At 43.1% G+C, this 72089-nt stretch overlaps 1 protein-coding gene across 1 annotated transcript; it reads left to right on the top strand.

The window, feature by feature from the left end:
* Positions 1-15734: 15734 nt before the first annotated feature.
* On the top strand, positions 15735-34470 carry lurap1 (leucine rich adaptor protein 1). The gene is made up of 2 exons (XM_038998962.1): positions 15735-15953; positions 33344-34470. The coding sequence occupies exons 1-2, from the start codon at positions 15735-15737 to the stop codon at positions 34181-34183; spliced, it is 1059 nt and encodes a 352-aa protein (XP_038854890.1). The 3' UTR covers positions 34184-34470.
* The last annotated feature ends 37619 nt before the right edge of the window (positions 34471-72089 follow it).

Raw genomic sequence — 72089 nt, 5'->3', positions numbered from 1 at the left:
AACATTTTGCACACTAAACTTAGTCAATACTATGGATTTAAGGAGAGGTGGTTATGCTCTCTCCTTTCCCTGCGATATGGCGGAATAGGTCACTGGTAACTTGGCCAAGTACTGCTATAGAGGCCATGCATGAGGTCATTGACATGTTTCAAGAACTGTAAGGAAAGAAACAAATCATGATTAACCATTACCTAAGGTCTTCACTAAGTCAGACGTAGCATAGCAAGGACATTGACTATGTTGCCCCTCAGCAATCTGGCAGTCAGGCTGACATTCAGAGAGATATAGACAGCAAAATATAGGCTATTTACATTTCTTAGTCAGCAGGCTGGATAACTACTGTACTCCTTCCATTTGTTCCCTCCTCCCATTTGTTCCCTCCTCCAATCTTCCATCCAAGCTAGAAGATCCCTGAAAAAAAAAAAGATTTGAAATTGAAAAAAGCAGTTGAGAGTTGTAATGTTAGAATGAATGTTGATGGGGAGCAGGGACAGGCAAAATGTATTAGATGATCAAATACACAAAAATATAAGGATCCAACCATCTCCCTCTCTCTCTCTCTTGCTCATTTACACACAAAACTAATAAATCCAAATCAATGAATCAATGTTTTTCTCTCCATCCAGCCATATTTCTCTCTCTCTCTCACACACACACACAGAGATTTACTGTCATTAACTAAACAGATATCAACATTTCAAAACGTTAGCTAGCTAGCTACAACCAATGACTACAACAGGTAAAATTGAAAACGTACTATGTCCATGGAGGATTAGCCTGTGGGCTAACGTTAGCTAGCTAAAATTAGCCAGCTAAATTAGGTAGCTAGAAACATTTTCCTTGACGTTCTTCTCCCCAACAAACCACCGCTTTACGTACAAAAGTAAAACAAGAATGAATGAGAACAGGGACTACCACTTAGCAGACAAATCTTTTCGAAGTTTAGAGAAATTGTCATTGTTTTCCAGCACTGTTGTTGTGTAGCCTACTGGGCGCTCTGTCCAAACTGTTGTATGGTATTTTGACCGGTGCACTTGAACAAGCAGGCTGCCTGCACACAGAGATCTAATTGCTCCGTGTGAAGAACCGATTCCAATCCAAGTTGTAGCTGGAGCTGATATGCCTACCTCCTTATTTAGCTACCGAAATAAAAATACAATTACTACACACATTATGTTAGTTGCTAAAAGCTTTAAGGGAAAATATAATGGTAATATTTAAGGTAAAATTCAGGTGTAATGATTTTTCAATAATTATTGATGGAAATACATGCGATTAAAAATTGGGTTTTGTAAATCCTGGTGGACTGTAATAGGATATTGAAATAAATTACATACTGAAGGCCTACGTGTTATTTGTCAAATTCTCAAAACAAATTGAGTTAGTCATAATAGAACATCAAACAAGCATTCAGTGGAACGGAAGAAAATGTGCAGCACAATAAACAGTGCAGTTAGCTAACACAGACGCAAGATTACCATGAGAAGCAAACACACACAGCAAGCTACCAAATACCATTAACTAAACAACCATTATTTAATTGTCCTGCAGTTTTATTGTGCATGTTTATCTTACATGCTGGTAGCCTCGAACAAATGTTATGCAAGTGAATGTGCACTTTGCAATTGGGTGGACTGCAACTACGAAAAACACTGCCATAGCCTGTAGTAAAAGCAAAAGCATTTATAGCATCGGAGAGACTCTAAATTAGGGACCATCTCTGATCGCTATAGGACCTCAGAGACTGTCACAGATTTGAGCTTTTATTGACCTAGCAAATTCGATGACTTGGAGGTGAAATATATCAAATTCATTCGTTTTTTGAAATTGGTATTTCATCACCTGCCGAATAAAAACCTCAAATGGCCCTACTCCTGAAAAACTTAAACAGTCAGACAGGGCCGGTTCTAGCCTTTAGGGGACCCTAAGTGAGATTTGGTTGGGGGGCCTGTCATGCCAAATAGTGTCCCCCTCTAAGTCACAATGGGATTCAATGAGTTCTACCTTCTGTTGCTAGGGCTGTTGCTAGAACTTGCAACATTCTGACCGGATTACATAATGAACCACAGTGTCCGTTGCTATGCTGGTTGCTTGGCTCTATTTTACCTCATAGCGGTTGCAAAGGAAGGAGGATGCGGGCAGTTCTAGTTCTATTTCACCACATAAACGCCCGCTCAGTCCACGCAAAATTATTACCTCAGAATTGCTCTCCAAGGACGGTGTTTTTGACAGTGACAACCAGAGGGCTGAAACGACTGGAAAGATAACACTTTCTTTACCATGTATTTGTCTTTATATAAGTCCATATTGTTAAATAGGAATAAATAATTAAACCTCTATGGGATCGGTGACCCTTTTTTTAAAAAGGGTACGGTCCTTAAGAGGTTTTAAAGGCCAGTACCCTGTCTAGCCTGCCAGAAGTTTGAGAGGGTGACGACTGGCTGAAACCCATCAAAGTTGTTTCACCATGGCACATGATCGGTAAGTGTCCCAATTAAAATGTTGTTATGGTTTCTTTATTTGACCACAGCAGAGTTCAATATTATAGAATGTGTGTGTGTGTGTGTCAGTATCCTTACAATTATTAAAATATGCATACTGTATGACACAGATACGGGTAAGAATAAAGTAATCTCTCTAACGCTGGAACAAGGTACGGATGTTATAGGTTATTCTGTCACCAATGGTTTGTTTTATTTATTTGTTACAATTTGTTTTTGTTTTTCCATGGTACATAATCAGACATATTTCAATATCTTAGATTGTTAATAGATATCGCTTTTCTACCCCCTCCTCCAGATGTGGTGAATGGACCAACCAAACCCTCAAGACTGCCAATGGCAAGTCCCTTGATTGGTTCCAGGAAGTGTGGGAGAACAACCTGAAGGTAATTCTCTTTGCACACAACAGCAGCATCCAGGCCGAGTACGGACGGGAGCCGCAGCTGTTGACTGAGGCAAACAATGCGATTGTATATACAATTATTGTATATACTGTAGTCTTTTAAATTTGTGATTGACTTAGTGTTGTTGTTTGTCTATTGCTATTTTTGTATAACGTACTTTCAGATCACTGAAACCCCACCTGATGTGGTGGAAGTTGTCAAACCAGATCAGAACACCTTCGAGTACTACCTTCAGGCACGGACTGAGATGGATGTGGAGGTTTATGACCAGGTTAAAATGATTGCCCGCTGTTCATTTATTTTCTTGCCCTCCAAGAGATATGTAAGAAATGTATTTGTAACATGACATATAATTGCATGTATTCCTGTCATCAATCAAGATGAGACTGAACATGGACAAGGCGCAGGAGAAACAAAAGGAGAGCTACCGGAGCAGAATCAAGAAGGGGACCAAGTGCTACGACATCCGAGCGAATGAATGGTTTGGAAGGAGGACGAAAGGAAGGCGAGACCTGGGAAACACTGCTGCTTTTTCTCTCCTAGCTGAGGTCACCATCTGTTAAAGTGAATATAAAAGATCTTGATAAAAACTATTTGCATTTGCACACAAAATAACCTGGAGCTAGTTTTAGTTTCCCTAACACTGATATTTTTCTCTTTGTCTTCCTACAGTTCTACAGTTGGAGCAGTGGGACGGTCGACCACTGGAAGCACTGACGCCCTACACTTCGGTGAAGCCCAATAGACAAAGTATGTTAAGCTTTGGTTGACATTTGAGAAAGCAAGAAATGGTAGTTATGCTAAGCTTATAAAAATGTACCTCTTCAATGTACCTCTCCAAATGACTTTAGGACCATCGACTGTCCGAGCCCCCCAGGAGGTAACCCATCCACCAGAACCAGTGAGTTTGGATTAGTCTGATTCTCTGTGCTCTGAGTCGGAGGGGGGACCAGCTTGAGGTAGGCTATACCTTCCAAATGTGTTGAAAAGTACATATCTACCATTTATAACACTGCACTAATCCATCAAATTTTCTCACAGTAAAGTGTAACCTGTGTGTCTTCTTGTTTACGTCTCTGTCTCCTACACTGTTCCCTTTCACTCTGCTCCTGTTCTCCAGGATCTAGGGGTTCTGCCCAACACCCAGACGCGGATCCACCTGATGTCCTCCATTACCAACCACCCTCCAACTTTTCATTACATCATCTACAGCTACTGTAGAGCAAGACAACTATCATACTGGGCACATAAAATGTGAGATACACAGATTAACTAAAAACACTAGCACTGCAAACACTCAGAACAAAGAGAGCAGCCGTGCCTGGACTTTGCAGTCTCCCTCTTCAAGTCCCCCTTCTGAGACTGACTGCCTGTTGAGAACAAGTGACAGAAAGAAACTCCCACCCACACAGCAACCACCTCCTCCATATTCCACACAGCAGAATTCAGTATTTTAGTCTACGATTGCCATGTGAGTGCACAACAAATCTGTGAAAAAATATTAATGATACAACTGCACCAAAAACAATCAAAGTTGATGTATTAAATATCTTAAATATTGCCAGGTTGGTTCTCACAGCTGTTTCACAAGGTGTTCATTATTGTAAGTTGTAAAGTATCCTTTGATGGTATTTATTTGTTCCACATTATTCCTTGTTGTAGCCTAGAACCTACAATAGATACATACTGTATATATTCAACCACAAGGGTCTAATAATGAGCTATGCCAGACAGGAAAAAATGATCATAATGGAGGACTACTGAAATGATAGTATTTCAGTGTAGATAAGGGAAGGACAGGTTAAAATAAAAACATGACAGCCAGACAAGCAAATGTATGAATCAAATGGATTTGCATATGAATGGAGTGGAAATTAGCTGACTTCCTGATCTGTAAGGTAAGTAACTTTAATGTATCAAAAAGATTACACATATTCTTTGCGTTTTCCGAAACGTAGCAATGTTTAAGACATGGATTTCATGTTGTAAGGTTAACAAGGAACCCAAAAGTTGTTCGAATTAATGTTTTCATTTTGTTAGCTTAACAAAACTTGTTAAACAGTGAAATTGTTGCGGAAATCAGCCTTGTTTGCATAGCGATGATGAAAAGAACGTAATTTAGGCTGAAATGATCTCCAAAATTCTAATCATTAGGTCATCCCACCGTTGATATAGCAACGGACGCTGAACAGTTTATCCAATCCCATTGTGACGTAGAGGGGGACACTATTTGGCCGGGGGACATTATTTGGCATGACAGGCCCCCCACCTCGCTACAAAACATTTTACTGGCCCCCCTCTTGACAGTGGAGAGAAAATGTCATGTTTTAAAATACATTTCCTGCAATTCTACACATTTTGCCGTGAGGCGTAGAGAATGTTACAGTTTTAAAGGTACAGTGCAGTCAAAAACTATTTATTTCCACACTATGAGGTTAGAATAATACTGTGAAATTGTGAACATGATTTATGCCATCGTAGTGTAAAAGCTGTTTGAAAAGGCCGCCTAAAATGTCATCCTGTTTTGGAGTGATGGAGTTTTGGCCTTCCGTGGTGACATCACCATGCGGTAAAGTAGTTCATAGACCAATAAGAAAGAGAGTTCCAAACCTTTCTGCAATAACAGCTAATTATTTGTTTTCCCCTGCCCACTCAGACCACTCCCAGACAGTCCTAGCAAAATTATTGCTTAAGGAATTGCTCTTTGCTAAGAAGTGTTATTTGTTTATTTTTGAATTATTTTAATTGAAAACAATCACAGTAAGGTACCTAATTGAGTAACAGTGACTAACGAAATCAATGGGGGGCCACTGGAGGTCAGGGCCCCTGGGCACGTGCCCGGTCGGTATTCCACGATGATTACTAGACTACTAATCTAAAAATTGTTAGCTGACATGGCTAATTGAATCATCGTCAGTGACTGACATAACAAGAGAAAAACTGCTAATGCACAACCAAACTTCGAAAATTGCACCTGGTGCATTCTAGTAGTATTATTCTCAATAGTAAATTGAGATCCCGACAGTTCCCAAAAAATAGGCCCGCGTACAGCGTGTTGACTGGGTACAGTATGCCACAAGACCCTAAACCGCTTTGGTGCGCTCTGCCAGGTGTTGTTTGCCAAGTGTGCTAAGCTGAATCATGCAAACCCTGCTGAAAAAAGAACATTACTCCAATTTGTATTATTGTAATGGTTTTATTGTCTTTACATGCAATGGGCGGATTGCCAACAAACACTATGCACATGTTTATATAGATTGGCGTCTATTAATTGATTAGCACTTAGATAACTGGTCAGTAGTTCAATCAGATTTCAACCAAAAAACTGATATCAACCAATGTCAAAAAGACTAACTGAAAAATATATCATAATATGGTTGTAATCTGGTTATAAGACGTCCCGACCAGATTTCATCCAATAAAATACGTCTTTATCACATCGTATGCCTACTGGGATGTAACAAAAACAGGGGTGCAACTTTCACTGGGGATAGGGGGATCATGACAGAAATGATCTGTTAATATGAAACCCATCCAATTGCCTAGCTAGAGCTTCACTGGTGCTGCTGCCACTGAACAGATACATCTCTTCTAGAAAAGTAGGCTATCAACATCAGCCATGTAAGAAGGCTTTTAAGTAGGCTATTACGTCCAACCAGCTCTCACAGTCTCACGTCAGAATTTGACGTTCATCCATGTTTCTCAAACATCAAAAATATACGTTTTTCCAAATGTAAAATTTCTAAATGTTTAATTCTAGGCAATAACTCAAAATGTTCAAGGTTAGGCATAACCTCCGAATTGATAAGGAGTGAGATGGGCTTAAAATATTAAAATAACTTTCTATTGCTGGATTTGAATTTGCAACCTTTGGAATCAAAGGCAGATACTGATGCCCAACCGTATTCCCTATCCTCAACATCCTAGCAAAACCAAAACCAACTTGAAGATAACATTGCTCATTGTTGCCCCTAGTGGCCGGTTTTCACGTCATCTCACGACGTCCTCAGACATGGATGGACGTCGAATACTTGTATCACGGGTGAACTGGCTAATTACGTCGGTGTTAAAGTGTTCTATTACTGTAGGCATATTGTCCGGCACAATGGAAGCTTCATAATACCTATAACACCTAGCAGTAAAACCTGGTAACGGTTCCAATCGTTTTTTCTCCATTAATTTTTGCATCTGGGATTTTAGAACTACTTCATATTACGTCTGTGTTTAGTGTAGGAGAGAAGACCTCCGCAAGACTACAAATTCCTGCAGGAAGCTCCTTCACGTCATCTCTAGCCAACACTGACAGCTGCCGTTCACCAGTGCGGTCGGAGGCCGTGTCCAATCCATGAACTCCAGTTTGGTCAGAGCCAACATGAGGGATAAAGTATCCTGTGTTGGTGAGTTTAGCTATTAAGTTTGAGCATTTTAGCAATACAATGTTCTATACAGCTGTCAACATTCTACAAGGAAAAAGCCACTTAATCAATTATATAATCATTAACCAGATTACCCCGGATACCAGACTTAGATGAGTGATAACTCAGTTGTAGAATGTTGTCATTGAGGAGAATTAATCAAAAAATCTATTGACATTCGGACTCGGCCTGGAATCAAAATGAATGACTGCCCGTTATTGGCCCAAGTACATCGGGTCGTTTCCGTCTACTGGAATTCAGCCGACTTACCAGAATCCCCCCAGAAGCGGCCAGATGCAATTTTAAATACATTTATACAAAATTACCCGATTTAGTAATTTTAAATATTACTATTATACATTTTATACATAGACATTTTTTACCCCCTTTTCATCATATCCAATTGTCTTGTCTCATCGCTGCAACTCACGTACGGCCTCGGGAGAGGCGAAGGTTGAGAACCGTGCGTCCTCTGAAACCCAACCCCACCAAGTCGCACTGCTTCTTGACACAATGCATGCTGAACCCGGAAGCCAACCGCACCAATGTGTTGGAGGAAACGGCGTACACCTGGTGAGCGTGTCAGCATGCATGTGCCTGACCCGCCACAGGAGTCGCTACAGCGCGATGGGACAAGTACATCCTGGCCGGCCAAACCCTCCCCTAACCCGAACGGCGCTGGGCTAATTGTGCATCACCTCATGGGTCTCCTTGTCGCGGCCGGCACGGGTATCGAACCAGCATCTGTAGCAATGCAGTTTGCACTGCGATGCAGTGTCTTAGACCACTGTGCCACTCAGGAGGCCCCATCCACAAAGTTTTTAATGCTTATCAATTTGCCTTGCACAAAGTATCAAAATACTAACCTACTACTTAAACAGGACTCTTAAACAATTTAATTTAAATGTTAATTAAACATTTTTATCACGGAAACAATGAGAAAATATGGATAAATAAATAAATAATGAAACGTTAATTATATAAAGCAGCCTGTGTAATCATCTGCCAGAGAGTAGCCACAATCGGCCGAGGCCCAAGTAATACATTAGGGCCAGATAACTAACACCGGAATCGGCCCGAGCGCCTAGTAATACATATGGGCCAGATAACTTACACCAGAATCGGCCCGAGCTCAATCTCCGCATCCTAGCCATAGGTAATACTGCCGACGGTGGCCAAGACTCGGGCCACATGACGTCGGCCGAGTCTGACTCTCAGCCGAGTGCCCCGACTCTCAGCCGGAATCGGCCCAGATCCACTGTGCTAGCTGGGTTCAGATCTACGGAGAGACTAAGGTTAGCTAGTTCGGCTACAAGGCCAGATGGTAATTCTAGTAATTAGATGTTTTTAAGGTAGCTAGCTAGGTAATTTGAAAAATTCTAAACAAGAATACAAACAAGAAATACACGATATCAAACTAAAAAGGCTATAATATCTACTTGACAGGTTACTGCATGGTGAAGTATGCTTAGAGGGATGACGCCAAAGCTTGCGACAGGATGTGTAGTTCTGTATGATAGCCACATTAGTGGCTGATTTAGTGTTTCATTTTTGTGTGACAATTACAGACAAATATATTGATATAAGTTACCTTGTCCGAGAGAGATTTGCACAGTTATCAATACGTCACTCCAGGGTAAGACTATACGAAACACAGACCTTATATGAAGTAGTTACAAATTCCAGACGCAAAAATGAATGGTGAAAAAACGATTGGAACCACTTCCGGGTTTTACCGCTAGGTTTTATGGGTATTAGGATTCATACTGTGGTACTCAATAAAGATGTTTTACAGTAGGCTACTTATGGCAGTTAACTTGTGCGCTCCCTTCCCTCTGCGGCTGTCTCTGTCATCATGCAGGTGGAATCTGGACTCCTGGATTCAGCTCTCCGTTGCATATTTCATGAATAGCCTAACTAATTACTAGCCTTACCTAGAAAGGACTATTCCATAATGAGAACTGAAGCAAAACCAATCGTCTGGACTCCAGATAAATGTATGCTATTATTTCATAGGTTTATGCGACTGTTTTTTCTGAGGAAGCTTCACATTATTATAGATATACCTCCACCGAGAAGCAATGTACTTTTTGATTAATTCCAGCGGGAATTTAACATAATACAGTCCAGTGAAAGTGTATTTATTTCAGCTGATGGGCACATCAATTCAACCCACTAAGCAATTGACTTCAGGCAACGTCTTTTGGCCATATTTTTGGGTGCGATTAGGACCGGCCTTGATTTTGGCCAAATATAGACGTCTATGTTTCACAAGTTTGGACAGCACAGTACAGTACAGTAGAGAACAGCAGATTACAGTACATTACAGTAAAGAAAAGTATAGAGTATAGTACAGTAGAGCACAGAGTACCGTAAAGAAACGTAAAGTGGAGTGTACTGTACTGTACTCTTCTGAACTAAACTGTACTGTACTAAATTAAACTCTACTATACTGTACCATACTGTGCTCTAATGAATAAAACTACTGTCCTGTACCGTATCATACAGTGGTTCTTCCTGTAAAAGTTGCGTCATACTGCATCACACTTTGCGGGCTGCCGCAGAATTCTATGGCACGTTATTTAATTGTCAGCCATCGTTGCCATTAATGCTAGTTTGTGCTAGTGTGACCATCAGAGGGCATCTTTGAGAATCATTTGATCGTCTTCAATATTGGCTGTACTAGAAAATGTAAAACCTTTTTTTGTAAGAATGGGATTGATTTTAAGGGAATGATTTTAAGAAATGTAGCTTAATTAATTAGATTAATATTATGGTGTTTCTATTCCACGAAAAACGAACCCCTCAGGGTTTCCGTTAGGAAAATATGGCGCTGTATAACGTGGCGGTAGTGGGTAGGCTACAGTACTAAGAGCATAACATTTCCACACCCTAATTGTAGTCTAACCAAAACCCAAACGGAGATTCAGTGAAAATAAAATATCATTGATTTATCAAGACCAGTCCCCATGCTTGTCTCAGAGCAGCACGAAACGGTGCTGAAATAGTTGACCACACGCAGGTAGGCTATTGCTTCAAATCATATTGCTTCTAACTTCAATATGCTTTTTAAATAAATAAGACCTACACCACTTTTAACAGCATATTACTCAACACTAGTGAGACTCATGTCGCCTACGGTAGGCCTACAGTATATGTACAAATATTTTTTTCAATGGCGTGACTCTCCCCCAATAATTACATTTAGAGAATGGAGGATTCTAAATTAATATCTAAGGGGAATTATTCCTAAGGGCAAATCTGATCTGTGACAACATCTAAGGCGCTTTTATATCATTCTAAATGAATTAATAATAATAATCACTTTGTTTAAAAAATGACGATATTTTGGAGATGATTTCATTTTCAAATAACCGAAAGTGAGCGATTGTAATCTGAATAAAGACCAAAATAATATTTATAAAAGCCAAAATATTTATTTCTGTTTTTAGAGGGAGAGAAACCAAAGCCCACCGTGCCTATTTTTTGGAAAAGGACATCCCGGCCGGCCAAACCCTCCCCTAACCTGGACAATTGTGCACTGCTCTATGGGACTCCCAAACATGGTCAGATGTAACACAGCCTGGATTCAAACCAGGAACTGTAGTGACGCCTCTTGCATTGAGATGCAGTGCCTTAGACCACTGCGCCAATCGGGAGCCATGACTAATATGACCAGTATATATTGTCCTGCTAACAGCACCTCCTAGCAACGTTTTTTTCAGAATTCACAGCCTGCGACGCTTGTGAAAAACAGGGTTAATAATAATACTACTTTTCCCCCCTTCCACTTGTTAAAGGTTCCAATTGATAAAGTTTGTTTAATCAACTAGTATATTTGAGTTTAACCACAATATTTGTTTATTATTTGTTCTGTCTTTTCTAGTGGATTAAACTGAAATTGCAACCAACTTTCTATGGCTTGTTTAAAAAATAACGATATTTTGGAGATGATTTCGTTTTCAAATAACCGAAAGTGAGCGAGAAAAAGGCCATTCTTAAACATGAGGTGAGACATTCTTACTAATAGTGTAAATAAAGCCAGTTTGTTATTTAGAATGATTTCTGTTTTTAGAAGGAGAGAAACCAAAAGCCCGTCGCCTCATAAACCTTTTTTGTAAGAACATAGTATATGGGATTGATTTGAAGAAATGTAGCTTAATTAATTTGGTTAATATTATGGTGTTTCTATTCCAAGAAAAACTTAAAACGAAACCCTCAGGTTTCCGATAGGAAAATATAACGCTGTACAACGTGACCTTTAGGCAAGTCAGTTAAGAACAAATTCTTATTTACAATGATGGACTACACTGGCCAAACCTGGACAATGCTGGGCCAATTGTGCCACCCCAAGGGACTCCCAATCATGCCCGGTTGTGATACAGCCAACCTAACTAAGACATACATTTTACGATACAATTCTCCCCATACCCTCCTTCTTGGCAAGAGTCCATTGTCTAGCTAATAGCCCATTATGGCGCTGTACAACGTGACCGGTCGGGAGTAGGCTACAGTACTACAGTAAGACCAAAATAATCCTAACATTTCCACACCCTAATTGTAGTCTAACCTATACCCAAACGGAGATTCAGTGAAAATAAAAATCTTGTTGATTTATCAAGACCAGTCCCCATGCTTGTCTCACAACAGCGCTGTCTTGACCTCTGAATGCTGTCTTTTCCCCCTTCCACTTGCCTCTTCCAATTATTTTGAAAGAGTATTTTCCAGTAAGCAACAATTTGTTTACCTTCATTAGCCTACTTTGTTCCAATATTTCTGTCATTCAGGGATATTTATTCCCATAGTAATTCGTTATGGATCCATATGGAAAATGACATGCGCAAGAGACGGTGGTAATATTTTTCCTTTCAGAGACATGGTGTCCAAGTCAGGATAACCAAAACATTTCTTTATTAAAGACTATCAGAAAGAGTCTTTGTCCTTATTTATTTTGATCCAAAGCAATGAATGAGTGAGCCACTCAGCTTTATGTAAGTGCCAAGGCTATTACTGCACCATCAACGTGATTATTTAGCAGACACCACTTGCTTATATTCAGTCAACACATAAGAATATCGTGGAATATAATTGAACATTTTAGTTTCTCTTAGTATAAAAACCTAAGTGTAACAACAGTTTTAGTAAGTAATAGTGACGAGTAGAAACAAAAAAAAAAAACGTGTATTGTTCCTGGGGTGTGCAGGACAGAGGAATAGCAATTCTTACACTATTGTTCTAAATTCAATCACCTTATTCATCCTCATCATTCAGTTCATTGAAATTACATTTTGAAGTTGTGCACAATTATCAGTTTCCATTTGGTTTATGTCGCCTATTCATTGTCAGTTAGTGACATATTAGCGCCTTGGGACCCAAAAACATAATCAGTGCTCTAACTCCCCCTTGCGCTGGTCTGGAGCAATGAAGCAGTGACGCAGGGTACCGTACTAAACCACAAATTACCTCTGAATCCCGCAGCATAATCTCAAAACTTTTAGTTGAGCAACCACTGTACCGTATTGTACTGTACATTGTCTTCTGTGTTCTACTATGCTCTACTGTACTAAACTGTGCTGTACTGTACAGTGATGTTCCAACTTGTGAAACATAGCCGAGGTCTATGATTAGTTCAGATTTGGATCTGGTCCGCAACAACCAAATTTGTACTTGTTTGGGGGCGGAACTCATTAGAATAATACCCAGCATGCTTTGCAAGTTAAAAAAAACACATTTCGATTTTTGTCATTCAGCAGACACTCTTATCCAGAGTGCCTTACAGTCAGTGCATTCAACTAAGCTAAATAAGTATCAACATTTCAGCCATAGCAAGAAAAAAAATCTGTAACCGTTACTCAGAATATTATAATATTATTGTAGTTGAAATGGTCTGTTGGTTTACTGTGTTGTTTGGACTATTTTGAACGTCATTGCTGCATGTTTCAAAGGTTTTGAAAAAGCTAACATAACTTCTTGCGAATATAGGGGGTGCTGTTTCGACTTAGCATAAATCGGGCTCCAGATTAAACGGCTTCCTACTCAATTCTTGCTCGTACAATATGCATATTATTATTATTATTGGATAGAAAACACTCTCTAGTTTCTATAGCCGTTGGAATTTTGTCTCTAAGTGAAACAGAACTCCTTCTACAGCACTTTTCCTGATAGGGATTGAGATTTTAGAAATGTTGGCCTCTGGTCCCAGGTCAGTTTTAAAGTCGCTGTAAATGCTATGGAGAAACAGACACTGCCTACGTCTTCCTCTGGATGTCAGTACGTGATGACGCTTTGAATGGAGTCGATTGCGCAATCAGAGCCACTATAAAACACCAAAACGTGGAGTTAGCATTCTTTCCCTGGCTGCGCCTGACGCAAGATGGACATCGGACTTGCCTCCTTCCAAATGGTTGTTTAGCCAGTAATATTTCTCCGGTCATGTTTTTACTCGTTATAGTTGTTAAAAACATCTTAAGGTAGTTAATTTGAACCGTTTTATAGCAATTTATATCCGTTTAGTGCGATTTTGAGGAATTTCTTTGTGGTGCACTTTGAAGCGATGGGCACGTTTCGGGGTCCCGGTTGAACGTTAGTGGGCATTTCGACGGACAAGAGGACATCTTTCGACCAAAAGAAGATTAGACCCAAGAAAGGATACATTGCCCAAGATACTGATGGAAGATCGCCTCATAGTAAGAAATATTTAAGATGATAAATCGTTGTTCTGTCGAAAAAATTTAAACGCATATTCCGCCATTTTGTTTTGTATAGCTTCGCTTGGCGAACCCTGTATTGCACAGTAAGGATAATTTTAGAAATGTAATTCAGCGATTGCATTAAGAACTAATTTGTCTTTCGATAGCTGTCCAACTTATATTTTTTTAGTCAAGTTTATGAATAGTTTTTCATGAGACAAGATCACTGTCAAATATGGCGCCCGACATTTTCAGGCTAGTTTTGCTAGTATTGTCATTGTATAACCACGGTTTTTTATGGCTAAATATGCACATTTTCGAACAAACTCTATATGTATGTTGTAATATGATGTTACAGGAGTGTCATCGGAAGAATTCTGAGAAGGTTAGTGAAAAAATTAATATATTTTGGCGATGATTACGTTATCGCTCTCTTTGGCTTGAATCGATGCTCTGGTAACGTTTGCACATGTGGTATGCTAATATAACGATTTATTGTGTTTTCGCTGTAAAACACTTAGAACATCTGAAATATTGTCTGAATTCACAAGATCTGTGTCTTCCATTGCTGTGAGCTGTGTATTTTTAAGAAATGTTTTATGATTAGTAATTGGGTAAGACACGTTGCTCTCTGTATTTTTTCTAGTCGAGTTGTGATGGTGGGTGCAATTGTAAACTATGAGTTATACCTGAAATATGCACATTTTTCTAACAAAACCTATCCTATACAATAAATATGTTATCAGACTGTCATCTGATGAGGTTTTTTCTTGGTTAGTGGCTATCAATATCTTTATTTGGCCGAATTGGTGATAGCTACTGATGCAGTAAGAAAATGGTGGAGTAAAAAAATTGTTGTCTTTTGCTAACAGTGGTTAGCTAATAGATTTACATATTGTGTCTTCCCTGTAAAACATTTTACAAATCAGAGATGACGGCTTGAATCACAAGATCTGTATCTTTCATTTGGTGTCTTGGACTTGTGATTTCATGAACAATTTTTTTTATGATATCCCTGTAACTTTAGGCTAGGCTATGCTAGTCAGCAAATATGCTGGGGGGGATCCCGGATCCGGGTTTGGTGGTCGGTAGAGGATAAGTGCATGTAATAGATGGAAGCAATCTTCAATTGGATTCTCTTTGCTATTAAGTATAGAAAATGATTGTTGTGATAATTGAGAATGTATAGTAGTTCAAATTTGGCCATACGATCAATAACGTAAAAATACTATTTTCAATATCCTGTAGATGACATATTTTCGACGTCTGGAAAATATGTATTTTTGACATCCATATAAGATGTATTTTCGACATCTGGAAAATAGGTCTTCTAGCCTTTAATTCAGCATCTGAAATGCACTTGATGTCAAAGTTCTGGAACGTCATTTTGCATACTGGGAATAGGCTATAACAGCGCACTAACTTCACCATATCGACGTGTTTGCAATGGTAATAGGTTATGTTCTATATCCATGAGCTCAACAGCAGAATAGTCTATTAATGTTTCCCAGTGTTCGGCATATTTGAAAAAAACTATAAAAGGACCTGGTGCATTATTTATCCTATTATGTCTCTGGCGCATTGATTGTGGAGGAGTTGTGTAGGTCATAGGATGCCAGACATTACAATTAGAGATTTCTGTTATTGCAGTTTAACAGACAAGGATATCCAAGAAACACAGCTGAGGACGTAGTGTACTTTTGATTTGACAAAGAACGGAAGATTATGGATGAAGGCACAGTTTCCAACGACTCTATTCCAGATTTAAAAGATTTGGAGGTGAAAATCGGACGGAAGACACCGGAGGGTTTGCTAAAGTGGATGCGAGAAGAGGCGTCAACGCAACGCGGAGATGCCAAGTTGAACTCGCTGGAGACCAAAGACGGAGACATCACAGAGAGGAAGAGCCTAGATGAGAAGATTCGAAAATTAAAAGTCGATATGGTAAGAATTTGTATTGGGGCTATGACTTTTCCATCCTATCTATATAGTTATTTACCTGTTGTTTTATTTTGCTGTTAAATATATTATGAGGAGGCTACAACAGTTGCTCTGCTTTTGGCATGTAAGATTAAATATCCCCTAATAACGCAGAAGTATATTGTTCGTGGTCAGTAGGCCTACGGTGAACAATATATTTATTACTGTTCATCTTAGTCCTAAATCCTCTTCCTGAAAATAAGGCATCCATCCAATCAATAATTCAGCTGGTCTTTAACCTAACGTCGCCTGAGTAGAGACCCCAAATACGTTTTCAGGGTAAACGGAAGTTAGGTTGTAAATACTGTATCCCTGAAAACCGGAAACAATCCGCTTTATTACGACTGAGGAGAGTGGCCCTTCACCATGCAAACAGCGGCAGTTGGCTGAAGTTGCGAGGAAATAAAGCGACAACTTGGCCCTTGGGCTACAGACCTACGTACTGCTATGAAACATGAAGTTGTGCTTCTATTCATTCCTGCTGACAGGTCATGATTGTTTGAGACCTGGCCTGTTAATAGGTCCAAGGATGGAGTTTTATTCCTGGTGAATTACTATTCTATTAGATAATGGCAAACATCTGTCAGTCTATTTAATTTACAATCTAACTATCGTTTATTTAGCCTATTACTCCCAAGCCTATTACAGGCCTGGCCAGCCATCTTTCATTGATAGGATACATTCCTGGTTTACCATAACAGATGCCATCACAGCTCTCCCCTTGGTGCAAAAACAGGACTCCAGCGGAGAATTTTGGGCTTGCTGTTGTTTTCCCCTGTCTCGCATTCCTATGGTAAGGGGCCAGGGTTCCGGTCCTATAGTTTTGCTTCGGTACTGCAGGTTATCTGACGCCCGGTCCAAAAATACCATTTCCACACAAGGCCACATGCAGAAGGCAGATTTGGAAATTCCTAATAAGACGTTTTGGTCATCACTTTTGTGCGTAAAATATAAATTGAACTATTCAAATAATTGTCCCTGAGGCCGATTTGTTTTTCTTCATCACTTACAGCTGAAGATATTTTAAATTCATCGTTTTTGGATGACGTGATGACGTCGTCGTTGCTCGCGCTTCTCCCTGTGCGCACTGAGTGCAAGTGCGCATGTGATGTTGGCCTGTATAAACCGGATGCAACCCGGATATAGACGGTCCATGGATCAGCGTATGCGATCGTGAGTAGATTACCTTGAAAACAACAGTCGGATATCTTGGACCGGTCTCCTCTGCTATGTATTGGCCAATGACAGGCTTTGAAGCAATTGGTCGGCCATATTGGCACCCCTCAGAAAATCAGTCCTCCATAGGAATTAATGGAATTCTACAGTATTTCAATTAAATGTTTCAAAGACAAAATTACATGTAACATTAGTTCTTAGTACTTTCAAAAATATATACCCTTTCAGGATTTTTAAAAATATATATCATTTTTGTTTTATTTGTATGTTTAGCTCCCATAATGTAATGTAAAAATATTCTGTATCCAGAATAAACGTGACAAAAACAAATGTAGAAATTATACTGAACAAAAATATAAACGCAACATGCAACAACTTCAACAATTTTACAGTTCATTTAAGGAAATCAGTCAATTAAAATAAATTCAAAACGCCCTGATCTATGGATTTCACATGACTAGATAGGTGCGCAGCCGTGGGGAGCCAGGCCTAGCCAATCAGAATGAGTTTTTCCCCACAAAGGGCTTTATTACAGACAGAAATGCTCCTCAGTTTCATCAGCTGTCCGGGTGACTGCCAGGTGAAGAAGCCAGATGTGGAGGTCCTGGTCTGGCTTGGTTACACGTGGTCTGTGGTGGTGAGGCCGGTTGGACGTACCTCTAAATGATCTAAAACGATGTTGGAGGCGGCTTATGGTAGAGAAATTAACAGTAAATTCATTGGCAACAGCTCTGGTGGACATTTCTGCAGTCAGCATGCCAATTGAACACCCCCTCATACTTGAGACATCTGTGGCATGGTGTTGTGTAACAAAACTACATATTTTAGAATGGCCTTTTATTGTCCCCAGCACAAGGTGCACCAGCTTCTTGATATGCCACACCTGTCAGGTAGATGGATGATCTTGGTGAATGAGAAATGCTCACTAACAGGGATTATAAGAACATTTGTGCACAACATTTGAGAGAAATAAGTATTTTGTGCATATGGAACATTTCTGGGATATTTTATTTCAGCTCATGAAACATGGGACCAACACTTTACATGTTGCGTTTTGATTTTTGTTCAGTGTGTATATACAGTACCAGTCAAAAGTTTGGACACACCTACTCATTCAAGGGTTTTTCTTTATTTTACATTGTAGAGTAATAGTGAAGACATTAAAACTATGAAATAACACATATGGAATCACATAGTAACCAAAAAAGTGTTAAACAAATCAAAATATATTTTAGAATTCAGACTCTTCAAAGTAGCCACCCTTTGCCTTGATGACAACTTTGCACACTCTTGGCATTCACTCAACCAGCTTCATGAGGAATGCATAGTCACTTTAACTCTACATGTACATATTACCTCAATTACCTCGACTAACCGGTGCCCCTGCACATTGACTGTACCGGTACCCCCTGTATATAGCCTCGCTATTGTTATTTTACTGCTGCTCTTTAATTATTTGTTACTTTTATTTTTTTACTTAACACTTTTTTTCTTAAAACTGCATCGTTGGTTAAAAGGGCTTGTAAGGACAAAAAAATTGATAGCCGTGCCATATAGATTGCAAAATAGTTGGGAAGAGATTTTTGACTTACCGATTCCATGGCACATGGTTTATGAACTGATACGCAAAAGACACCTGATTCAAAACGTAGGATTTTTACATTTAAATTATTATACAATATTTTTGCAACCAACAGAATGTTATTTATATGGGGGATACTATTATGACACAAGGCGAGACCCAGACGCAGATGGTTGGAGTCTTACAATATTTATTCATCCAATAGGGTAAGGCAAGAGAATGGTCATGGACAGGCAAAAGGGTCAAAACCAGTTCAGAGTCCAAAAGGTACCAAAGGGCAGGCAGAATCAAGGTCAGGGCAGTACCCCTACTTCCCCTCAGTACCCCTACTTCCCACGGCTGTGCTCTTTCGTGACCCTGCTGCTCATTCTGAATAGTATAATCTAATCTGTTTTAAACCAGTGGCAGCATGTGCAGCAGGGGTCATTCGGTTTTTGACATGCAAATGTGAAATGGGTGTATTTATGCTGTTGTTCAAATGCACAGATTGCTTTATATATGTTCTCAGAGAAACTACCGGTAGTTCGAAAATGTGGTGTCATATTTCTGTCATGCTGCTTTGTTGACAGCTCCAACCACCCTGCGCCCCAGGTATTCAACCAATTAATGGCCACCACTGGTTCTGACAGCACATCAATGTGGCATTGGAAAGTTTTTACACAAAAGGCCCCAATGGATGTGTCCTTCTAAAAACCAAAACAAGACACGTTTGGTGCCTTGGTTTGAATTGAAAACACACAAAGCAGTTTATATATACAAAGGATCTTAATTTGATCAATCTTTTGTCGCCGAGAGTTTTCCTGCACCACAGGAAAAGCAGAGCAGAGCTTCGTGATTTACATAAATTCACTGAAAATTTGCATTTACACAAGGCTATATTAAGAGTGTTGCACTTTTCATGTGGCCAGATTTTTGGCAGCTAATAGCCAAACCAAAGATCAAGCAACATTATGGACTAAACGTTCAAATGTTGCTCCAACAATACTGGTCAAATTAACATCTGTACCACCCATGAACAGACTGGTCTTCCCTCAGGTGTCATTTTGTCATCTGCTCTGACTGGCCTGACCATGATCACACACTACCGCCAAGATACTTGCAAAAAAAACTTAATAAAATGCCATATGTTGTAGGAAATGTACCCATAACAATCCAGTCTATAATGTTAATCCAAACTTTCTTGCTTTGCCAGCAATTTAGTCAATAGGCCTACCTAAAGGGATTAGACAGCCATTGTATGATTTGAGTGCTGATGGTACTTTACACAGTGCTGACATGGTGGACCAATAGTGAGTGATTTGATCAAACTAAATAGGGAGGGTTTGGAGGTTAGAGGGCATGAAGAGGGTTATAAATCTATGGACGGCCAGCATCACATAACAACCCCTTGATTTCATCAGCCCTGCTGAGCCAGAGTATGCAGACAGAGGCTGTGTCCTAAATGGCATCCTTTCCCTATTTAGTGTACTATTTCTAACCAGAGCTCTGGTCAAAAGTAGTGCACAATATAGGGAAAGGATGCCATTTGGGATGCAACCAGAGGCTCGAGTGATTAAGAGCTAGCGTACCTCTTAGCCAGTACAGGGCTGGGCTGCTCGGTGTTGGACCAGTATTTCATCTCTCTGAGCGGGGCTGGGTAGCAGGAGAACAGAGGGGTACCGGACATTGCACTCTCATCAGAATTCTGCGTACACAGAATAGGCTACACAGATGCACATACATGTCTGCTTGCACATGCTCGTGCACGCTCTCACCTTCTCACTGGCGACGGTGTCCTTTGTCGCCATTTTTCACCTATGTTCCTGCCTGCTGATAGTCTTTTCGCACAGATCACACACACACACACACACACACACACACACACACACACACACACACACACACACACACACACACACACACACACACACACACACACACACACACACACACACACACAGGGCGGTGCCGCCGTCCTTTGTTACTTTTTCTCACCTTCTCTAATTGCTCTCTGATTATGTGCCCAGATTTAATGCAGGGAGCTAGCTGTCACTGAATCTCACCTGTCTCACTGCATGTGTGCGTGCCTGCTCGGGCATGTGTGTGGACAGAACACATGGATGGATGGACAATCAATGAGGACTCACAAGATACTACCACCAGAGCAGTAAGAACTGCTAACACTTTAACACAGGGCTCTGTTATGAGCAGACAGTTAGGGAATCTTTCCTTAATAAAGACTATTCTGTTTATTTCACCCAAGTATCAGAGAGACTCCTAAAAGTCTCTCCATGATGGAGCATCATTCAATACGGACTGATTTCACAGATGGATTTCAGTTAAACACTCTGAAATGGCCTGTTTTCCACGATAGGATTATAAATACGGTGCGTGTGTGTCCGTCCGTCCGTCCGTGTGACCCTCTCCCGCAGAGATGAAGCGTCTGTCTGTTTCGTTTGGAGGTCATAGGGAGGCTAGCTAGGACAGTAAGAGAATACCACTCCATAAATATTTACATTCCTATGTGGGAACTTTCTGTTATGTCTCAATAAATTAGACACAACACGAGGGATCTATTACCATGCGAATCTTTTTTCCCCTCCACTTCAGTCTAATAGTTATTTTGAACGTACGTCATCAGTTGATCATATTGTTCAGACACAAATGGCTTTGTTGAGACAGACTGCGACACACTGGAAGGTGAAGACAGACCGAGACACAGATCATTCTCAGAGTCTGGTCTGAGACTGTTATGTGCTCAGTGTCAGGCTGTCTGATTACTGTCGGACTACTTTCCCTCCAGAAGTCCACAGCTGCTGCCGAATCTCAGCTGTCTTTCTGAACAGCTTTATTGAGTTAAAGTTAACGGACAGCTCCCTGTCATAGGGATTAAGACACATAGACGAGCCTCTTGTCTATTTATCAGACAGCTACATAGCTGCCTGTTTGGCTTCGACTGTATTTTCAGTCTGGAGCTCAACTGTAATGAAATAAAAATACTTATTTCGACGTTTATGTCCACGTATAGGCTACTGTCTGCCAACTGTACCTGTGTGTGTCCTATTAAAAGGACAAGTCCTGTGAATGTTAATGCTACAAAGCGTTGTTGTAGCCCAGTGGATGACTCACTCCCTCTCCCTCCCTCTCACTGACTGCTGCTGTGCTGCACAGATGGAAGTCACTGGGGAGAGACAGTCTGCAGGCAGATAAAACAGGACAGGAGGAGGGCTCTTTCAATTCAAAGGGCTTTGTTGGCATGGGAACCATATGTTTATATTGCCAAAGCAAGTGAAATAGACAATAAACAAGGGAAATAAACAATCAGATATTAACAGTAAACATTACACTCACATTTTTGATATTTTTTTAAGTATATAGACATTTCAAATGTTATATTATTGGATAAATATAGGTTGTGTTGTAACAATGGGCAAGTAGTTGAAGTACGAAAGGGGAAATAAAGTAACAGATCCACTGGTCTGCTCCAGTGGTAGCCCTTTTCTTGTGGCAACAGGAAATGCATCTTGCTGCTGTGGTGGCGCATTCTGGTATTTCACCTAATAGATATGGGAGTTTATCAAGATGGGATTTGTTTTCATTTTTTGTTGTTGTGGATCTGTGTATTCTAAGGGAAATGTGTGCCTCTAATATGGTTGTACATTTGGCAGGAGGTTAGGAAGTACAGGTCGATTCCCATTTCATTTTGTGGGCAGTGGGCACATAGCTTTGTCTTCTCTTAAGAGCCAGGTCTGCCTATGAGCCACTCTCCATGACAATGACAAGGCCATGCTCACTGAGTCCGTATATAGTCAAAGCTTTCCTTCATTTTGGGTCAGTCACAGTGGTCAGGTATTCTGCTACCGTGTATTCTCTGTTTAAGGACAAATGCCATTCCAGTTTGCTCTTTTTTGTTGTTGATTCTATCCAATGTGTCAAGTAATTATCTTTTTGTTTTCTCATAATTTGGTTGGGTCTAATTGTGTTGCTGTGCTGGGGCTCTGTGGGGTCTGTTTGTGTTTGTGAACAGAGTCCCAGTACCAGTTGGCTGAGGGGACTCTTCTCCAGGTTCATCTCTGTTGGTGAGGGCTTTGTTATGGAGGATTTGAAAATCACTTCCTTTTTAGGTGGCTGAAAGAATTGAATTGCTCTTTTCTGTATTTTGATCATTAGTGGGAATCTTCCAAATTCTGCTCTGCATGCATTATTTTGTGTTTTAAGTTGTACACGTAGGATGTTTTTGCAGAATTCTGCATGTAGAGTCTCAATTTGGTGTCTGTTCCATTTTGTGAACTCTTGGTTGGTGAGTGGACCCTAGACCTCACAACCATAGGGGGAAATGGGTTCTAGAACTGATTCAAGTATTTTTGGCCAGATCCTAATTGGGATGTCAAATTTTATGTTCCTTTTGATGGCGTAGAAGGCCCTTCTTGCCTTGTCTCTCAGATCATTCACAGCTTTGTGGGTGTTACCTGTGGTGCTGATGTTTAGGCCGAGGTAGGTATACTGTAGTTTTTCTCTTCCCTTTGTCTGTCTGAGAGATCGAGAGAGAGATGGAAAAATAGGATGACATTGTGCAGACCAGAAGGTTGGCTGTGGAGAGCGGCCTGTTCAGTCTCTAAGAGCCACTGGTTTTCACAGAGATGGAGCGAAAGAATGCGATAGAGTGATGGCAGGACAGACAGACTCAGAGGAAGCCAGAGTGTTTAGAAGGGAGAGAGTCAATGTATATTGAGTGGTGCAAGTCTGTTGAGACTGACTTGTACTTTTCCATGTCAGAGAGAAAGTGGGAGGTATCGATAGAGGGAGAGAAAGAAACAGAGCGGAAGAGAGTATGCAAACAGATGGAACAGCGGGAGGGCTGGGTTGAGAGGTCACCCTTCTGCTGTATCTGAACGTGCTCTTATTAGAAAGAAATAGAGGGAGAGAGGTGGATGGAGTTAGATAGAGATAGTATCCCCCTGCTCAAGGATGTGTTCACTTCACTCTGTTTGTAGGACAATAGAGAAAGAGAGAGAGAGAGGATGTTTTTGCAGAATTCTGCATGCAGAGTCTCAATTTGGTGTTTGTTCCATTTTGTGAACAAACCCCACCTTCTTCAACATATATATATATATAAACGAATTGGCAAGAGATAGAGTGAAAGAGCCCACCCTCTTCAACATATATATCCATGAATTGGCGAGGGTACTAGAACAGTCTGCAGCACCCGGCCTCACCTTACTAGAATCAGAAGTCAAATGTTTACTGTTTGCTGATGATCTGGTGCTTCTGTCCCCAACCAAGGAGGGCCTACAGCAGCACCTACATCTTCTGCACAGATTATGTCAAGACTTGGGCCCTGATAGTTCATCTCAGTAAGACAAAAATAATGGTCCACTTGCCAGGACCGTAATTACAAATTCCACATAGACCATAATTATGTTTACATGCACAGTAATAATTTGATATTAAACTGCTTATGGCAGCAGGCAGATTATGCAATAGTCATGTAAACACCTTACTCTGTTTATCTTAATTGGCATAAGGTCAAAATCGAAGTAAGCATACGCCAATTAAAACACCATAATTATCTGAGCAATCTTTCTAGTTATTAGGATATGTAAACACCTTAATCGGCGTTCCAGCACATGTGCTAGCACCAACCGAGCGAGCTTCCTCTCTAGCGTGAGTGAAGTGAGTTCAGGACATCTAAATGTATGCGTCTTAGAAGCGGTTTTCACACACAAACTTTATATGTCCGAACTCAGAATCGCTGTGGTAGAACATTTATTTTGATTGGCCATTTTATGCATTTATCAGCGTGCCATCAGGTTGCCTTATTTCAGGTGTCCATGTAAACAGGATTATTAGGGAAGTCATTCGTCTTGCAAAGCATGTTAACGTTTTAATCAAACTATTATATTCATCTGATTATCCACAATAATCACATCATTGTGTGCATTTAACCATACTCACTGTTGCATAGAGCACATAATAAGCTATACCTACCTCGGCCTAAACATCAGCACCACAGGTAACTTCCACAAAGCTGTACATTTTTATTTTACTAGGCAAGTCAGTTAAGAACAAATTCTTATTTACAATGACGGCCTTGGAACAGGGAGTTAACTGCCTTGCTCAGGGGCAGAACGACAGATGTTTACCTTGTCAGCCCGGCGATTCGATCTTGCAACCTTTCGGTTACTGGCTCTAACCACTAGGCTACCTGCCACTACAAGAGAAGGCAAGAAGGGCCTATGTCATCAAAAGGAACATACAATTTGACACTCCAATTAGGATCTGGCTAAAAATACTTGAGTAGGTTATAGAACCCATTGCCCTCTATGGTTGTGATTTCTGGGGTCCACTCACCAACCACAAACTCACAAAATGGGACAAACGCCAAAATGAGACTGCACGCAGAGTTCTGCAAAAACATCCTCCGTATACAACGTAAAACACCAAATAATAATACATGCGGAGCAGAATTAGGATGATTCCCATTAATTATCCAAATCCCTTCAGTCAGCTGGTATTGGGTCTCTGTTCACAAAAACAAACAGACTCCACAGAGCCCCAGGACAGCAATACAATTAGACCCAACCAAAAGAAAAATAGAATCATTTGTAACATTGGAAAGAATCAACAACAAAAAAACAGCGCAAAGTGGAATGTTATTTGGTCCTAAACAGAGAATACACAGTAGCAAAATACCTGAGCACTGTGACTGACACAAAATTAAGGAAAGCTTTGACTATGTACAGGCTCAGTGAGCATGGCTATTGAGAGAGGCCGCCATTGGCACTCCTGTTTCTTAAGAGAAGACAGGCTATGTGCACACTGCCCACAAAATGAGGAGGAAACTGAGCTGCACTTTCTTACCTCCTGCCAAATGTATAACCATATTATAGACACATATTTCCATCAGATTACACAGACCCACAAAGAAAACAAGGTTTGATTGAAAACAAATCAAATCTTGAGAAACTCCCATATCTATTGGGTGAAATACCACAGTGTGCCACCACAGCAGCAAGATGTGTGACCTGTTGCAACAACAAAAGGGCAACCAGTTGAGCACAAAAGCCATTGTAAATACAACCTATATTTATCTGTTTATTTATCTTCCCTGTCATACTTAAGCTATTTGAACATTATTAAACTGTACATAGCCAATAATATAACATTTGGAATGTCTAAATTCTTTTTAAAACCTTTGTTTTTAACTTTTTTTAGTTCAATGTCTACTGTTCATTTCTGATTGTTTATTTCCATATTTGTTTATTGACATTTCACTTGCTTTGGCAATGTAAACATATTTTCCCCATGCCAATAAAGCCTGAGAGAGTGAGAGATTGAGTTTGTTGTTTTATTCCCCTGCAAGGCTACAGCAGTGCGTCACGGTGCCTGTTTGCAGTGTGACATTGCCAGACTGGTCTCAGCATTGGAGCGTGTCTATGGCTCACTGGTCTGTAGGGTCAGCTGTGTGCGCATTCAAACTAAATCCTAACACCGTGTGTGTTTGTGTGTGCGTGGGAGTGGCGTGCGCGTCTAGATTTCTGCTTGTTGAAATGGCACATCAAGCCTGGAAATCTGATTTTCCCCTCGAGTAAGAGGTTCTATCCCTGGCCCTGTCGATAAAGTTACATCTCAAGAAGCATCGAGCGCTAGCTTGTCATTTTGTGATGAAGGCTGAGGATACTAGACTGCTATAAAAGTGCTGCGCGCGTACACACACACACACACACACACACACACACACACACACACACACACACACACACACACACACACACACAGAGTGCTGTTTATTCGGTGTGAGTGCAGCTGAGCGCGGCATGGTGCATGAAATACAAGCCGAATGCCGGTGAAAGAATTTCCAGAATCCTGTGGATTAGCCGGGAGCTGTCTGGCCCAGCGCCTCCTTCGGAAAACTGGAGTCTTTTTGGCTGTGAAAACAGCTCTACCATCCTCAAGGCCGCTGAGGGCTAAACTCCAAAGGCAATAAACTCCCTTCTCCCCATCCTACTGCAGACTGTCCGTAAGACAGGCCTATAGGAAGGTTGGCATTGACACTGGCACACAGACTGGCATTGAGAGAGCGTACAGATGGACACTCAGCCAGACCTGAGCCTCTTCAGCGACATAGCATGGTGTGCCTGCCACCGCAAATCAAATCAAAAGTGTATTTCAGATTTGCAGACGTTATTGCAGGTGCAGCGAAATGCTTGTGTTTCTAGCTTCAACAGTGCACTAAAACCTAGCAATAGAAAACAATACACACATAATCCAAAAAGTAAAAAGGAAAGAAATTAAGAAATGTCGGAACGAATATAAATAATATACACTGTATGTATGTGAATAGAAAAGGTGTGTATAGCGGTAGTTATATAGGATGAGTCAAGACTAAAATACTCTATATAGAAATAAAGTGGGGGAAACAGTATGTAATCATTATTAAAGTGACCAGTGTTCTATGACTCTATGTTCATAAACCAGTGGTCTCGAAGGTGGCCTGGAGACAGAAGCTATTCATCAGCCTCTCGGTCCCAGCTTTGATGCACCTGGACAGTCTCCGCCTTCTAGATGGTAGCGGGGTGACTAAAGCGGGGGAGGGGGGGGGGACACACACAGGCCGTGGCTCAGGTGGCTGGGGTCTTTGAGGATCTTCTTGGTCTTCCTGTGGCACCAGGTCCTGTAGATGTCCTGGAGGGCCTCAGTGCCGAGCCATGAGAATAATATTTACAGCTATGCTCAGCAGTTTATCACTCAGCTTCTAGAGAAACCGCCGGCTAAAACCCCAAACCTCAACAACCTCGATCCTGAACAAAACCCAGCCCTGCTGTCTACACTTACAAAAAAGTGAACCTGAGCTGGCAGGAGTACATACATTTTATATTGGAAAGTATAGGGCCAAAGAAGTTGACTCTAAGGCAATGTTATCCCACTTCCAATCCCTTTGTTTCCCTGGATGGAGAATAGTTCACTGAAAGGGCACTCAGTCAGTCACTCAGTGGAAGGTTGATTGATGAAACAATATCCAATGTGTTTTATATTATCGCCAGAGACGAGACGTATGTGGCAGGATCTACAGACAATCCCCGATTACAAAAAGAACATCCACGTCTTGCTCCCAGACAAATTAAACAACTTGTTTGCGCGCTTTGAGGGTAATAGAGTGCCACCGACACAGCCCGCTACCCACACAGCCCACATGCGTCAAGATGGCCACCATTGTTCCTGTTCCCAAGAAAGCTAAGGTAACTGAACTAAATGACTATCGCCACGTAGCACTCACTTCTGTCATCATGAAGTCCTTTGAGAGACTAGTCAAGGATCATATCACTTCCACCCTACCTGTCACCCTAGACCCACTTCAATTTGCTTACCGCCCCAATAGATCCACAGACGATGCAATCGCCATCACACTGCCTGCCCTATCCCATCTGGACAAGAGGAATACCTATGTAAGAATTCTGTTCATTGACGACAGCTCAGCATTCAACACCATAGTACCCTCCAAACTCATCATTAAGCTTAAGGCCCTGGGTCTCGACCCCGCCCTGTGCAACTGGGTCCTGGACTTCCTGACGGGCCGCCCCCAGGTGGTGAAGGTAGGAAACAACATCTCCACTCCGCTGATCCTCAACACTGGGGCACCACAAGGATGCGTTCTCAGCCCTCTCGTGTACTCCCTGTTCACCCACAACTGCGTGGCCATGCACGCCTCCAACTCAATCATCAAGTTTGCAGACGACACTACAGTGGTAGGCTTGATTACCAACAACGACGAGACAGGTAAGACGTGAGGGCCCTCAGAATGTGGTGTCAGGAAAACAACCACTCACTCAATGTCAGAAAAACAAAAGAGATGATCGTGGACTTCAGGAAACAGCAAAGGGAGAAGGCCCCTATCCACATCGATGGGACAGCAATGGAGAAGTTGGAAAGTTTTAAGTTCCTCGGTGTACAAATCACAGACAAACTGAAATGGTCCACGCACACAGACAGTGTGGTGAAGAAGGCGCAATAGCGCCTCGTCAACCTCAGGAGGCCGATTTTTTTTTGCTTGTCACTGAACACCCTCACTAACTTTTACAGGTGCACAATTGAGAGCATCCTGTCGGGCTGTATCACCGCCTGGTACGGCAACTGCACCGCCCACAACCGCAGGGCTCTCCAGAGGGTGGTGCGCTCTGCACAACGCATCACCAGGGGCAAACTGCCTGCCCTCCAAGAAACCCATAACACCCAATGTCACAGGAAGGCAAAAAAGATCATCAAGGACAATAACCACCCGAGCCACTGCCTGTTCACCCCGCTTCCATCCAGAAGGCGAGGTCAGTACAGGTGCATCAAAGCTGGGACCGAGAGACTGAAAAACAGCTATCTCAAGCCCATCAGATTGTTAAACAGCCACCACTAGCACAGAGAGGCGGCTGCATACCTACAGACTTGATATTATTGGCCACTTTAATAAATGGAACACTAGTCACTTTATATTTGTATATTTGCATATACTGTATACTGTATGTCCTTCACTATCTATTCTTTACTATCTATTGCATCTTAGCCGTTCTGTCACTACTCATCCATATATTTTATACTTATATATTCTCATCCCATTCCTTTACTAGATTGTGTGTATTAGGTTTTATTGTGGAATTTGTTAGATATTAGGTTTTGTTGTGGAATTGTTAGATATTAACTGTTAGATACTGCTGCACTGTCAGATCTAGAAGCACAAGCACTACACTCGCAATAATATCTCTTAACCATGTGTATGTGACCAAAGAAATTGGATTTGATTTGATAAACAACATTGTCCTCTATTGCGTCTGTGCTTCCCATATTACTCATATGATCACATTTCTCTCGTTTCCAAATGAGTGTTTTGTGGTTGTAGTTATGATGATGCAGCCTGACTGAGATGAATGGCTGATCTATATATCCACACGATTGATGTACTGCTCTGCCTAAGGGATGCAGAGACTTGAAGGTATAGCCATTTATACTATGCAGTGACCATGTTTTAAGGCTGTAGAAATCCATCAATAGGCTTTTTCATTGACTTGACCTGCAGGGTCATGGTGGGGGGTACACAAAGACTGCAGAAGATCAGAGATCTTGTGTGCTTTAGATGTACGCGCTTAATCCACTGTCCTGGAACTGTGGACTTTAGGCTATGAGACTCACAGTTGCATTCTAAGAATGTGATGTATTCAGTTGGCAGTTGGTTCTGCTATCCCTGGGGCCAGTCCAGAAAGCACAGTATACTTTGGAGGGTCTGCAAAGACAGGGAGGCACTCATTACTACAGCAAAGCGTACAGTCAGTGTGACTTTGCCATCAGCAGAACAACTCTTATGCATGTAACTCATTGAGAGCGAGAGAGAGAGAGAGAGGCCCTAGCTCCTGACTGGACTGGAGCACATCTCTGCTATTGTGTTCTGTTGGATTTCCCATCATGCACTGCTTTTTCTTTTCTCTCTCCATTTAGCTTATTCAACATCCCTCCTACACACATTAATAAAGCAGTGGTGCCTACTTATTTCCATAAGTAGACTCGTAAAATAAACACTTAAAAAAAAGAAAGTAATTTACTGCTTTTGGCAACTTCTTTTGTCTGTGAAGAATGAAACTTACCCCTAATTATATTTTCTCTTCTTGCTCCCATCACCCTGCTACTACATTCATCTTCCACCCTTCACTTTATACCTTTTTCCATCTTTCACATTATTTTAATTTAAAAAAAAGTATATCTCCCCCAGAGGAGGCTGGTGAGCTTTAGGAGGAAGGGCTCGTTATAATGGCTGGAATGGAATAAATAGAACGGTATCAAACAGAAGTGTTTTCAAAGTTGAGAGAAGAGGGGAGGAGGAACAGATGAAGCCAGGAGAGTAGATCAGATGAGGCTGGTGGGAGGAGCGTCTTTGACTCCTTTCCATTGATTCCATTCCAGCCATTACAATGGGCCCGTCCTCCTATAGCTCCTCCCACCAGCCTTTTTCACGTCTTTCCATAGATTCTCAAGCCGATTTAAGTTAAATCTGTAACTAGGCCACTCAGGAACATTCAATGTCTTCTTGGTAAGCAACTCAAGTGGATACATGGCCTTTTGTTTTAGGTTATTGTCCTGCTGAAAGGTGAATTTGTCTCCCAGTGTCTATTAGAAACCAGACTGAACCAGGTTTTCTCTTGGATTTGGCCCATGCTTTGCTCTATTCCATTTTTTTTATCCTAAAAAACTCCCAAGTCCTTGCTGATGACAAGCATACCCATAACATGATGCAGCCATGACCATGCTTGTAAATATGAAAGTGGTACTCAGGGATGTGTTGCATTTGTCCTAAACATAACTCTTTGTATTCAGGACACAAAGTTCATTTCTTTGCCAAATTCTTTGCTGTTTTTCTTTTGTGCCTTATTGTAAACAGAATGCATGTTTTGGAATATTTGTATTCTGTACAGGCTTCCTTCTTTTCACTATGTAACTGTTTTGGCCTCATGGGGAAATCCCTGAGCGGTTACATTCCACTCTGGCAACAGAGTTAAGGAGGAAGGACGCCTGTATCTTTGTGGCTGGGTGTATTGATAGACCATCAAAAGTGTAATTACTAACTTAACCATGCTCAAAGGGATATTCAATGTCTGCTTTTTTTACCAATAGGTGCCCTTCTTTGTGAGGTATTGGAAAACCTCCCTGGTATTTGTGGTTGAATCTGTGTTTGGAATTCCCTGCTTGACTGAAGGAATTTACCGATAATTGTATGTGTGGGGTAAAGAGATGAGGTAGTCATTAAAAAAATCATGTTAGACACTATTATTGTACACAGAGTTCATGTAACGTATTATGTGACTTGTTAAGCACATTTCTACTACTGAACTTATTTAGGCTTGCCATAACAAAGTGGTTTAATATTTATTTTCTCAAGACATTTCAGTTTTTCATGGTTTATTAATTTGTAAAAATTTTGAAAAACCTAATTTCACTTAAGTGGTATAGTGTGTGGGCTAGTGACACAAAATCTCAATATAATACTTTTTAAAATCAGGCAACAACAATAAAATTTGGAAAAAGTCAAAGGGTGTGAATACTTTCTGAAGGCATTGTATATATCCCAACACTTTCATCTCTACTCTCTTCATCCTCTTCTCCCTCCGTTATTCTCTCACCTCTCTCTTCCCTCACCTTGCTCCTCTCCTTGTCTTCCTCTTACCCCTCCACCCTAACCCATACCTACCCCTTCTATCTCTCCCCTAACTCTCACACCTCCCTCACTCCAAAAATTAGGGGTTCAACAACGGTTCTTCTAAAATCCTCAAACTTCCTTGTAGAACCTTAGTTTTTGGCACTGAAAAATGCCCCCAAAAGGTTCTTCCAAGAACCCCAGAGGAGGTGGGGTTCATCAAGGAACTTCTTTAGTTCTTGGGGATTCTTGCTGGAACCTAACTGCCCATCTGAAGGACAGCAGGTGCAGGCACTTAACAGAAGCATTTTAAGATCTCCTCAATTTCAGGTAAGGTTCCTCCCTTTACGATCTAAATTTATATTGTTTTATCTTTTTATATTTGTGCAGATGGTTGTGTTATTTGAGACTTTCTCCCTTTAAAAAAATAAATTCGAAACCAGAAAATGAACACAATTCAATGGATATGAATCAACAAAGAGGTAAGAATATGTTGAAGGCTATAGCTGCAATGGGCACAGATAAGTGAATTGCTCACTTATTTGTGTTTCTGTGTTTGCAGGTATACTGACGAGGAAGCACACAAAGGTATGAACAATTGGTATTGGTTTGTCTGATAATGTTATGCACATGTATCATCTACAATTCATTTGAAATAATGGTTTCTCTAAAACCTTATAGGACTCAGTCGCAGCATCCATCTTCCTCCTCCGTTACCTTTTCAGTGAAGATCCCAGAGGCCTTTACATTATGGACAAGGTATGTGTATGAAAACCGTTGTCAAAAGTGACGTTTTTTAATTCACATCATTTCTGACTACAAAAAACAAGATATTAATACTGTCAGGTGCACATGTTGTTAATCGTCTGTGTAATTATATATATTTTTTGTATTCACAGACTTCACCCTGCCTACACCTCTGATGAATATAACAGGAAACCTGTTCGATCACCATGCACTGCTAAATCATTGTGGCTGTGGATATGGAGAACATCAGCACATTAACGTCAACACGCCAGAGGATATACCCATTGGACTTGGGGCTCTGCTGGAAGTTCACCTCATATTTAGATTTTTTTATTCTGCTTTGCCACTAATATCTAAATAAACACTGAGAACTAAAATATTGTGTTATTGTTGTTATTTTTGTGCTGATTGTTTTATTATTATTAATAATAATAACGGGGGAGGGGGTGGTTAGAAAAAGGAACCCCAAAAAGTTGTTTGTGGAACTGTTAATGGGGGTTCTTCAAGGAAATTATAGGGGTTCCCCCCTAGTTTCAATTTGAAGAACCCGTAAAGGATCCTCCAGGAACCTTTTCTTTTTAAGGGTGCTCCTCTCTCCTGGGTCCATTGATTTCCTCCCACCCTCTCCTCTTTTCTCCCACCCTCTCTCCTCTCTCTTCTCTGCTGGATCAATAAAGTACAAAGTCGTCTTCTTCTCCATAGGCCCACCTGCGCTCGGTGGATGTGAAGATCCTGCAGCAGCTGCTGGCGGTGCACGAGGGGATCGAGGCATGTAAGTGGCTCCTGGAGGAGCGCGGCACCCTGGCCAGCCGCTGCAGCAGCCTGACCAGCAGCCAGTACAGCCTGGGAGAGGGCCCTGGAGGAGACACCTCCTGGAGAGACAGCTGGAGCAGCCTGCAGGACCCCCTCAACGACAAGCTAGATAACATCTCTATAGGTAGCTATCTGGACACCCTGGCGGACGACATGGATGAGTACTGCCCCTCTAGTTCTGAGTATGCGCTGTGTTCTACTCCACTGGGGACTGAGATGCCCACTCAGACTGGCGGAGGGACAGGTGCTGGGGTAGGGGCGGGGAGAGGTGCTGGAGCAGGGGCAGTGTCTGGGGCAGGGGTTTTGGCTGGGACAGGAGGGGCAGGAGCTGAGTTAGGACCAGGCACAGGGGGCAAGGTAGTTGTTGGGCCTGGGGCTCCCCAAGTCAAGCCAGAGATCCCCAAAGAGGAGCCTCCCATTTGGACTAAGGACAAAAATGTAGTGAAAGGAACCACCATCACCAAGGACACCAAGGACTCCAACCAAACGCAGCAGCCCAGTAAGAGCAATGGCGTCCTGGAGAAGGCAGTCAGGCAAGCAGGAGGACTTGCTGACTCGGCCCGGGCCTGCCTGGCTGAGAAGCTGGGGAAAAACCAGAGCCCCAAACTCAAACCCTATAAGAACGGCAAGATAGACCTGGATGGCTGCAAGATGAACGGCACGATGCACCTGGAGTATGACGCCCACTGGCGATGGGTGCAGTCGCAGGATGATGTTACATTTCTGTGAGGTGGATGAATTACGCCACCAAAGACGCTTAGCCCGCTCCCATGTGATGACCAAACAGGTCAAAGGTTAAGAGAGAGGGGGCCTTGGACTGGTGTTGTGGTTGATTGCAGTTATTATTCAAACTTCTACCATTGCCGTTGTGCAAGACATCAGGTGTGGATGAGTAGGAGAACACAACATCATTACATTGTTCTATTCACTCTAAATGTGACTGCACTAACTTTCTAGAACATTGACAGTATTATATTGGGGATAAAGTTGATATTTTTGTTTACCTTCTCTTCCTGTGTGCATTGTAACATACAGTACCATAGAAAAATGAACAATTTCCAAAAAGAAAATAAATATATTTGTTACACACACACATCTATAGAACCTAGTTAATGAACAAAGTTTTCCCTTACTGATCAATCCCATGTCAAAATGATTGTAAAACACCCTATCCATAGATACCTGAATCCTTCTCATACATACTATACCATAGCATGCAAAGAGCATCTAGAATGTTCCTACTGTTTGCACACGATTGCTATTGTGGATGTCCTAAAACTACCTAAAGTACTTAACCAGTCAATGCAATATGTATAATCAGTGAATCGCAATGCAATGAATCTGTGCATCAGGTTCTTATGTGGGTGGATGTGTTAGAAAAATGTGTCAATATGGCTGAGTATTAATATTGTTCTTTTGTGGATTATACAGTATTTTCCATTTGGAAAGCAGATGTTGTCATTGGTGTAATCCTAAACTATTATGCCTGTATCTCCCGTTCCAAGATAACTGCACTGTTTTTCTGATAATCCTGATTGTTTAAATGACTGATTTGCCCTCGTTCAGTACTCTGCTGTCTGTGTCTTAATGAGTCGTACTGTCTCTGTTCTTTTACTCAGTGTTGAGTGGTGTGAAGTTAGTACAGTAATTTGGGTGGGTGAGAATTGCATGTCATGTGCTGACTGGTTTATTGGTAAAAATCGCCATGAAAAATGTGTGAAAAAGCTTAATACAATCATCAGGGAAGAAAAGCAATATTCCCTTGAAGCCTTTTGTATTCGCTTATAAACAACCCACTCTCACACAGAACCATCACCACTGAAAGTTAATAATATCTCAACCCTCCAAGGGAGGGGTTGCCAGGACAACTGAGAGAGAGGGTGAGAGAGAGAGAGAGAGAGAGAGAGAGAGAGAGAGAGAGAGAGTTCACGTGTGTATGTACATGTCTGCGTGTGTCCATGTGAGTGCACGTGTATGCAACACACATGTGTACGTGTGTGTGTGCACATATTTGTGTTTGCAACTGGTTGCTGTGCACAGCTGCTCTGCTAGATTTAGATGAGGATGGAGGCGTCTCAAGGGTCTGTTCTTCAGTAGGCTATCCCCTTCTTTTTCATCATGGGAATACAACACATTTCACTGCACCTATCTGGTGTATGTAAGAATAAAACATGTCAAATAAATAAATAATAATTGTCTCACCCCATCACCCTCTCCCATCCCATCCCATTCTACCCTGTCGACATTAGTCATATTTATGCTGGGAGAATAATGCACTGTATTTGATAGATAATGGATACCAGATAACATCATATAAGGCATGTGTATTGCATAAGCATTGTGAATGTTATCAGATCTATTATGCATATCATGGAACTAGATTAGTGTAACAAATCAATTTAGGAAGGACTGTTTTTAATTTAATTAAGTTAGGATTTCCCTTCATGATGTTTTGAATTCTGTATACTCATGCTTTTACTTCCTTGTTCGCTGTCTTAGTTCTATGGTTCTAGGGTGTCTGTCTCTGTGTGATGTCTTTGCTTGCGTGGCTCCAGTTCTGTACCACTCAGCACTCTTATCAGAGCAACCTTTTAATATGTTTCAGATGAGTTTTCACTTAAAGACCTCAGCGAGACTCAGTGACGGGCACGCAGGGTAGGCAGTGCTTACCTTGTGATAGTCTAATTTAAAAAAGCTGTTATGAAATAATTATACACGCAATAAAGTCGAATAATTTCCTAAAACTGCTTCAAAACCTCAGGAAAAGAACCAGGGTATTCCTGCCTTTCCATCCATCAAAGCCATTGAAATCCTTGACGTGTACGGCCTTTCCCGATTCCATCCCAGTCACTGTTAATGGACAGGTTCAGCTTTGCCTAGTTTGAAGTAGCTTTATTCAAGACAGATTTCATATTTTAAAATCAAAGTTTATTTGTCATGTGCGCTTACAGTGAAATGCTTACTTACAGGCTCTAACCAATAGTGCAGAAAAGGTATTGGGTGAACAATAGGTAGGTAAAGAAATAAAAACAACAGTGAAAAAACAGTAGCGAGGCTATATACAGTAGCGAGGCTATATACAGACAATGGTTAGTCAGGCTGATTGAGGTAGTATGTACATGTAGATTTGTGCATGCGTATTGCCTCAACATGTTGTGTGGGTATTGCCCTGGGGTAAGCTGTGCATATTTGGGCGTGTCTATGTAACGAGTGTTACATTTCATGTTGTATAATTATACAAAATCTGAAAAGTTCCCATGTCTGATATTAGTGTACATTCCATGTGTTATTGTAAGTGTATTTTTAATGTCGCACACTTCCTTTTACTTCTGCATTCCCCCTCATAAACATCCCCTTGCCCCCTTACCTCTTCCCTGTCTACTGTATCTACAGTTGAAGTCGGAAGTTTACATACACTTAGGTTGGAGTCATTAAAACTCGTTTTTCAACCACTCCAAAAATGTCTTGTTAACAAACTATATTGTTACTAAGTCGGTTAGGACATCTACTTTGTGCATGACACAAGTGATTTTCCAACAATTGTTTACAGACAGATTATTTCACTTATCATTCACTGTATCACAATTCCAGTGGGTGAAAAGTTTACAATCACTAAGTTGACTGTGCCTTTAAACAGCTTGGAAAATTCCAGAAAATTATGTTGTGGCTTTAGAAGCTTCTGATGGGCTAATTGATATCATTTGAGTCAATTGGAGGTGTAGCTGTGGATGTATTTCAAGGCCTACCTTCAAACTCAGTGCCTCTTTGCTTGACATCATGGGAAAATCAAAAGAAATCAGCCAAGACCTCAGAAAAAAATGGTAAACCTCCACAAGTCTGGTTCATCCTTGAGAGCAATTTCCAAATGCCTGAAGGTACCACGTTCATCTGTACAAACAATAGTACGCAAGTATAAACACCATGCGACCACTCAGCCGCCATACCGCTCAGGAAGGAGACGCGTTCTGTCTCCTAGAGATGAACGTACTTTGGTGCGAGAAGTGCAAATCAATCCCAGAACAACAGCAAAGGACCATGTGAAGATGCTGGAGGAAACAGGTACAAAAGTATCTATATCCACAGTAAAACGAGTCCTATATCGACATAACCTGAAAGGCCGCTCAGCAAGGAAGAAGCCTGCTCCAAAACCGCCATAAAAAAAACAGACTACGGTTTGCAATTGTACATGGGGACAAATATTGTACTTTTTGGAGAAATGTCCTCTGGTCTTGGCCATAATGACCATCATTTGTTTGGAGGAAAATGGTGGAGGCTTGCAAGCCGAAGAACACCATCCCAACCGTGAAGAACGGGGGTGGCAGCATCATGTTGTGGGGGTGCTTTGCTGCAGGAGGGACTGGTGCACTTCACAAAATAGATGGCAACATGAGGAAGAAAAATGATGTGGATATATTGAAGCAACATCTCAAGACATCAGTCAGGAAGTTGAAGCTTAGTCGCAAATGGGTCTTCCAAATGGACAATAACCCCAAGCATACTTCCAAAGTTGTGGCTAAATGGCTTAAGGACAACAAAGTCAAGGTATTGGAGTGGCCATCACAAAGCCCTGACCTCAAGCCCATAGAAAATTTGTGGGCAGAACTGAAAAAGCGTTTGCGAGCAAGGAGGCCAACAAGCCTGACTCAGTTACACCAGCTCTGTCAGGAGGAATGGGCCAAAATTCACCCAACTTATTGTGGGAAGCTTGTGGAAGGCTACCCGAAACGTTTGACACAAGTTAAACAATTTAAAGGCAATGTTACCAAATACTAATTGAGTGTATGTAAACTTCTGACCCACTGGGAATGTGATGAAAGAAATAAAAGCTGAAAGAAATAATTCTCTCCACTATTATTCTGACATTTCACATTCTTAAAATAATGTGGTGATCCTAACTGACCTAAAACAGGGGATTTTTACTTGGATTAAATGTCAGGAATTGTGAAAAACTGAGTTTAAATTTATTTGGCTAAGGTGTATGTAAACTTCCGACTTCAACTGTATGCGGAACAGTTAGGTTACTGTAAAACTGTCCCATGAAAATCATTATCAGTTGTATGTGTTAAAACACTTATAATGAGTTTATATGTTCACTGACAGTGTACTATAATGGTCTCCCACCAATATCTTGTGGTATGTACAATACCGTTCAAAAGTTTGGGGTCACTTAGAAATGTCAATGTTTTTGAAAGAAAAGCTCATTTTTTGTCCATTAAAATAACATAAAATTGATCAGAAATACAGTGTAGACATTGTTAATGTTGTAAATGACTATTGTAGCTGGAAATGGTTGATTTTGAATGGAATATCTACATAGGCGTACAGAGGCCCATTATCAATCACTCCTGTGTTCCAATGGCACGTTGTGTTAGCAAATTTAAAATGTATAATTTTAAAAGGCTAATTGATCATTAGAAAACCCTTTTGCAATTATGTTAGCAGAGCTGAGTTGCAAAGAAAAAGCCATATCTCAAACTGGCCAATAAAAATAAAAGTTTAAGTTGGGAAAAAGAACACAGACACTAGACAGAGGAACTCTGCCTAGAAGGCCAGCATCCCAGAGTCGCCTCTTCACTGTTGACGTTGAGACTGGTGAGGACTTGTGAGGCGTCTGTTTCTCAAACTAGACACTCTAATGTACTTGTCCTCTTACTCAGTTGTGCACCAGGGCCTCCCACTCCTCTTTCTATTCTGGTTAGAGACAGTTTTTCGCTGTCCTGTGAAGGGAGTAGTACACAGTGTTGTACGAGATCTTCAGTTTCTTGGCAATTTCTCGCATGGAATAGCCTTCATTTCTCAGAACAAGAATAGACTGACGAGTTTCAGAAGAAATGTCTTTGTTTCCGGCCATTTTGAGCCTGTCATCAAACCCACAAATGCTGATGCGCCAGATACTCAACTAGTCTAAAGAAGGCCCGTTTTATTGCTTCTTTAATCAGGGCAACAGTTTTCAGCTGTGCTAACATAATTGCAAAGGGGTTTTCTAATGAAGCCTTCTAGCCTCCTAAAATGATAAACTTGAATCAGCTAACACAACGTGCCATTGGAACACAGGAGTGATGGTTACTGATAATGGGCCTCTGTACGTCTATGTAGATATTCCATAGAAAATCAGCTGTTTTCCAGTTACAATAGTCATTTACAACATTAACAATGTCTACATTGTATTTCTGATCAATTTGATGTTATTTTAATGGACCAAAAAATGTGCTTTTCTTTCAAAAACAAGGACATTTCTATGTGACCCCAAACTTTTGAACGGTAGTGTATGTATTTCAGTTATTTTTCAACTTTTTATCTGTTGATTTGTGAATGCTGTACATGCTAGCTAGTTACTGTCCTTTTCTCTGTACATCATTGAGCTAGCATGGCTATTCATATCCCCTTTCATTGTTAATGTGTACTTTGGAGACGAGTTGGCATATAAGGGCAGCACAGCATTTGTTTATGGAAGTATTTCCTGTCATTATCCGGTATGTCCTGTGTTTTTGTTTCTTAAAATAGTCTGACAAAATTTTACTGACTGTGAGCGTACATCATGTCACTGTACATAACGCCTATAGTCTGTACTGTAAGTTTCTATTTCATAATGTAAATTGCGTTTGTATTACATCGTTATGTCATTCTTCAGATTATTGTTATATGGGCCCTGTCTACTGTACCCATGTGGAAGAGAGGAGTTGGCATGAAAGGGCAGTACAGCTTTTGTTTCTGGAAGTTTTTCCTGTCATTATCAGAGAATAAAAGATCAATTAACCTTGATCCTTTGGTCATATGTAAGCCGATCAAAACAGAACGCAGAGACAATCTACACCGGTCACATCTACATAATTTGGCACTCGCATCCTCCCCTGAACTGAACAAAGCTAGCTAGCTAACAAAAACAACATGTTACCTGAAAGATGGACACTATTACACCTCAAACTATTTTCCATGTTGAAGGACAGACATATGTACTTAATTTACAAGGTAGGACTACATTTATTTTCATTCGCAATCTGCAGGTTAGGCTACTGTTGAATCATGAGAATAGACAACATCCATTTGAGTGCATTTGATTTATCAAGCTAGAGTTTTGTTTTGATGAGACACTTTTTTTAACGTTTTGAACTGCATTTTTCAGTTATTTTGATTGTTGATATGGACATTTCGTTAGAACCTTGTTTATTTTACATGTGGGTGTAATAATATTTAATATAATAATATTATTATGTGTGTGTGTGTGTGTTTGCGCACGCCGTGCATTGGAAGAATTGTAAATCCATTGTGAAAGACTATGGTGTTTGTGTTGCAAATTATTCTGATGAAATGTGTCAATATTGGTATTTTAGTGCCCCCTTTCAGTTGTAACTGTGGATGCTACATCGGTCTATGGCTGAGCTGAGTTGAGCAGTGTGTACTTTTGTCGGATGTAATTTAAATATGCTGCCATCGGAGACTATCGCTTGTGTACCTTAGCTACATTGGTATTTACATTTGTGAAAATCGTTCGTCAATTTTGGCTAATAACCAATGTCACTCTGGTTGTTGGAGCTATTTGTCGTAGGGTGAACTTGGGCTTCATCAAGGTTTATTTGTGAGTAAATCTGTCTTTGATAATAGCCAGTCCTTACCCAGCCGCTGACCTCACCGCACGTCCCTGGCCACACTACACCCTTCCACCCACCCGTCCCTATTTCCATCCCCCCCACTCCACCTCCTTCACTTTTAAACTGTGTTTTTCTTTCTCCTCCTCCAGTTTTTTTTCATCCTGCTTTCCACCACAATGACTTGCTGGAAATACATGTCCAGTGCCAACATGCACATTTAGTGCTCGTCTACTCAAGGGCCATGGTACGATAAGGACTTGCAATGGGGAAACAATGGCCATAACTCAATCCTGGGGATGAGGAGGGGGGACTATGCCAAAACTGGCCTCCAAATTTATGTTTTGCCTTACAGACCCATGACTGCATCATTTAAATCCCTATCGCCTCTTTTGTCTCTCTCTCTGTCTGGGCCTATGGTAAGAAATAGAATGTGCATGCCTGTAAATAAAGTAAAAGACTGTCCATGGTTAGATGTTGGGTGTCCCGTTATGTATGGTATTTAACAGATGGGTTGGCTGGTACTAAGTCATGGCATGCCAACGAGTCAGTGTTTCCCTCCTAGTTTGTGGATTTCTTCTCAAATTAGTCCACCCCAAATGGAGGAGACAGATTGTTAGTGTAGAAGCCCATCATCATCACACATGTCAGATCATATATAAATACCAGATATTTTCCTAATGGTTTAACTTGTATTACAGACTGAGACAAGACCCACTGTAAGAATCTATATGAAGAGTTTAGTTCCAAAATGCTATATACACACATTTTTCACATTTGTGTTTTTTCATCAGAAATGATTGCCTACCTTAATGTGTGTAAAAGATCACTGTTCTTAGATTTTTTTATCAAAAGATTTTAGATGTGCATTAAAATGAGGTTTGTTGCAAAATGCTATATATCCATTGTTTAGATGGAATGGAATGTTCGTATCGTGTATATTTGACTGTGATATGTGGTTGTCTCACCCAGCTATCTTAAGATGAATGCACTAAATGTAGTTTACGGAAGTTCAATCAGTAAGGCTGTTCTGAATGGCTCGTCACTTTTAATTGTATCTAGTAAGCACAATATAATTCACATCACTTCCTATCTCACAGTCATAACAGGTATTCATTTATATGGTAGCATTTATAATGTTACCTCATTATCAGAGCAGGTATTTTTATGGTAGTGTATAATGCTATCTCATCAGCATAGCAGGTATTTTTATGGTAGTGTCTAACATTGCCTAATCAGCTTAGCAGGTATTTACATGGTAGTGTTATTAATGTGACCTCATCAGCATAGCATCACGTCTCTCCTCCTTCACTATTAGCAAGCGTGCAAAATGTCATTCACCTATTAACTTCAGCCTATGAGCATGGCGCACTAAGGCAATTCCACCACGCTTCCTGAATAACTTACTCCTGCAATAATCTCTTTCCGTTCATTCAACCAATAGGCATAAATCTAGGAGTATTTCTATGTTAACTCACCCCTTGTCTCTCACTCGTCACTCGTCACTCACCGTTTGTTTCTGACTTCCAATGATCATCCACCTCCTCACCACCACCAACCAAAGGCCCGTCATCAGATCCCCTCTCATCATTACTTTTACGATACGTGTTTTTGCCGTCATATGCATTAGTAGCACAATTTAGAACTCATTTACATTACTTTTTACTTACACATGTATGTTGAGTTCTCCATATTGATGTTGGTTTTCAATTTTGGCTGACTTTCCTTAGCAGATGTACAATCAACGCGAAATTAATTATGGGGCGTTTCAGGCCCCGGAGTGAAAATAATTGTACACTCGCGCACACGATCGCAAACGAGGACTGAGGGGCTTACGTTGCCAACTTCCCTTGCTTGGCTAATTGTTTGGACTAACGGCAAAGATGGCCCCGGGTATTCCCCAAAGGGCATAAGGTGAGGGTAAGTGGAGGAGGGTGTGTCTTTTATGTGTTTGAAACACAGCCTGGCTTTCTAATCCAGAATGTGGGAAATACTGTATGCAACCCGATGCTGAAAGGCTACTGGTTAAAAGCTTCCCCTATGACAGAGATGATAATATCTTCCATGACGAGCTGCTACAGGTTCATAGAATGATGGTTGGTGTGAACATTTCTGACGACCTGTTGGCAACGTCGCTGATAAGACCATCCAGGAGGCCGACAAGAATGAAGACAACTCCATTTCCTTTAACTGTACTTTACTGTACTAGACTTTCCCTAGGTAGGATAGGGAATACAGTATTTTGTGCATTTGGGCATGACAGCATTGTCTTGTTTAGTAGCACAAAGTCAATACACACACAATACAGCCACTAATATTCTAATATGTATAACCTGGGATCATTCCCATGGTAACTGAGTCGATATCTGTTACTGTGTACAATCATGTTCTGTTTGCCTGCCGCTCAGAATAGATTATGAGTGTTTGGCACCTGGAGTCAAACCAAACATTATACACTGGACACCTGATAAGTAAACATACAATACTGGGCATCTGATAATAAAATGCAAAAATGTCTTACAATCTAGTAGACCACTGTCAGTGACCAAGCTCATATGAAATACCAATACTTGAGTTTTATACTCATAGGGGAGAGTGGGATAAGTTGTGCCAAAAGGCTAGTTGAGCCACCCCTTGTTTCTAGGAACCATACACAAAATTAATTATGTGACCAAAGTAAGTATCTCCCTCTGATTCCAAATGTTTCAAATTAGAATCCAGATAGAAAGTTGTTTTTGATATTTTTGTTTTAAGCCTATCCCAAACCTTAATGCTTCGGAGTTAATGCTTAACCTTTAAGAAAATGTACAGTTAATGCCTAAACGTAACCATAAACACTGAAATTTGACGTTTGAGAAACATGGATGAACATCTAATTCAGAGGGATACTGTAAGAGCTGGTAGCTTGAGAGAGCAGCCAAGGAAGTGAGAGAAGGGAAGAAGTCCATTTGAGCAGCCGCAAAGGATGAAGAAATAGACTGAATGACACTGAAGATGTACAGTACCGGTCAAAAGTTTGGAGACCTATTTTTTCCAGGGTTTTTCTTTATTTTTTACTATTTTCTACATTGTAGAATAATAGTGAAGACATCAAAACTATGAAATAACACATATGGAATCATGTAGTAACCAAAAAAGTGTTAAACATATCAAAATATATTTTATATTTGAGATTCTTCAAAGTAGCCACTCTTTTCCTTGATGACAGCTTTGCACACTGTAGGTAGCCATTTTATTAGCTGTTCAGAAGTCTTACAGTTTTTCTCAGTCGCTTTGGTGCATTTCTTAGATCAAAAGTGCAATTCTTGATACTACTTGTACAAATTCCAAATCAACCAGTCACTTGTGCACATCATTAAAGCAATTTCTTATTCCTTTGAACACATTGCAATTGATAATGTACAAGTGTCAGCTTTTTTCCACATTATCAATTGCTCATGTCATGTTGATCAAAATATAGTAGATGGTTCTCTGTTGAATAGTCTTACCCCTCAAAACATCTAGGCATTAGTTCCTTGCATAAGCCATTACATGCAAAATTGTTGAACTATTTGTCATAAACTGTCAAGCATAGTTTTACACATTTCTATTAGACCTTTTGTACAAAAACGTGATTTGATGAATCGTGCAGGTGAAATTGACCCTCACTCATGAAGGAATGTAAAGTGTTAGTTCAACCAACAATCAACCAGTTGTCTAAATTGCTCAAAGGTGCATCTCATGAAGAATCAATTGGCAAGCATATATAGACAGACCACAACACAGAGTTGCAATTTTCCAATAATGGATGGACCAGGAAACGAACAGGGTCAACAGCCAAGAGGAGGAAGAAGAGGAGCAAGGATGTGTGGTGGAAGGCAAAACAGAGGAAGAGGCAGAAGAGGACATAGGCGCATATCTGATGACATAAGGGCCACTATTGTAGACCATGTTGTCAATCATGGCCTTACAATGGCTGAGACGGGTCAAAGGGTGCAGCCGAATATTGGGAGATCAACCGTGTCCTCAATAGTTCAAACGTTTTGAAGAGAGAACAGGTATGTCCACCAATGTACAGTGCACTGTTACTGTATATAAGCAGTATACTGTATACTTCCTACAATGCTTCATATTACAGTAGTCCACTTGTATTTCACAGCATACAGAAATATACTCTATACAGATACATACTGCACCTTACATGCACCCACCTGTATGTCTTACAGTAAAATGTGTGTTCGCATAGTTTTTGTCTATGTGAAAGTGTGCGATGCATCACTGCATTTTTCCCCACATAGGACTGCAAGATTACCTCAAACCGGTTGCAGAGGACGCCTTTTCACACCTCAACAGGAGGAGGCTATTTGCACCATGGTCCGAGCAAAAAATACCATGAGACTCAGGGAAATACAAAGGACCATTATAGAAGACAACGATGTCTTTGAAAACATCCATACGGTTAGCATCTCAACCATCGACAGGGTGCTGCATAGAAACCAGATGAGTATGAAACAGCTGTACCGTGTACCATTCCAAAGGAATGAGGACAGAGTTAAGGAGCTACGGTACCAGTATGTACAGGTAAAACATTTATCTATGTAACTACTTTACAGCAACATTTTATAGTGATACATAGTACAGTAAGCATAAACTGCACACATTTACATTGCTGTGGAAGGAACATGCAATATATGTACATTTTATGTCACTCTTCCTTACCAAAACAAATTCAACTGTGTGTTCTGGGATATAGCGTATAATGGAGTTGGAATCAAGTGAACCCTCTCACAACTTTGTATACGTGGATGAGGCTGGCTTCAACCTGACCAAATGCAGAAGGCGGGGTCGGAATATCATCGGTCACAGAGCTACTGTGGATTTGCCAGGCCAACGGGGAGGAAATATCAGCATGTGTGCTGCTATTTCGGAGCATGGTGTCGTAACCCATATCCCCCTTATAGGGCCATACAACACCCAGCATCTACTCAACTTTTTAGAGACTCTCTACAGGGCTCTCATCCCTGATGATGAGAGGGGTCTGTTTAGAGAGGATTTGCCAAAGTATGTGGTCATTTGTGATAATGTGAGTTTCCATCGATCAAACATCATAAGGCAATGGTTTGTGACCCACCCGAGGATGCTCATAGAATTCCTCCCACCTTATTCACCATTCCTTAACCCAATTGAGGAGTTATTTTCAGCATGGAGGTGGAAGGTGTACGATCGTCAGCCACACACACACAGATGACCCTGCTGGCTGCAATGGATGCAGCATGTGAGGACATCACAGTAGACACCTGCAGAGGATGGATAAGGCATTCCAAAAGATTCTTTCCACGTTGCATTGGAAGGGAAATTATCCGGTGTGATGTGGATGAGAATATGTGGACCGACAGACAGGAACGTCTGGATGTGTAGAGACAGCACAACAGTGCTGCGGGCAAAGTTGTGCCTTAGGGGTGGTTTCCTGTGTTTCTTTCTAATTTAGTTTTTTTTCCTTTGTGCCCCTTGGGTTGTCCAGTCTCTTTCAATCAATAACCCACATACAGTAATATGTAAATAGTACTGTTGAAATTGATATATGCCATAGAAGTGCAGCCTTGTGCATTTTCAATACAGTAACTGTCATCCAAACTGTAGCCTAAGTTTACATCAGGTAATACTGTCAAAGTACACAGTTACATTGACAACATGCCTAAACATTTTGACGACCTTGTTCGTGAACAATGACTCAATGACTTATCATTCTGATGACACTGACATGATCATTGGCATGAATATTTACTTTTGAGAGATGTACTAAGGATTTTTAGTGACTGACTAGCTTTAGAAACATATCTATTGTATATTGCAGTTTGTACAAATTGTTCTGAGAAATGCACTTATTATTTTGCACATGTTAGGGATGATGTGAAAAATGCACCAAGCGACTGAGAAAAACTGTAAGGCTTGGGGGTAGAAGCTGTTAAGAAGCCTTTAGGACCTAGAATTGGCGCTCCGGTACCTCTTGCTGTGCGGTAGAAGAGATAACAGTCTATGACTAGGGTGGCTGGAGTGACAATTTTTAGGGCCTTCCTCTGACATCGCCTGTTATAGAGGCTGGCAGGAATGGCAGGAAGGCAGGAAGCTTGGCCCCAGTGATGTACTGGGCCATACGTACTACCCTCTGTAGTACCTTGCGGTCGGAGGCCGAGCAGTTGCCATACCAGGCAGTGATGCAACCAGTCAGGATGCTCTCGGTGGTGCAGCTGTAGAACGTTTTGAGGATCTGAGGACCAATGCCAAATCTTTTCAGTCTCCTGAGGGGGAATAGGCTTTGTTGTGCCCTCTTCACAACTGTCTTGGTGTGTTTGGACCATGATAGTGTAACGAACGTCGTCGGGAGAAGGAGAAGAGGACCAAGGTGCAGCGTGGTAAGTGTTCATATTTTTAATCAATCAACAGAACACTGAACAAAACAACAAAAACGACAAACGAACAGTTCTGTAAGGTGACGACACACAAAACAGAAAACAACTACCCACCAAACACAGGTGGGATGAGGCTACCTAAGTATGGTTCTCAATCAGAGACAACGATAGACAGCTGCCTCTGATTGAGAACCACACTAGAAATATAAAACATAGAACAAAAACATAGAATGCCCACCCCAACTCACACCCTGACCAAACCAAAATAGAGACATAACAAAGGAACTAAGGTCAGGGCGTGACAGATAGTTTGTTGGTGATGTGAACACCAAGGAACTTGAAGCTCTCAACCTGCTCCACTACAGTCCTGTCGATGAGAATAGGGGCGTGCTCGGTCCTCCTCGGTCCTCCTCCACAATCATCTCCTTTGTCTTGATCACGTTGAGTTAGAGGTTGTTATCCTGGCACGACACGGCCAGGTCTCTGACCTCCTCCCTATAGGCTCTCATCGTTGTTGGTAACCAGGCCTACCACTGTTGTGTCATCTCGTAGAATAATAACATCTTGTAGAATAATGGAAATGACCATGGAAACCTTGGACCGAGAGGTCCAAGGTTTCCATGGTCATTTCCCTGCTGACCGGACGGGTGTTGGAGTGGGCTACGGCCATCTGGGAGAGGGGAGAGGAGGATCTGGGTTCCTATAAGATGTTCATGGCTCTGTTCAGGGCAGTCTTCTACCATCCTCCAGAGGGCAGAGAGGGAGATGAGCAACTTTTACAACTTCAGCAGGGTGCCCTTACCTTTCGGATTGTGGCAGCCTCCAGCGGATGGAATGACCCAGCGCTCCGCACTCTATTCCGCAGTGGACTGCGCAAAGAGGTCCAGACGGAGTTGGCATGTCGGGATGACAATACATCCTTCGACGCTCTCATCTCCATGGCCATCCGTTTGGATAACCTTCTTCGGGAGTGTCGGTGTCCACCTCGCCACTCACCTCCCTCCTTTGGCTGTCCTGAGGCAGAGCCTGAACCCATGGAGGTAGGGACCACACACCTTTTTGCGGCAGAGCGGCGTCGCCGGAGACAGCTTTGGCTCAGTCCCTATTGCGGCCAGGTGATCCTTCAGTGGTGTTTGGTGCATCCTAATCCGAGGTCCACTTGAGCAGAGGGGCGGCCCCGTGACTTTCCGTCTCCCAGGGTAGGCGTGAGTGTTCCATTATCATTGTTTTCCGCCAAACCCTTTCTGGTTCCCATTTCACTGGCCGGCTGTCCCTCAAGTGTTGTCTCTACAGCTATAGTGGACTCCGGTGCCACGGGGAACTATATCGACCAGGCCCTCGACTCCTCCCTGAACTTAACCTCATACCCGCTCTCCGCTCCTATCCTTTCCAAGCCCTGGATATGCGACCATTGGGATCTGACACAATTACTCACATCACAGCACCACTCACCCTCACCGTGGAACCCAAGCACCAGGAAAGCCTTCCCTTCATCATCAGTGCACCCACACACAAGGTAAACCTCGCCCTCCTGTGGCTCCAATTTCATAACCCCACCATTTCCTGGTCAAAGATGAGAATCACTGCCTGGGGCCAGGATGTTAGAGGACATGCTTTCAAGCTTCCTGTGGTTCCACGTCGGTGGAGGGCCCTGTGAGTGTCCTCCAGCCCATAAAGCGGTCCTCCCGTATCGTTGGCCCTGTGTTTTAGGATATACATGTGGCCATTTACCAGGCTTTGGAGAGGGAACCCGCTCCTGCCACCTACCCTCCAAAGCGTATCTACATCCCCACAGGGGTGAGAGATCGACTGTTGAGGCCCGGTTCCTTCCCTGGGCGAAATACGCCCAGAACTCTCTTCGTCACTCCTCCATTGGTCTGACTCCCTTCCACTCCACCCACGTGAGGCTCCAGGGCGTCATCTGCAGTCAGAAGGATCAGGTGGACCGCCATCACATTGAGGCTCCAGTGTTCCATCCTGGTGTTTACATCTGGCTCTCCACCAGGAACCTCCCGCTCCGCCTGTCCTGCCAGAAGCTGAGCACCAGGTATGTGGGGCCCTTCAAGGTCCTCCGGAGGGTCAATGAGGTAACCTTTAGAACTCCCCACCATCTCACCCTCTTCATGTTTCTCTCCTCCTGACAGTGGTTCCTGGTCCCCCGGCTGATGCCATACCCCTCCGCCCCCCGGACAACGAGGGGACCCCCGCCTATGCTGTTAGGTCCCTCCTGGACTCCCGACATCATGGGGGTTGGCTCCAGTACCTGGTGGACTGGGACGGGTATGGTGGACTGGGACGCCTACTCCTGCTCCCTCCCTCCGGTACTCGACATCGCCGGTCTACTAACCACCTGTCCTGGCAACCCACATTGCGCACAGCTGGCAACCATCATTGCGCACACCTGGACTTTGTCACCACCCTGATTACTCTCCCTTCATATAGCCCTCACCAACCTCAGTCATCAGGCAGTATTGGTTCTGTTTTCATTTCCAGACGGTTCTCTTGTTTTGTAACTCTCCATGCTCGTTATTATTAAGATCACCATCTGCACCTGCTTCCTGACCCCCTGCGTCTTCGTTACAATATCAACACTTTTTTTTCTACCGGTAAATGTGTGCTTTAATATTGTTTTCTTTGGCAATTGTGGTACGGAATAAACACCTCCGATCGGCCCACGCCTTGTCCCGCTGCGTTGTCCATTATTTGCAAGGAAATGTACAGAACATTGGCATATATCCCTTACATATTGTAGCTCAACCCTTAACGGGTTATCAAAAACATTTAAAAAATCACTTACTCACTAAAATATTAACAGCGCTTTCTGCTTAGGATTCTCTTTTTACGGTGCCATGGCAACCATGACATTCAATGCCATAGCTACATACTGTGGGCAAGATGAGACGATAGTCTATAAGGGTTCATCATTACACTCCACCAAACTGAATTGAACATCCACCTCAGAAAAGTGAATTGAAAGGGCGATACTGCACTATAGCCTTCCTCTAGCCCTACAGCACATATGAATTGAGGTTACAGTAATAGCGTCACTAGACTGTTTTATCCTTTTGAGAGTAGCTTTTAGTGAACAGACGGTATCAGCTCCTTTGATCTGATAACCACCTCTGTGTACTGCTCTTTGACTGTGTTTATGAATCATATTTTCATCTGGATTATGCCTAGGGTGATGACAAGGGTGAGCTTGTGATCTGTGTATGTAAACCGGGATGAATGTATGCCACATTGTAGAAAAATAGAGCGTATGCAGCCTTGTCAGTCACTGATCAAATCAAAGTTTATTTGTCACGTACACAGATCAGCAGATGTTAAAGCAGGTGCAGCGAAGTGCTTGTGTTTCTAGCAATGCAGTAAATGTCAGCACAATAGTAATACACAAAATAGAAGGAAGCAATTAAGATATATCCGAACGAACAATATCAGAACCAGCAATGATAAATATGTTGTGTGCATAGACAGTATGGACACTTTTTAAGTAGGAAAATGGTACGTACAGTTGTTATATAGGATGCGCTATGTAGAGAATACAGTATGTACATATAAAGTGAGTAATCAATTAGCTTAATTTCTCAGATCAAATTAAATGTCAGAATGTTGCAGAAATGCTAATCATATCTGTATCTAACTACAGAAACGATTTCAGAACAATTAACAGTATGTAAACATTATTAAAGTGGGATACCTAGTCGGTTGTACAACTGAATGCATTCAACTATAATGTGTCTTCCGCATTTAACCCAAGCCCTTTGAATCAGAGAGGTGCAGGGGGCTGCCATAATCGACATCCACGGCACCCAGTGGGTTATCTACCTTGCTCAGGGGCAGAATGACAGATTTGTACCTTGTTAGCTCAGGGATTCAATCCAGCAACCTTTAGTTTACTGGCCCAATGCCCTAACCACTAGGCTACCAGTGTTCAATGAATCTATGTACCTAGGGCAGCAGTTTCTAAGGTTCAGGGTATAGCACCGGGTGGTAGCCAACTAGTGACCGTGTCTAAGGTGCAGGACAGGGTACTGGTCGGAGGTAGGCTAGTGATGGCTGTTTAACAGTCTGATGGCCGGGAAATAGAAGTTGTTTTTCATTCTCTCTGTCCCAGCTTTAATGCACCTGTACTGTCTCCGCCTGCTAGCAGGGTGAACAGGCCGTGGCTCGGGTGGCTGAGTCCTTGATGATCTTGTTGGCCTTCCTGTGACAATGGTGCTGTAGATGTCCTGGAGGGCAGGCAGTGTACCCCCGGTGATGCGTTGGGCAGACCGCACCACCCTCTGGAGAGCCCTGTGGATGCAGCCAGTGCCGTTGCCGTACCAGGCGGTGATACAGCCGTGACGGGCCACTTTGTTGCCTGACGCTGGCTGATTCTGGTGCAGTTTCAGGGCCTTTTATTTGAACTATCTGGAGACAGAGTGGTCTGAATCTGATAATATGTGGTATAACTACAGACTATAGAAAAGTTTGTGGTCATACGCACATCCTTAAAAAACATAGGTGCTGGGCTAATAAAGAATGTTAGTACAGAACAAGAAGGCCCGCACACTGTTAAAGCTCCAGGCTAAACACATGTGGATTGTGTTGACGTCTGCGTGTCAGCAAGTGTTGGCCCTGGGAATCTAACCATCAGACTCCAACCACAGCGGTGGGTATTACCCATTGTACCCAGATTGTTGTGAGGCAGTAAAAGAGCATAGACACAGTGGGGAGGAGAGCTTCAGTACAGGGCTAGACAACATCAGGGGGGGGGGGGGGGGATTCCATCACAGATGCTGAACAAAAAAGCAGGGGGAGGTGGGGATCCAACATTCATCTAAAATGAACACAAATCAACACCAGAGGAGCCTTTTGGTCTCCCTCTGCAAGAAATGTTTACAATGTTAACATAGTACTCCTAGGGGAGAGAGGACCACAATCCAGGACAGTGGAGAATAGCTCAATAGTTACAGACAGAGCTTTGTTTTGGATGTACTGTGTGTGGAAAGCCCGCGGTATTGCTTCCTCTCTAAGGCCAAACCTTAACTCTGTCTGGCCTTCCTCCCAGTCCCTCACACACACACAAACATATTTGACTCTTAGACCACAGTGACAGAAGAAAAAAAAAATCCACTCTATCTGGAGTCTAGCATATGTGTTGTTTTGCTCTGGCTTGAAAATGATCCGTGCCACACACATTCTTACAGCTACATGCTTGTAGTATTTTCAAATTCACATTTCCTGGGTTGTCCCCTCCACACCCTGTATTGCAGCTATAGTTATTATATAATTGGGTTGCCAGTGATACTATGGGGAAGCCTGTCTCTATGGAACCTGATGGGGGGGACTAGGGGGGAAGTGAACTAAGAAATAGGCCACAGTGTTCCCACAAAGTAATGCAATCAGAAGCAACGAGAGGTTAGAGGGTAGCCCGTGGGGCGTTGTTGTTCTATCTCCAATGGCTACCCAACCCAAACAGTTTGCAATTAACAATATCTCATAATATGGTTACAGAGGAAGCTGTTTTATGTTATAGAGGTGTGTGTGTGTGTGTGTGTGTTTGTGTGTGTGTGCACTCCCTCACGTGTCTGTGAGGTTTGGACTACTGAGTGGAGCAGCGGTCTAAGGCACTGTATCCCAGTGCTAGAGGTGTCACTACAGACCCTGGTTTGATTCCAGGCTGTATCACAACCGGCCATGATTGGGAGTCTCATTGGGCAGCGCACAATTGGCACAGTGTCTTCCGGGTTAGGGTTTGGCCGGGGTAGGCTATCATTGTAAATAAGAATTTGTTATTAACTGACTTGCCTGGTTAAAAATGATATGAAAGTGACAATGTTCCTCCAAGGTTATACACATCACTCATACCATGTTGTTGTCCTGAGGATTAAATGGGATGTATTGATCTTGTCAACTTTACAGGATCAATCCATCCCATTTAATACATTTGGTTCCAAGGTCTCAGTATCCATTAGGTTCAGTGGTGGGCCGTCAGGGCCTGCAAGGCCTTCTCTGCTGGCCTAAACATCATCAGAATATATATATTTTTTTAAAATATATTTTCCCACAAATATGTATTAAATTATTCCCCAGAGTAAGAGTTATACTCTTCATTTCATAGCTTTCCTCTTGGTTGCACTGCTTCCAGCCCCAGGTTGAGATTTGGAGGGCTGGTCTTTATGTTAGATCTTTTATCCAATCATATTCAGCCATCATGTGTTGCCAGGGGTCTAAAATCTGCCCTCAGGCCTTCAGAATCAACAGTGCGGGCGCTTGTAGCTTATAGTGAATGGAAATTAAAATTTAGTGTCAACCAATCAGCTTTAGAGTTGGCTATTGTACGCCTGCTGGCTGGCTCCAGTGTTACACAGGAGCCAGCTAGCAGGCGTAGTGCGTGCACGTCTTTTGATTGGATTACCAATATTGAGAGGCAGGTCCTATGGAGATCTAGGAAACTGAATTTGATAAACGAATTAATTCGCGTACTACTAAGCTGTTTTTTCAACCCACAATGGCGGAAGGAGGAGAAGATATCGATTTGGTCGAGGATATAATTATAACGCCATTCTCAAGACAAACTTTTCAAGAAAAGTTAGACATTGTAAGGAGAGGTCGCCCGACGCCACAAAGCCTGTCACAGGCGGGAAAGGGCTTCGTTCGCTCGCCACTTTCAAAGTTTCAACTACGAGCGCTGTCAATGGCTCACAGGCTCCTTGGCTCCGAGAAGCACTGCAAACTGTACTGCTGGGAATGCCTATTATTTGCAAGTGATCGATTTGGTGTTTGGAGCCACACTGGCTTTGCAAACTTGAGTTGTCTAACCAAGGCAGCAACGAGACACCAAACAAGCAATGGTGCTTTTGAAAACTTTTGGGGACACCGGATTGGATCTACAGCTCAAAGAACAAGCGCGCAGGGCAACGGAGCTGCACAATGAAAAGGTGAAGGGAAATATTGAAAAGACTCATTGATTGTGTCATGTTTTTGGGTAAACACTGTTTACCCAAAAATGTCAATTTGTCAATTTCAAGGTGACGCAACGCCTGGTTATACTGCGTTTCTGTCTAAATGTATAGTGTCTAGAGCCATGGCATCATAATGAGGTGGATTAATTCGGGTGGGACTGTGTAGTACCTCACTGAAGGCCCAGGCCCCAGGCCCACGGCACGCCACTGATTAGGTTACATTCAGAAATTATTGGCACTTTTAGCTAGTTAGCTTTGTGGCACAACAGATTGCAAATATCCTGTTATCTACAAAAAACATTTAGGCACAGTTTCTTTCTTTTGTCATTGATGTTCTGTGTCTACAACATTGCCATTTCTAGCATTGACCTTTGATTAAAAAGGGACACAGACCGTATGGATAACGACCATTAGCTACAGTCTAATATGCTAACTAGCTAACACCGCCAGTCATTCTCTGAGAATGCTAACAAACATGCTACCGAGTGCTTATACTATGTGTAAACAAACGTTTACGTTTTTTCAATTATTTTCCTGAACATAGAATTAACATATTTCCGATTCCGTGCACTTTATTTAATAGTTTTGAGAAATGTAATTAATATTTAACAACATTTTGTTTGTTAAAGAACGGGAGCGAAATTTGTTGTTAAGCTCATTTAAGTGGAAAGGCTAAAGCAACAGACAAAAGTCGAGGAGTGAAGTCATGGGAGGTGCATGTGCAACAGCCAAAGATCAGACACTGATTTGGGGTAGCAGCTAAGCCTAGCGGTTTAGACCGTTGGGCCAGTAACTGAAAGGTCTCTGTTTTGAATCCCTGAGGCGACAAGGTAAAACAAATCTGTTAATGTGCCTTTGAGCTAGGCACTTAACCCTAATTGCTCTGGATAAGTGTCTCTGCTAAATCAGGGTTTCCCAAACTTGGTCCTGGGCCATTTTAGTGAAGCCCAACCCTTTTATTAACCTTAACCTCATTCTCTTAACCTGCCACATTAATTATCCTGATGTTAATTCTCTTAACTTGATATATTAGTTCTCTTATCCTGCTCTGTAAACATTACGCTGACCCGCGGTGCATCTGGCTACGGCCGGTCTAACCAATAATAGAGCAATTGCAATTTACAATGGATTGCAATGGAGAAGAATGTTCTCTTTCAGATAATCGTTATGGGATTTGCTCGGACGATCACAGGGTTCTTTAATGACCCGTTTGCTGATGGAGATTGCAAAGGGATCCCGGCTCAGTGCATCTTCCACATTGTTCTTCGGACCTGGGATATACTTCAGGTCGACGGTGTAGGAGGCAAGCTTGGCTATCCACCTCTGCCCATGCGTCTAGCTTGGGCTTTGTCATCACATGGGCGAGCAGGTTGTCGTAGATTCATACTGTGAAGTTGTGGCCCTTCATCCAGTGACTGAACTTGTCATTGACACACTTCAGACCCAGGAACTCAAGCCGGTGTGCTGGATATCTCTGCTGAGACTTGCTGAGTGTCTTGCTAGTGCATGCAATTAGTTATGCTTTTTCCTCTCCAGCAGGAATTTGGGATAGCACTGCTCCAAGTTCATTCAGAGATGCATCCACAGACAAGATCAAAGGCCTGGAGAAGTCAGGAGGAGCCAGCACTGCACAGTTCAGGAGCTCTTGAGTTTGTGGAAGGCCTCTTCACATTCCAGGCTCCAGTTGGATGCTTTCAAATTACGGTAAGTGCTTGGGTTCTTTCCAGCGTTTCCAGTATTTCCTATTCTCTTCTGTCCAGTGGTGAGGGCTAACTGTGTATTTACGATGGCCGAACAGCCAGGGATGCTGTTCTGTTTAAGTGTGAAGGGCTTTCACAGGGGGTTGGTCATTTTCATGCCGATCCACTTGTCTCCCCACATCGGTGTGATGACCTTCTGCATGAGGATGTCTCGTTATAACTTGAGATGAACATGGCTCCACATGACTTTGCTGCCTGGAGAGATGGGAACGTTGCTAGCTAGCCTTCCCCACACTAGGTGTTCTTGTTTCGGGAGTATGGTGACAGCCTGTGTCAGCTTGACTGTACCCACCTTGTTTGGCATCTTGATCTCCTTCCATCGGGTCATGCAGGCCATCATGTCAAGAAACTGCTCATGTTCAGGGGTTGGATGATAATCCTCCTTGGATATGTGTCTCCAGTAGTCGTCATCGTTCTTCATTTGAGGCATTAGATGTTTTAGGACATTGGAACCTATGATGAGTTCGTGACGCTGGCCTGGCACAACAAGAGTAGGGATAACACACTTTAGTCCTTAGAGCTGTAGCTTCAGCTTGTACATGCATTTTGGACAGGTCTGCTTCCCCCCACAGCCAACTAAAAAACCGATCTGCTCTGTTGTCTGCTTTTCGTCTGGAAGGGCAACTGCTCCTCTCAACTTTTGTTCTGCTGTCTCACTAAGAGTGCAAGCAATAGAACCTGAACCGTGCATGCCTTTCAGTTCAACCTGGTCACTAACTAAAACCTGTGCATAAAACAACTCACTAAAAGCTGGCACCTCTGCTGACCCCTGAACTACTACTTGACATTCTGCTGTGTTTGTGTAGAAAAGATCCAAGTCTTCTTCCTTTAGGGATTGTTGCCCTACTCCCTACTCCCACACTGGCCCTCTTGAAGTGCAGATTTTCTAGTTTTCCAACGGCACCCTCTGGACGGTGTCGGCCTGTCTCACCTGTCTGGATCTGCGTCCTTGACAGTCTCTCTTCCAATGGCCTGGAGTGAAACAGCACATGCAGAGGTTCTCTCTTCTGCAGTGCATCAGAGTGGAGAGGTCGAGAGCCCCACAGACTTCACAGTCTCTTCTGTTCCAGTTGTTCCTCCCAATGGAACGTGCAGTATAGTACTCTGGTGATGGTGATGCTGGGGAGCCCCCCTCAGGGGGTATAAGTGTGGTATCAGTGTGGCAGATGTGTTGTTGCCTACCCTTACCACCTGGGGGCAGCCATTCAGGAAGTCCAGGATCTAGTTGCAGAGGGAGGTGTTTAGTCCCAGGGTCTTTAGCTTAGTGATTTTGGGCACTATGGTATTGAACGCTGAGCTGTAGTCAATGAATAGCATTCTCACATAGGTGTTATTTTTGTCCAGGTGGAAAAGGGCAGTGTGGAGTGCGATTAAGATTGAGATTACATCATCTGTGGATCTGTTGGAGCGGTATGCGATATGGGGCGGTATGGATCTAAGGTTTCTGGAATGATGGTGTTGATGTGAGCCATGACCAGCCTTTCAAAGCACTTCATGGCTACCGAAGTGAGTGTTACGGGGCAGTAGTCATTTAGGCAGGTTAGGAGTTGTGAAGGAGTTGGTGCCTGAATAGATTGAGTGGGACCCACCTGTGGTATATTTTCTGTCTCCACTTCCTCTAACATGGCAGCCTGGGCTTGGCTGATTGCGTTCTTCACTGGGTCTGACCTATGTTTGTGCCCTCCGCTCTCTCTGGAACCCACCTAGCCATTCCTGGACATCAGTGGTTGTCCATTGCTCTGGTGGTTTGAAGAGGGACACACATGCAAGCCTAGGATCTGGACAGTCACCTCTCAAGCCTTGTCTTCAACACTACGGCCCTGTCCCCGTAGGCACTCAACCGAATCCAATATGCCATTGCACTTTCTCTCGGCTTTGGTTAAAAGATGGCTAGGGGTATGCTCAGTTCACAAGTGCTGTTCAAGATGTCGAAGACAATGTGGGGGGTCTGAGTGGGGTCAAGAAAGGGTTTGTTATGCAGTGTGATTATTTTTACAACATCATGAGCCTGCCCCATAGCTTGGCCAAGATCTCTCGAGACTGCTCATGTGTTGGTATTGCCCTCTTCAGCAGATATAGCCCCGTCCTCCCACTCACGTACTGAACATCTGTCTGAACCACCTCCCCTTAAGCATGGAGGCTCTTTGACAGACTGCATCACTAACTTGACCCCTGTGAGATGTAACTGTGTAGGTCCCTCTCTGCTCTGCTCATTGTTGACACACTCTTTGCTGCATCATTGTCTCCAACACGTTTACTCATGTCACACAGCTGAGCTGTTATTGACTGAACAATCTGAATTGGCTAGCTGTGTGATGAGACTACCTAGGTTGACTTTACTAGTGGTTGGTGGGCTGTGTGTGCCTCTAGGAGGCACACCTCGTACTCTGGTAGAACAGAAATTGGGGGATTTCATCAGACGTACTCGAGGAGCATTTCATTTCTGAACAACCCCAAACTCTCCCAAACTCAGTATAGTAGGATATACATTTCCCTCTGAAACCTGAGCCGTGCACCGCTTAGCGGCTCCATGTTCACATCAATGTACACAATAAAATGGTGGGGAAATACAAAATATAACACTAAGGATAGTATTTACACAAAAATTGACTTAATAACCCTCATCATTTAGATTAAAAAGTCCAATAGTTTTAACACATGCACCCGGCAAAAATGAAACTGACCACATTAATGGGTGTCCCACAGTGATCGAGCTTATGTAGATGCTTGAAGTTCTGATAGTCACAGCACCAGTGTAGCCCGGGGGGTGCTGCGCCTATGTCAGATGGTGTGTTGCGTTGTGTTCTGGCGCCTTTCAAAGAGTAGTCATGCTGGGGTCTGAGGGTTGGTTTTATTCACAGATCTGGATCACAGTGCAAAAGGAAAGGGGACATCAGGGCTGGACATTTCATCCAGGCTATACATTTGCTGTTCCTCCCCTCATACAGATGCAAACAGCTCTGAACAAGTTTGTGCTCGCAGCGCAGCTTACGTCACACACGGAGCCCAACAAAATGCCAGTAGGAGATTCAAGCTAAAAAAAAAAATGAGGGAAAAGTGGTGATTTGGTGAACATTCATCACAGTTGACTAAATCCTGTTACATTTACAATGCCCAAAAACACTCGTTTCTAGACCAAACCCAAACTAAAGACCTATTTTACTGGAGATACTAATTAATCATTATGAGTAAGCAACTATGAAAATAGTTCAAGTAAACCCAATTTCATTTATTCTTCGTTTGTCATGGAAAATAGATGATTTGCAGTATGGATCAAATGAGATGGAAGTCATTACTACAAAATAAATCAAATTGGGGAATTTTTGGTGTGGCACATAATTTTATATCTCACCTTTCAAATTTTTTTGGGAACCACTGATTTAGACTATCCAGAGTGCCAGAGCCCCTTCTACATGCTGACTGTATTAATACACTTGGCATGTTTTTGAGACTTGGTGTGACCATGAACAGATCATCCCTTACCCATGCCCTTTTTCCATGGCTCTATGGTTCTTCCAGGACCTTTTGGATAGAGGGAAGGCTTTCTCCACTGAGAGACATACCCTGTTATGTCGTTTTATGAAGGGAGTGCGTCGCTTACACACATTCTTCAAGCTTTTAGTCCCGCCCTGGGACCTTGCCTATTGTACTTAACATTATTCCACAGCAGCCTTTATGCCTAAGGTTAGTGACAATTTCAACTGTCTCGCCTTGGAGCTTGTGAACTTCCATCAGCTGCCCTTCACTTCTACGGAAGAAGAGCGTCTCAACCGTTTATGTCCATCTACTTGGATAAGACGTTCTACTTGGATATAACGAGAGCTTTACACAACATCAACCAACTCTTAGTTTCTTGGGGACATCCCTGAAAGGGGAGGCCCCTCTCTCATCAACGGCTATCCCACTGTATAGTGGAAACTATTATATTGGCTTATAAATAGCAAGGGTTTACAGCCCCAGAGGGCTTATTCCACCAGAGGTTTGGCTAACTCTTGGACATCTCTTTATAAGAGATTTGCGGTGAGGCATACATTTGAGGTTTCTGTGATGATATAAGTGAAATATCTCACCACAAGGAATAGAGGCATGCTCAAGAATGACCAGAGGGTGGGCAAGTGGCTCCTTATAAGGAGGGAGGAGCTCACATCATTCCCCACTCGACCTGTCTGTCTCCGACTAACTTTGTAAGATTGATTTCTTCGTCATTTGTGATCGCCGGAGTGAATCCCATAAGTGAGATATCTCACTCATATCATCAGAGAACCGGGGTAACTCAAGTAACCTTAAGTTTTCTCTCCAACCACATTAATTTAAATGTTGAATAATTTAGTCCATACCATTTTTACTTTGAAGTGAAAAATCTCAATTTCATATTATTACTCCCTCGATACTTATTTTCCACCATAATTTGCTAATAAATTCATAAAAAATCCTACAATGTGATTTTCTGGATATTTTTTTCTCATTTTGTCTGTCATAGTTGAAGTGTACCTATGATGAAAATTACAGGCCTCTCTTATCTTTTTAAGTTGGAGAACTTGCACAATTGGTGGCTGACTAAATACTTTTTTGCCCCACTGTATGTGATTGTTCTGCTGTCTTTGTGGGCCTCCAGTGCACTTGAGGAATGTTAGGTCCTGCCAGTAATGTATTAAACACCTCCTAAAGAGACAGTCCTGGGAGCTACTGAAAGCTGAAGTCCACACACACACACACACAGACACACACTAACCGTCTGACACTGTCCTGGTCATCACAGACCCGCTTACAGTAGAGGCAGCCAAACAATCTTAATTGCAGCCAGTTTGCTACAGCAGGGAAATAATCTTGGAGCAACAGAAAATGTGAATTATTATGTGTGTTATAATTCATGGACATTTTTTTGTAGGGGTTTATACATTTGGGCAAATCAAGTCTGACATTTAAGTGGAAATTACAAACTTTAGAAGCCTTTATAAACCTTGAATACATGCTTTCCTATCCTGCTGTGCAGGACAATTCTCAGCAACAAAAGAGGGATCAAATGAAGTATGGATGTGCTCCCTTTATTACATTTTCAAAGGCTCTCTGTTCCTAGCATGTGCATCTCACTCTCGTGACCTACAAACAAGTGGACTAATGGACTAATGGTGTACTGTAGAAGAGGAGCAATGGGCTCTCCGTTATGTGGTGTTAGGCTCTCAGCATAGCAGTGTATTGGCAGCATTAACGCTTTTGGTCATCAACACGTCCGGGTGACCCAGTTGTCCAGGACATAACCTAGTTGAGGCAACAATGGATGCAGGGGAGTTCAGTGAAGTCCCCGCTTTCTCTTTCTGTGACCAGTGCTGCTTCTAGTGTGTGTGTATTTGTGAGCGCTGTGTGTGTGTGTGTGTGTGTGTTCGCACGCATGTGTGCATGTGTGTTGCGATTGGCCATACAGTGCAATTGGAAACTGGGGTGTAGATAGCAGAGCGGAACAGAAGTATGTGTCAAATCAAAATCAAATCAAATGTATGTGCCACATACACATGGTTAGCAGATGTTAATGCGAGTGTAGCGAAATGCTTGTGCTTCTAGTTCCGACCATGCAGTAATATCTAACAAGTAATATAACCTAACAATTTCACAACAACTACCTTATACACACAAGTGTAAAGGAATGAATACGAATATGTACATAAAAATATATGAATGAGTGATGCCCGAACGGCATAGGCAAGATGCAGTATCCGGAGATGAGATTGGACAGGGAGAGAGAACAAGAGAGGAATAGATCAGTGAATAGGGCTGTTGCAGTGACCTTATTACCGGCATACCATGACCGCAGTAAAAATTCCATGTGACCATTGAGTCACGGGAATCTCCTTTTATGCACTCTGGACATGCGTTGGTAGTATCCAATTTGTTAACTACCATCAGGTCCTAATGGACTGGTACTCAGGGCTTTATTGTCCCTCTAACCACTCTGACATCAATACAAATGCATTCGAAAAATCACATCACACACTTATCATCAAAACAGTATCATGCTTTTAAAACTCACCTCACTGTGAGTTGCGAGCATTGCAAAATAAATGTACACATACATGTTATTCAATAATTTCATCCAAACGTTAAAATAGAACTTGCTTCTATTTTTGACACGCAGCTTGTCCCGCCTCTCCCATTGGTTTTTAGGAGCATATACCCACATGGGTAATTGAAAGCTGAACTGAGGTTCATACTCCAGTCCAGTTGGTGGTGGTAATGCACCTTAAAGTTGGTTGCCAACCGCCATATAATATAAAGTCAGAAGAAGGAGACGGAAGAAGAAGACTGGTGGAAATGTACCAACAGACAGAAGAGATGGCAGAAGCAGAAGTGCCGCTTGAAGCTGAAAGCATGTGGAGTAAAGTTAGCGAGAAAGATCAGTGGACAGTGAAATCCAAGAATGGAACAATCTTTGCTAAAATTGCTGTGGAAAATGAGTCTGATGAATCGTTGCTTGTTGGAGTACGGTTTTTGGATAAGGATTTTCATTTGGGAACCCCTTTCTAAGTCAAAAATGTGGATGCAAGGCCTCCTGAGTGGTGCAGCAGTCTAAGGCACTGCATTGCAGTGCTAGAGGCATCACTACAGACCCGGGTTTGATCCCAGGCTGCCGTCTGCGACCGGGAGACCCATGAGGCGGTGCACAATTGGCCCAGCGTCGTCCGGGTTAGGGAAGGGTTTGGCCGGCCGGGATGTCCTCGACACATCACGCTCTAGCGACTCTTGTGGCGGGCCGGGAGCATGCACGCAGACTTCGGTCGCCAGTTGTATGGTTCTCCGACACATTGGTGCGGCTGGCTTCTGGGTTAAGCGGGCAGTGTGTCAAGAAGCAGTGCGGCTTGGCAGGGCCGTCTTTTGGAGGATGCATGGCTCTCGACCTTCGCCTCTCCCGAGTCCGTACGGGAGTTGCAGCGATGGGACAAGACCTACTACCAATTGGTGTAAAAGTACCAAAAACTTAAAGAAAAGGTGGATGCAGTCAAAGTAATCAGGAGTGGTATTGTCACGCCCTGGCCATAGAGAGGCTTTTATTCTCTATTTTGGTTAGGCCAGGGTGTGACTAGGGTGGGCATTCTAGTTTCTTTATTTCTATGTTTTGTATTTCTATGTTTTGGCCGGGTATGGTTCTCAATCAGGGACAGCTGTCTATCGTCGTCTCTGATTGGGAATCATACTTATGCAGCCTTTTTCCTTTGGTGTTGGTGGGTAGTTATCTTTGTTAATGGCACTATAGCCCTGTTAAGCTTCACGGTCGTTTCTTTGTTTCTTGTTTTGTTGGCGACATTTACAATATCAGCGCATCAGGCTTGACATTCTTGGGTACCGGTCAGTGTTGCGAAAGCGAAGTGGCCAGGGCCTTACTGAACCCCTCCTGGAGGTCCTGGTACTCCGTGGGAATGGCGGAGAGGTCTGGGGCAATTTCCAAGCCCCCAGGAAGACGTGCCGGGGCAGGCAGAGCTGACTTCAGGCAATGAGTGTGGCAGAACGGGCTCCAGCCCACGATGGCACCAGCAGACTAGTCAATAGAGGGATTGTGTCGCTGGAGCCAAGAGAATCCCAACACCATGGGAACCTGTGGAGACTCAATTAGCAGGAATTGGATCGTCTCGCTGTGGTTCCCCGACACGCGTAGGTTGATGGGGGTGGTATGGTGGGTGACCCGGCCTATATAGCACCCGTCCAGTGCTCTAACATCCATGGGAATGGAGAGGGGTTGAGTGGGGATGCCCAGCTCGGACACCAGGGTAATGTCCATAAGGCTCATATCGGCCCCCGAGTCGATGAGTATCTGGAGAGACTTGGACAGGTCACCCCACATCACGGTGGCATGGAGAGGGGGGCGAGTAAGGGGAGAAGCAAAATTATCCTTAAGACCTGCCAGAGTACTCATTCCTACAAATAAGCTAGGTCTATTGAAGGGACAGGTAGACACATAATGACCGGCAGTACCGCAATACAGTCAACTCTGGGTGTTAAGTCTGCGTTCGCGTTCGGCTGGAGACAACCTAGCCCTGCTGAGCTGCATCGGGTCGGTAAGAGGTAAATCGGCAATCTTCGGAGGCTCTTGGAGGAACTCTGGTAAGCTGGGATCCTCTCGGGGACTTCCGGAGTTCATCAGATGCAAGTTGGGATCCTTGAGTGAGCAATTGGGACTGCAATCAGACCTCTTCTCCCTCCTACGTTCCAGTAGCCATCCATCGATCCAGATGGTTAAGGCGATGAGTGAGTTGAGATCTGTAGTAGTTCCGGTAGTTCCGGGCTGAAAACTCGTCCTTTACTTCCTCCGATAATCCATGGAGGAATGTGTCGAACAGGGCTTCCGGGTTCCAGGCACCCTCCATTGCTAGCGTGCGGAAATCCACCGCATAGTCTACCACACCGAGGGAGTCCTGTCGAAGCTGGAGTAGCTTCCAGGCAGCCTTTCTCCCGGACACCGGAGCCTCAAACGTTTTTCACCTCCACCATGAATCCCTCCAGACTGAAGCATACGGCTGACTGTTTATTCCCAAATGGCCGTAGCCCAGGCAAGGGCTCTCCCGTACATTAGCGTGATGAGGTACGCTATCTTAGAGCGGTCAGAGTGGAAGGAGGAAGGCTGCAGCTCCGTGACGAGGGAACACTGAGCAAGAAACGCCCGACAGGTGCCCGAGTCTCCATCGAAGCGCTCCAGGTTAGGTAAGCGGGGCTCCCGGGAAACTGGGGAGACGCCGCTGCTACCAGCCAGTTTACTTAGAACCGGAGGTTACCGTCGTGGTAGGTTACCTACGGAATTGCTCCCGCAATGTGTCCAATGCTAGGTTGTGCCGTTCGGTCAAGGCCTGGAACCCTTCCATCGGACCGTGAAGCAACTCCTCGTGCTCAATTCCTCAATGGTGGCTCCTTGGAAGGAGATGGCATTGCAGAGCTGGTCCTAGTCTGCTGGGTCAGTCATGGCCAGTGCTATCATGTTTCAGGTAAGACCCAAATGCAGACTGTATCGAAGTAACATTGTTTAGTACAGCAACCGGGCAGGCAAACAACAGGTCAAGGCAGGCAGGGGTCAATAATCCAGAGTAGTGGGGTAAAGGTACAGGATGGCAGGCAGACTCAGGGTCAGGGCGGAAAAGGTCAAAACAGGAACAACCAAGAGACAGGAACAGAGGGAAAAATGCTGGTAGGCGTCTCGAAATAAACCGAACTGGCAAAAGACAAACAGAGAACACAGGTATAAATACACAGGGGATAATGGGGATATCCCTCTAGTGGTGAGGGGGCTGTGCTTTGGCAAAGTGGGTGGGGTTATATCCTGCCTGTTCGGCCTTGTCCGAGGGTACCGTCGGATGGGGCCACAGTGTCTCCCAACCCCTCCTGTCTCAGCCTCCAGTATTTATGCTGCAGTAGTTTGTGTCGGGGGGCTAGGGTCAGTCTGTTATATCTGGAGTATTTCTCCTGTCTTATCCGGTGTCCTGGGTGAATTTAAGTATTCTCTCTCTAATTCTCTCTTTATTTCTTTCTTTCTTTCTTTCGGAGGACCTGAGCCCTAGAACCATGCTTCAGGACTACCTGGCCTGGTGACTCCTTGCTGTCCCCAGTCACCTGGCCGTGCTGCTGCTCCAGTTTCAACTATTCTGCCTGCGGCTATGGAACCCTGACCTGTTCACCAGACGTGCTACCTGTCACTCCTGCGTTGACTTGGCTGTGTGCTTAGGGTCATTGTCCTGTTGGAAGGTTAACCTTCGCCCCAAGTCTGAGGTTCTGAGCGCTCTGGAGCAGGTTTTCATCAAGGATCTGTCTGTACTTTGCTCTGTTCATCTTTCCCTTGATCCTGACTAGTCTCCCAGTCCCTGCCGCTGAAAAACATCACCACAGCATGATGCTGCCACCACCATGCTTCACCGTAAGAATGGTGCCAGGTTTCCTCCAGACATGACGCTTGACATTCAAACCAAAGAGATCAATCTTGGTTTAATCAGACCAGATAATCTTGTTTCTCATGGTCTAAAAGAGTCCTTTAATTGCCTTTTGGCAAACTCCAAGAGGGCTGTCAATTGCCTTTTACTGAGGAGTGGCTTCCGCCTGGCCACTCTACCATAAAGGCCTGATTGGTGGATTGCTGCATAGATAGTTGTCCTTCTGGAAGGTTCTCCCATCTCCACAGAGGAACTCTGGAGCTCTGTCAGAGTAAGCAGCAGGTTTTTTGTCACCTCCCCGACCAAGGTCTTTCTCCACCGATTGCTCAGTTTGGCCGGGCGGCCAGTTCTGGGAAGAGTCTTGGTGGTTCCAAACTTCTTCCATTCAAGAATGATGGAGGCCACTGTGTTTTTGGGGTGCTGCAGAATTGTGTTGGTACCCTTCCCCAGATCTGTGCCTCGACACAATCCTGTCTCGGAGCTCTACAGTCAATTCCTTCGACCTCAAGGCTTGGTTTTTGCTCTGACATGCACTGTCAACTGTGGGACACAAAGTTGAAGATGGACCACAGGAAGATTGAGGTGGAGCGCGCCCAGAGGACTGGAAAACCCACCACCGGCTTAGGTGACAGGCCCAGGCCGATAGTGGTCAAGTTCCTGAGGTTCAAGGACAAGGCAGCTGTTCTGGAAAGAGCCAAGAACTTGAGAGGAACGTATATCTTCCTCAACGAGGACTATCCTGAAGCTATGCGCTGGAAGAGTAAAGAACTTATCCCAGCCATGAAAGATGCCAGAGCGCGTGGGGAACATTGCTTACATCCGCTATGACAGGCTCATTGTTCACCCTCCCTCCCAGATGCCTGGGAGGGATAAGAGAGCCAAGCCTATGGGTTTGTAGCTTCAACCCCACAGCACACAAACACACACCAATTGATTAATGGACTGCTGAATGTATAATATCAGATAACATTCACATATTAGCCATTGATGAGACTCACTTAGATAATTCATTTGATGATACATCAGTAGCAATACAAGGATATAACATCTATAGAAGAGACAGCTTATGGGGGAGGTGTTGTATATATTCCATATCTCTGTAATGCTTAGAGAAGATCTTATATCAAGTGTTATTGAAGTATTGTGGTTGCAGGTTCACTTGGCACATCTAAAGCCTTTTCTTTTGGGGTGTTGCTATAGGCCACCAAGTGCTAACAGTATCTAAATAATGTGTGAAATGCTTGATAGTGTATGTGATGTAAACCGAGAGGTCTACTTTCTTGGGGACCTGACGATTGACTGATTTTCACCAAGCTGTCCACTCAAGGGGAAGCTTATCACTGTAACCAGTGCCTGTAATCTGGTTCAGGTTATTAATCAACCTACCAGGGTGTTTACAAACACTTCAGGAACAAGATCATCCACATGTATCGATCACATTTTTACTAATACTCTGGATTTAGTGATTACAATATAGTGGCTATATCCAGGAAAGCTGGGCGTAAAATAGTGTATAATATTTTGCTGTGACTCTTATGTGGATGATGTTAAAAAATATTTGTTGGTCTGATATGATTAAAAAGGAGCATCCAGACGCTGCACTTGATGGATTTATGAAATTGCTTCTTCCAATTATTGATAAACATGCACCTGTTAACAAAACTGACTGTTAGAACTGTTAAGGCAACATGGATTGATGAGGAATTGAACAACTGTATGGTAGAAAGAGATGGGTCAAAAGGAGTGGCTAATAAGTCTGGCTGCACATCTGACTGGCTGACGTTCTGCAAAGTGAGAAATTATGTGACAAAACTTAACAAAAAGAAGAAGAAACTGTATTATGAAGCCAAGATCAATGATATAAAGAATGATGGAAAAAAACTTGAGTACTTTAAATGAAATTATGGGCAGAAAGACAAATCAGATGGCTTATTCATCACAAAACCATTTGATGTTGCCAATTATTTGAATGATTACTGGCAAAGTGGGTAGTGGGTAAACTTAGGCGAGAAATGCCAACAACAAACAGTGAGCCATCGTATTCATGCATAAAAAACTAATGAAAGAAAAGCATTGAAAGTTAGAATTTTGTGAAGTTAGTGTGGGAGAGGTGGAAAAATGATTATCGATCAATAATGAAAAACCTCCTGGCATTGTTAACTTAGATGGAAAGCTACTGAGGATGGTAGATGACTCTATAGCCACTCCTGTCATATCTTTAATCTGAGCCTGGAGGAAAATCTTTGTCCTCAGGTCTGGAGGGAAGCAAAAGTAATTTTGCTACCCAAGAGGGATAAAGCGGCCTTTACTGGTTCTAAGAGCAGACCTATAAGCTTGCTGCCAGCTCTTTGCAAACTGGTAGTTGTCACGATCGTCTTGACGTGGAAGAGAGGACCAAAACGCAGCGTGTGAAAAATACATTCTTTTTAATTATAACGACGAAACAAAAAACAACAAACTGACGATCGTGAAGCTATTTAAACAAATCGTGCTGACACTAAACACTACACAATGACATAGACAATTACCCACAACAGCCCAATGCCTATGGCTGCCTTAAATATGGCTCCCAATCAGAGACAAATGAATGACAGCTGTCTCTGATTGAGAACCATTCAGGCAACCATAGACATACCTAGAAACCTACACTCAACACTAACCCATACACTCTAACAAAACCCCCTAGACACTACAACCACCCAAGACAAGACAAAAACACAAACATCCCCCCTGTCACACCCTGACCTAACCAAAATATTACAGAAAATAAAGATAACTAAGGCCAGGGCGTGACAGTACCCCCCCCCCCCAAAGGTGCGGACTCCGGCCGCAAAACCTGACACAGAAGGGGAGGGTCCGGGTGGGCCTTCCTACGGCTGCGGCTCGGGTGCGGGACGTGGCCCCCACTCCACCATAGTTAATACCCGCTTTGGTGGCTCTGGCGGATCCTGGCTGGCTGGCGACTCTGGCTGCTCATGGCTGGCTGGCGACTCTGGCTGCTCATGGCTGGCTGGCGACTCTGGCTGCTCATGGCTGGCTGGCGACTCTGGCTGCTCATGGCTGGCTGGCGACTCTGGCTGCTCATGGCTGGCTGGCGACTCTGGCTGCTCATGGCTGGCTGGCGACTCTGGCTGCTCATGGCTGGCTGGCGACTCTGGCTGCTCAGACGGCGCTGGGCAGACGAGCAGTGCAGGCGGCGTTGGGCAGACGGCCGACTCTGACCTGCTGAGGCGCACAGTAGGCCTGGTGCGTGGTGCCGGAACTGGTGGTACCGGACTGGAGACACGCACCTCAAGGCTAGTGCGGGGAGCAGGAACAGGGCACACTGAATTCACGAGGCGCACTATAGGCCTGGTGCGTGGTACCGGAACTGGTGGTACCGGGCTGAGGGCACGCACCTCAGGGCGAGTGCGGGGAGAAGGAACAGTGCGTACAGGGCTCCGGAGACGCACAGGAGGCTTGGTGCGTGGTACCAGAACTGGAGGTACCGGGCTGGGGACACGCACCTGAAGGCTAGTGCGGGGAGAAGGAACAGGGCATACTGGACCCTGGAGAAGCACATTAGGCCTAGTGCGTGGTGCCGGAACTGGTGGTACCGGGCTGGGGACACGCATCTCAGGGCTAGTGCGGGGAGCAGCAACAGGATGCACAGGAGGCTTGGTGCGTGGTGTAGGCACTGGTGGTAATAGGCTGGAGACACGCACCACAGGGCTAGTGCGTGGAGGAGAAACAGGGCTCTGGAGACGCACAGGAAGCCTGGTGCGTGGTGTAGGCACTGGTGGTACTGGGCTGGGGCGGGGCGGTGGCGCCGGAAATACCGGACCGTGCAGGCGTACTGGCTCCCTTGAGCACTGAGCCTGCCCAACCTTACCTGGTTGTATGCTCCCCGTAGCCCGACCAGTGTGGGGAGGTGGAATAACCCGCACTGGGCTGTGTAGGCGAACCGGGGACACCATGCGTAAGGCTGGTGCCATGTATGCCGGCCCGAGGAGACGCTCTGGAGACCAGACGCGTTGAGCCGGCTTCATGGCACCTGGCTCAATGCCCAATCTAGCCCTGCCAGGGCGGGGAGGTGGAATAACCCGCACCGGGCTATGCACACGTACAGGAGACACCGTGCGCTCTACCGCATAACACGGTGTCTGCCCGTACTTTCGCTCTCCACGGTAAGCTCGGGGAGTTGGCGCAGGTCTCCTACCTGACTTCGCCACACTCCCTTGTAGACCCCCCCCCCCCCCCCCCCCCCCAAGAAATGTTTTGGGCTGACTCACAGGCTTCCTACCGCGTCGTCGTGCTGCCTCCATTCGCCGGTATCCCTCCTCGCACTGTTCCAGAGAATCCCAGACGGGCTCCGGCATTCGCCCTGGGTCGATCGCCCACCTGTCGATCTCCTCCCACGTAGTATAGTCCAGATCCTGCTCCCATTGCCATAAATCCTGTGTATGTTCCTGCTGCCGCTTGACAAGCTGCTTGGTCCCGTTCTGGTGGGTAATTCTGTCACGATCGTCTTGACGTGGAAGAGAGGACCAAAACGCAGCGTGTGAAAAATACATTCTTTTTAATTATAACGACGAAACAAAAACAACAAACTCACGATCGTGAAGCTATTTAAACAAATCGTGCTGACGCTAAACACTACACAATGACATAGACAATTACCCACAACAGCCCAATGCCTATGGCTGCCTTAAATATGGCTCCCAATCAGAGACAAATGAATGACAGCTGTCTCTGATTGAGAACCATTCAGGCAACCATAGACATACCTAGAAACCTACACTCAACACTAACCCATACACTCTTACAAAACCCCCTAGACACTACAACCACCCAAGACAAGACAAAAACACAAACATCCCCCCTGTCACACCCTGACCTAACCAAAATATTACAGAAAATAAAGATAACTAAGGCCAGGGCGTGACAGTAGTAAAAATTGCGTTTGACCAAATACAATGCTATTTCTCTGTAAACAAATTAACAACAGACATTCAGCATGCTTATAGAGAAGGGCACTCAACATGTACTGTACAGACAAAAATGACGGATGATTGGTTGAAAGAAATTGATAATACGATTGTGGGAACTGTACTGTTAGATTTCAGTGCAGCCTTTTATATCATTGACCATAACCTGTTGTTGAAAAAATGTGTGTGTTATTGCTTTTCAACCTCTGCCGTATCGTGAATTCAGAACTATCTTTCTAATAGTGGAAGCTTCTCTAATGTCAAACATGTAAAGTGTGGTGTACCGCAGGGCAGCTCTCTAGGCCCTTTACCAATGACCTGACACTGGCATTAAACAAAGCATGTGCGTCCATGTATGCTGATGATTCAACCATATACGCATCAGCAACCACAGCTAATGAAGTCAATGAAACCCTTAACAAAGAGTTGCAGTCTGTTTTGGAATGGGTGGCCAGTAATAAACTGGTCCTGAACATCTCTAAAACTAAAGCATTGTATTTGGTACAAGTCATTCCCTAAATTCTAGACCTCAGCTGAATCTTGTAATGAATGGTGTGAGGAGTTGAGGAGACTAAATTACTTGGCGTTACCATAGATTCTAAACTGTCATGGTCAAAACATATAGATTCAATGGTTGTAAAGATGGGGAGAGGTCTGTCCGTAATAAAGACACCACACTCCAAAAAGCAAGTCCTGCAGTCTCTAGTTTTGTCTTATCTTGATTATTGTCCAGTCGTGTGGTCGAGGGCTGCAAGGAAATACCTAGTTAAGCTGCAGCTGTCCCAGAACAGGGCGGCACGTCTTGCTCTTCATTGTAATCAGAGGGCTGATATAAATACTATGCATGCCAGTCTCTCTTGGTTAAGAGTTGAGGAGAGACTGACTGCTTCACTTATTTTTATAAGAAACGTGTTGAAAATCCCAAATTGTTTGCATTTTCAACTTCCATACAGCTCTGACATTTGTGTTTATGTTAATTATGGGTCAATTACCATGAGTCCGGCAGTCTTTTGCATGCCGTTAACCTGTTGACAAAATGTCATGACCACCACAGTCCTATCAGTGATAAGGTCAGGTTGTGAGG

The sequence above is a fragment of the Salvelinus namaycush genome, chromosome 8, assembly GCF_016432855.1.
Source record: "Salvelinus namaycush isolate Seneca chromosome 8, SaNama_1.0, whole genome shotgun sequence".
Taxonomy (NCBI): Eukaryota; Metazoa; Chordata; class Actinopteri; order Salmoniformes; family Salmonidae; genus Salvelinus; species Salvelinus namaycush.
The sequence above is the reverse complement of the archived record's forward strand: the minus strand, read 5'-3'. Positions and strand labels throughout refer to the sequence as shown.

Bases quoted from the DNA above. Each gene is read 5' to 3' on its own strand.
- lurap1 (XM_038998962.1), top strand. From the start codon at position 15,735: ATGGATGAAGGCACAGTTTCCAACGACTCTATTCCAGATTTAAAAGAT. The intron at 15,954-33,343 runs GTAAGAATTTGT...TCTTCTCCATAG, and splicing joins GAAAATTAAAAGTCGATATG to GCCCACCTGCGCTCGGTGGA.